We start from the raw sequence: 72,089 nt of genomic DNA on the forward strand, positions 1-72,089 counted from the left end.
GCTTTTACTGCTACTAAACTAGACATTTCCCCAGTTTTCAATCAAGTCCAGTTGGTTCTAACGAATGCTTTGCAGCTGTGGAAAGCATCTGAAAGAATTAGCTGTTGTTTTTAGGAATCTCAGATGAAACATTCCACATGTGGTCCTTTGGGACTGCCACACAGCCAAGGCAGGGAAAGCCAAAACACAAAAGGAAAGTCCATGGAGGGCTATGTACATGCTCACCCAGGATGCAAGGTGTGTTGGCTGTTTCAAAGCTCAGGGAGGGCAAGGATCAGGACTAGCAAACACAGCTAAAAGTAGCTGGAGAAAATCCAAACACCACATACAGCATTTGGAGAAGCAGCTGAACCCCAGCTGCCAAGGACACAATGCACAAATTGAACACCACACACACACACACTACCATCAGCTACCCCCTTAAACCCAAAGAGCTGAGGAGCTGAGCCTGGATTTGATTGCCACCTCCATTCATGGACTAGTCAGGACTAGTGCTTTGATTCAGGTGTAATAATACCAATTTAAGTTACTTCCATGACATCTGAGCACCAGAGAACAGAAGTCTTGAGATTATTTATTCTTATGAAGTGAGTCAGTGGAGTAGAGGTGACTTCCTTGGATTTATGTGTATTCTCCCAAAATTAACATTTACCACAGCAAAACATTAACTGCAAACTCTGCTGAGGAGGCATGAGATTCTTCTAATTATATTGAGAATGCTTTTGCAATATAACATTGATTATATTAAGCCTCCTATCATCCTATGTTAATACATATAATACTATCTGTAGAAGAATTACATAGAATCAGGGGAAAAAAGTATGAGATTAGGGTTCCCAGACTTTGCTGTATTTGCAATTCATGCTGACTGTGTTCACTGTCAAGCTGTCATTTTACATTAGGAGTTAATTTTCCTGCTATTGATCCTCTCTCTGCTTATTCTTTTTCTCCTTCTTCAGCTGCCAGGGTTTTGGAAAACAATAACAACCAAAACTATAACAAAGAACATGAAGTCCCAAACAAATTTTGCACACATTCATTCCATAACCATCTGCCAGCCTGACTTCTACAGCCCCATGCAAATTTCCATTAAAGTTGCCATGCATTTGAATAATGAATCAATTTAGAGAGAAAAGAGGGAAAGAGGCACAGTGCATTCATGTTGAAGAGGAGCTAGAATCAAATAGAAGTACTTCACAACATAGGTGTTTATAACATTATAGTTGCTGTAAATAAATGAAACTTGTTTCTGAAAACAAAATCTAACAAGGACAGAAATATGGCCCACAAATTAGGTGTTGCATTTTGGTAAGGAATGAATGAAATACACCAAATAAGACAGACAGTTACAGAAACAGAAAAGGAGAAAGAATTGTGATAGGTACAATTCCTCCTGGAGACTTGAATTATATTCTATGCTCAACAGCAGGATTTGTCAATAGCAATAAGCCTGAAAGTGAAAGAGACATATATAGAATCTTTCCATCAATGTTTTCCAATGCAGTATTCTTTCTATTCTTTTTTTATTTACCCTCTTTGCATTTTTCCAAGCTGGTTTTGGCTGAAGTACACAGCACAGGAAAAAGCAGAGCAAAGTGTGTGTAACTGTAAGATCTTTCTGGCACGCAGTGATGGGACACCCTCTCCTGGAGAAAGAGACACACTTCCTCTGCTCCAGCAGTGAAAGAATAGGAAATTAGTGATATTCTGGGATCTGGAGACAAACCACCACAACAAATCTTGGTATCATGACAATAAGTAGGAATGCTTCCCCTTGATATACGAAGATTCTTCTCTGGACTGACAAAGACACTGTTAGATACAGCACCCTTCAGAAAAATCACTCATTCACAGTTAATTATTAACAGCTATATTAGAATCATAAAGAGAGGAACCTCTAGATTAAATAAGTCAGGACTTTTTACTCAAATTCAGATCCTCCACAGGGGGGATCCCATTGGTGGACTGACTCCCTGCATCACAAAATACAACACTTTGAGCCAGGCAGAATATCACCATTCAGGTGGTTACCTCCTAAAGTTAAAAATTCAAATAGCTCAGAAACAAAGGCTCGTCTTGCTTGGCTAAAAGTCCAAGTTCTACACATTTCCTTCCCTCACTCCTTTAAGATGTAATTGTTTCACATCATTATAGATTAGGGCAGTTCTCACTAATCCAATCATTTTTGCTTAGGATGTCATTTGCAAAATTTACAAAAGAACCTACGAAACTTCTAAAAGGAATGCCTCCAAGAGGCAAAATATTAATCAACATGCTCCTGCCTGTGGATGAGTGAGAAAGCAGTGAATAGAGCAGGGATGTGTGGTGCCGGTGACCAGGCTACAGGTGACAGTGTGGTAAGGTCCTGACTGCCTGTAGCCTTTAAAAATGAAAGACCTTTCCAGGTACAGGGCTCCCAAATGAGCACCTGGATTCCAGCATGGCATATTCACACTGGCAGCAATGCCTCACACACCAGAGTGAGCAAACACCTGGGGAATCCATTTTCACCCTGAGGTGGCAGTGTGCAGAAAGCAGGACAGCTTCTGAACTGGACACTGCTGACTTGTATCTTCATTAGATGCAAAAGAGAACGCAAGGAGAGAGAAAACCCCAGGTCAGGGTGGTCACTGATGTGAATTTTGAACTTCATTTGACTTTGCTAACATTGGTCTCATTTGCAGAGCTTCTAACCACGGCCTCCTGTGCTATGACAAGTTTGTAATAAATTACAAATTGTCAAACTGCAGGTACCTCTCTCAGTTTGCAGCCCAATTTGGAAAACATGAGTGGAAGAACAGCAGCAGCGCATGGCTCAGGCTATGCCTGATCAAAGGGGAATTATTCCTCACAGCTCCAGGAGCATTCAGGCACTGTTTACCTCAAGGCAGGGATGAACAGCAAGGATAAGGCACTGAAGCCCCTAGGAAGTCCTCACAGCCTGAAAAAGTCTGCAGAGAAAATTTCTAAGATGCATTAAGCACAAAGGTTCTCAGTGCCCAAGGCAAACTGGAAAATATTCCTTCCTTCAAGTTACTTAACATTAAATCATCACCTGCAGGCTCAGGCTGCCATTTCACACTGAGTCACATCCCACAGTGTCAGGAGCTCTCCCCAAATCATTTACTCTTCGCTCCCCACACCAACACACACAGTGGCTTGAATTACTTGAATATTAATTACTTCTAGGAAGGAGTGAGACTTATATATAACATACATTAAAGCCCTGATTAAATTCAGCCGCAGCCTTTCAGTCACTTCAAACAGTTCTACATTCAATTATAGTTTGGAATTTATAAAGAAAAAGAAAATTCTCAGCATTTCCTGGTGTTGTATGTATGCACTGATCTAGTGCATTTATGTTTTAAGTTTTGGCAAAACCCACAAGTGAGCATAACAATTTTGCACCTCCAAAAAGTTAAATAATCAGTCAGGTTCATAAAAATCTCTTAAAATAGTATCTCATTTCTGCTGTGCATTTTATCCAGAGGAATCTTGAACAGACTTTGAAATATGCAACAAAGCACAGTATAAATTATATAAATTATATTATCATTTCCCTCTCAGATGAGCTCTAGCACCTGTTTGACACTGAGCAGCATCACTGCACAGCAGGCTGCAGCTGGAAGCAGAGCAGTTTTTATATAGAACTGCAGGTGGAGTTCAGAGTCAATATAATTACAGAGTCTGGAATTTCATCAGAATCCTAAGGATGACATTCCTTTCACTGCTTCTTGTGAAAGTCTGTAAAACTTAAATTATTAAAAACGTTTTCCTCCAGCCATTCATATTTTGGATTGACGTTTCTTCACTTGATTCTCAGTTTCAGTGATCAGTAAAATCACAAAGGAATTGTGCTCTTGCAGAGCTTCCCAAAGGTATTGCATGTTGGAATGAGATCAGGATTTTCCATGAGGGTGCAGGGGAGCCTTTCCAAAGTTTGGTTCACATCTGTGAAGGGGCCACGCTCATTACTAATAACACCCACGAGGGAGATGCTTGTATCATTTCTTAATGCAAATAACATGCTAACATTCCCAGCAGATTGATCTGAAATTGCTTCTTCTCTTGACATCAAGAAAGTAGAGTGCCATGGCAAAAAAATAATTTAGAACTTACCTTTCTGCTCTGCTTACAGAGACCTCTCTCTTCAGGCCAGCTCTGTGGGAGTATAAGCAGAACCTGGAAATGGTGCTCTACCTGCACAACATTTATGGACAAGCATCTATTGATGGAAAACAACAAAGAAAAAAGTAGGCTCAGGATTTTAGAAGCCTGCTGTCTGTGCATTTTTATCATACCTCTGATCAACTTCAGTATCTTCAGAATAATCTTCAACTTCCCCTAGAGAATCTCTCTCCTCTGCTGGTCATATATATTCACAAAATCTGTAGAGCTTGGTGACTTCTGCATTCCTGACAAATGTTGAAATCCACCCAGGTTCAAAATTTACCAAGGGGAAACCTCTCCCAAACCAGTGCCAGGTGTGATTACAAAAGCCCTTCTCTCCTGGGCTAAGGTGCTCCCAGCAGACCAGACTCAGTGGAGTACCAGAATAAAGAACCAAAGCTTTGTGCTCTTTTCTCCCACACATCCAACAGATCAGTGATTTACAGAGCTGGCCCCCAGGGTAACAGCAGATACTGGCATTCTGTCAGCCTGAGAAAACTCTTCCATAGAGAAGACATCTGCTGAGAGTGTTTGGTAAGGATACTTCACTCTCTTCCACTGGCAAAGTCATTTTCAGAAGGAGTCAACAACCAAAGTCTTTGCCTATCTCTGCCCAGATGAACTAGACAAGACCCAGAAGTTTTGAAAGAAACTGGATTGATACATGCTGTAACACACTTTAAATTTTAGATCAATATTTAACAGGACTGTAATCTCCTCTAGCAGGAAAGTTCTCATTAAAAATACTTCATTTTGTACAGGGAACATTGCTGGAAAATCACATAAAGAAATTTTGAAAATTCACATTTAGGAGGGCCTGAGGAAAGAGAACAGTGCACATAGAGCAAAGTGTTCTCTTCAATCCCAATTCTGACTTGACAGATTTGACATCTCAGTGTAAATAAGAAACAGTGAAAAAGCTTTATGAGAAATCCCTATAAGATATTGTATTTGTATACAGGCACACAAACAAATGCACATGAACTCACAGGCACCCTTTGGATTCTGGAAATGCCAAACTTTGCAACAAGATTAAATAAGAAGTTAAAAATCATGATTTTATAACATTTCTAAACAGAGTGGATGAGAAATGCAATAAGCCCTTCTCAATTCTGTGTCTGGAAAAGAACCCTCCTATACCTCTCAATATTTTGGAGTTGCCTGAGTGGTCACTGATTCAAGAGAAAACTCCATCAGCTTCTTTAGAAAGAGAAAATTGTGAGGGGAGGGGATGGGAATGAAGGAAGTAATGAAAGGTAACAGATTAAGATGATAGAGAATTTTCCCTGAGGAGGTTCTTGGCAGAAAGCCAGCAATGAAATCTACATTTGCACACTCCAGTGGGAACTGAGAGAAACCTCAGCCCTGCCAAGCTATGTGGCTTCATTTGGATGGAGGAAAAGGCCTTAGATAACTTGCTGTACATTGGGAGAAATGCACAGCTTCCAAACACCCAAATCCATGAGCTGATGGCCAGGAGGCTGCCACTGTACATGCCAGAAGTAGTGGACATTGGGGAAGTATTTCCATACAACCAAAGAAAAACAAAGGATGAGAGAGACTTGGAAGTCACCTCTTCATCTCCTCATTACAAAACAAAATAAATGCTCAGGGAGGTGTTCATATTTCCTGTTCCTAAAGACACTGAAGGTCTGTGACTTCAAACCTCTCCCACCAGTTCCTCCCACCATTCTGCTAGTCTTGCTCCCACAATTTCTTTCTTAAATGCCCAACCTGAGTATTTTTAACTTTTTTTTTTTTTTTTATGGTAACCATATTTGCATTGGATTGAACCCTTCTCCCTTTCCTGATTTCTCTCTGTAATCTCCCTCCAGTTTTGAGCTTTCTCACTGTTCTGGATGCTCAGAAGAGGGCATGGCACTCGAGGCAGGTCCTTCACCAGCTGTGAGGAGAGGGAGGATGGCTCCATGCATTCCCTGGGCCACAGTGCTGCCTTAGTGCAGCATCCTTTCCCCCCTTGGATCTCCCCCTGCAGTCCCCAGGCAGCAGCATCCCTTGGCTCTGGATCTCTCTCACACAACCCTCAGGAACACAGAGCCCCATCCAGGCTCTGAGAAAGACCCCCCCCTTCCTCCCCTGTCAATGTTGTAGCTAAATAGTTGTATTTTGTCTTAATTAGCATAGTCTGCAGGGCTCTCATTCTTTGAGTTATCCTGAGAGCTATTTCTAATAAATATAGATGAGAGGAACCTTCAAAGGTTGCACCAGCTGTTTTAACAATATTTCCTACTGGTGAAATAATGTATTTCAACATGCTCGAGAGCTCCAAGAGGCCAAAGAATTGTGACTGCTTCTGTGATAAATTGAAAGCTTAAGAGAAAGAGGATGAAACATGTTTCATACTCAACCCATATTCATTATTTAAAAGCACACAGGATTGAGAAAACATGACCTGGATTCTGTACTGATGAAATTATGCCATTTAAAAAAGAAACTAAAGCAAACACTACATTCCCTATTCCACAGCAATAAGTAAATTGCTCATAGTGTGTTTAGAGTTAGAAGTGTGCACAATGAACCATTTACTAATCTATCATCTTTCCATCCACAAATTAACCACACAGGATTACAGAACAGTCTGGGCTGAAGGATCATCAATCCAACTTCATATTCTCTGTGCCACATCCAGAAATATTCAAAGGGATTTCATAACATATTTCAGTTTTGAGCTTGCATGCAAAATGTTCTCTGCACCTGCTGTTACCAGTGGCTAATATTTGACATCCTGTATTTTTCTTATTTCATTCATATACTTTCAATATTTATGTTCTCTGATCAGACATGTTCCAAACCCAGCATATAGCTAACAAAATATCTTCACAACAGCCTAAGGTGGATGAAATCTATACCATATTTATAGGGAAATAAACATTTGTGCAACAAGTATGACTGTCGAGTATGCCAGTGCTCATTTACTCCCTCTGTAGATACATGAGAGCATAAATACAGGAAATTTAAAAAGCATTTGAAGCTGGGGTCCAACATCAGCACAGGGCATGAGCTCAACCTGCATCCAAATTCTCTGGATGAAGCAGGAGACTGCTTAGGGTGGCATTCCAGTTATTTGGAGGAAATCCTTTCTGGGGATTTGCTGGAGGGAGAGGAGATCCTGTCCCCAGGGAAAGCCCAGGCTTGCACATTCCATGGGGCTGTGCTGCTGCCCAGAGCCGCTCACACACACACAGACACACACAGGGCTGCGGGGAGCGGAGCGTGTGCCTCAGCCTCGCCCCGCCATCCCTCAGCTGCCACCACTTACACACGAGGCACTTCGGAATGTGCCCTTTGGAGCCATTCCCGTACCTCACATCAGCGCCCGGGTGTCCGCAGCTTTGCTGCTGGTCCCGTTTTGGGGAGCCGTGAGGATCCCGCAGCGTGGCCCGTCCTGGGCCCGTCTCCAGGACACGCTCCCCCGGAGAGGCAGGCCCGGCCCGGGGTGTCTCGGTGCAGCTTCACTCCGTCCTGATTCCACAGCACGTTCCCCGCTTTGGGTGCCGCATCCCGGCACTCCGTACCCGAACCGAGCCGCAGGAGCGGGCAGGACACGGTCCCGGTGCCCTCCTCCGGCATCCCGGGGCTGCTCCGGCTCACGGAGCATCCTCAGCATCCTCCTCCCACTCAGCTCCGTGAGGCCCGGCCGGCACCTGCAGCCCCGTGTGCCCCCCACAGCCCTGTGTGCCCCCCACAGTCACATGTGCCCCCGACAGCCCCCTCACAGCCCCGTGTGCCCCCCACAGCCCCCTCACAGCCCTGTGTGCCCCCCACAGCCCCCTCACAGCCCTGTGCGCCCCCCACAGCCCCCTCACAGCCCCGTGTGCCCCCCACAGCCCCCTCACAGCCCTGTGTGCCCCCGACAGCCCCCTCACAGCCCTGTGTGCCCGTCACAGCCCTGTGTGCCCCCCACAGCCCCCTCACAGCCCTGTGTGCCCCCCACAGCCCCCTCACAGCCCTGTGTGCCCCCCACAGCCCTGTGTGCCCCCCACAGTCACATGTGCCCCCGACAGCCCCCTCACAGCCCCGTGTGCCCCCCACAGCCCCCTCACAGCCCTGTGTGCCCCCCACAGCCCCCTCACAGCCCCGTGTGCCCCCCACAGCCTTGTGTGCCCCTCACAGCCCTGTGTGCCCTCCACAGCCCCCCACAGCCCTGTGTGCCCCCCACAGTCCCATGTGCCCCCCACAGCCCCCTCACAGCCCTGTGTGCCCCCCACAGTCCCCTCACAGCCCTGTGTGCCCCCCACAGTCCCATGTGCCCCCACAGCCCCCTCACAGCCCTGTGTGCCCCCTACAACCCCCTCACAGCCCCATGTGCCCCCCACAGCCCCATGTGCCACTCACACCCCCCCACAGCCCCGTGTGCCCCCCACAGCCCCCTCAGAGCCCTGGGTATGAGAGAACCTTGCAGGTGGAATTGCAGGATTGAGAATCTGAACCACACTTAGAAAATTCGACTTCTTGCATCCGATGAAGGAGTTGGAAGATAGTAAAGGGGTCTATTTCCCTGACAAAAAACGAGGTGTACCATTTGTGTTGTGATCTGATGTCGAGGAAGTAACACCACGACCTCTAATTAAAATTGAAACCATCGATGACGGCCAAGGTCAGCAAACTGCTATTAAAAACATGTGAGCACTGAGTCACTGGCAAAGCCCCAGGCAGGATTTTTCAGTGTTGCTCCACAAACATCAGAGGATGGCAGCAGTGAATAGGGCAACAGCTCCAGAGCAGGAGCAAACCTGCAGGATCCAACCTGCAGCAGGGAGGCAATGGGGCAGCAGGGAAGGCGCAGGGCCAGAGCCACAGGCACAGCAGCACCCCACAGCAACTCCAGCCAAGGGCCCAAGGAGCACCCCAGGAGCTATCGAGGACACAGAAAGGCTGCTTTCCCTCCTGCCGTTGGCTTCCAGCATTTGCAGGAAGTTTTCCTCCTGGCAAAGCAGGCAAAGTGAGGTCTGCTCCCCAGCAAGTGGTTTACGAAAATTACGGACGGCAAGCAGTCAGTCCTTTGTGAGAAGGGGAGATTCAAATCCAGTGGTTTCACAGGGACACATGGGTCCTGCTGTGACAATTACCTTACATTCTCTGCCAGTCAGAACGAGCAGCCCAGATTCACAACAAGCCCTCACAGCTAATGAGCCCCTGTCTGGCTGTGTTTAAGCTAGCTGCCTCCTCCTTACAAACACCACTTTAGAGCAGCACGGCCTGCTTCCAGTCCCCTCTGAAAAGCAAAAGTATTTTTATCACTCTTCAACAAGATGCAGTGCTCTCTCTTACCAAAACCCCAATTACCAGATTGCAGTCCCAAGTTAAATATTAACAGGCAAAACTCTCCCTAAACCTACTTACCTCTGGGTTCACAGCTAAAGGGTTAGGAACACAGCTGAGAGCACACTAATTGCTGACAAATGTCATCTTACACCAGTCCTATTACATAGTCATGGACATCATTTAATCCCCCTTGGAAGAGGTTTAAGCAAAAAGACATCTCTCGTGCTTGAGATAGGACTCAAGCCATTATTGTTGTCCATTTGACAGCTAAAAATGACAGTAGCTATTAATCATCCTTCAAGATATGCCTGACTTATGCATGTATGAGCAAAGCAGAAAAGCACTGCAGCCTGTTACTTATAAAGGTTTGGTTGTTGAAGGTTTTTTTTTAAAGGGACTGAATTGGTCAAAAGGCCCTTATAACTAGCATTGCTAAAGAAGAGCATTCAGTATGCAATCAGTTCAAAAAGGAAAATGAAATTAACAACCAGTGGATCAATACTGATTCATTAGGAACCAGACTTGATTCCATCTCTGTTACTCACCACTTTTGGGGACAGACAAACTTTTAAAAAGATGAAACAATTATCCCTCTCATCATCTAAATCTGCTGAATCCCTTCTTAGGTCACTCTGCTTCTGATAACAAAACTGTTTGGGTCTATCCAGTAGCTACAGCTGTGCCTACACAGGTCCAAGCAGGAGGAGGACAGCAGTGTGTCCAGTAGCTGGCCCTGGACCTTTAACCTTCCAGTTACTTCAGCCACTGCTGCCTACACTCCAGCAGTCACAAACACACCCTGCAGACACCCTGCAGCTGCCCCTAGACTTTCCTTCTGTCCTGTAGCTGGCCATTGGTCCTCAGTCTCCTGGTGAGGAACAGCTTCAAACCACTGCCTCTGTACCTGCTCCAGGAAAGGTGGATGCAAGAAGCCACATTGTCTATTTGCTATTTTCTATTTTTCATCTTTTATCCTACATATCCTGTTTTGCAAGGACCTACAGGAACAACTTCTGCTCAAACTTTCCCCTCCCACATCTTCCCATGACCATTTTACAATGGCATCTGTAAGGCTGTGTCCTGGGGTGATGCTATGACGCTGTAGCCCCTACCGTGGCCTTTATCCCCACACGTGGGTCCTGTAACTTAAGGCTGGGAGGGCAAGCAGGGGAAATTCCTCAGCGAGCAGTTTGTGTTCAGTTCTCAGAGATGCCTCACTCTCTCTACTGTGCAGCCAGGAGAGCTGTGTCTCTGCTTTTAGCTAGCTCGTTTGTTAGCTGGGGCACGGAGTTCTCCTGGGGCTGTGGCCGGTTCTTCGGGAACTGTTCCGCTGTGCTGCGGTCCAAAATCCGGGCCAGCCCCGGGAGCCCCAGCCCGCGGCCCGGCGGGAGCGGCTGCAGGGACATCCCGGCCCCGGACCCTGGGAGAAGCCGAGCAGGACTAAAAATCTATCAGCTTTCTGCACAATGAGAAGGTTATTACCTAACATTATTCATTCTTTTTTTTTTTTCCATGCTTGCATTCTCTCCATTAAATAACAAGGGGGTTTTTTTTCACTTTCCTCCAAGAAATTCCTTTCAAACCTGTGAGGAGGCTGCCCAAACCTATCTTTCTTTAGAGGGCACATTCATTTTAGGATGTTTCCTCCTAATTTGTCTCAAACTGAGACAGACTGCCAAACAGGTGATTTTTTTTACCCTGCCAAAAAGACTTAGAATGCAAATTGGACTGCTTCACATTTCAAATGCCATCACTTTTTTTTTCACCCTACATTTTTACTTTCAACAGAAGAAAAAATAATTATTATTTTGGCCAGGGCATCCTAAAGGAATAGCTTAAGTGTAATTATAAATCACTTTTTAAAATGGCTCTCCAGATCATATGGAAATAACAAGCTTAATGGTGTTTGATTTCAGTTTGAAGGAAATTAACAAAGTTCAGACTCTATCACATCTCAAGTGCTTGAATAAGGTCATAGTACTCACATACAGCATAGCTTCTTCCATGTGAACAAGGGGGAAGGAACAAAACTGCAAGGCAAGCAAACTGAGACCAAACCAGAAAAGTGACAGGAAAAAATAATACTCTGCTTTATACTTCCATACAGAATAGGCTTTACTAATTTCAAAAATAATTCTGCTGAAAAGTGTACGGCTGATTTTAGTACACAGGCAAGCAAAGCTGTAGAATACCTGCAGAATACACCTTTGCTCAACAACACGAATGACACTTCAAAATTACCAGCACAGCTGTCATTACTCCTTCTTCACCCCACAAGGGTTTGAGCCTCTCACATAGACACCTATTCACTTAAACCACGGGAATGAAGGTCTCATTCTGAGACTGCAGGATGAAATCCACCCACGGGTCACCTGGTTTTAATTCTTCCTTTTCCCGGTGTGATTCCCGCGGCCCGCGCTGCAGCGCACGGAGCCGCCACGCGAGGGCGCCGCAGCCCCGCCGCGCCCCCGCTCCCATCCCCGGGGATCCCGCTCCCGATGCCGGCGGCGCCGGGAATTCGCCTTGGCAGCCTTCCCTCCTCTTTTCATGCACTAACAACAATACACGGCAGCTCAGGCCAAGCCGTTTGGCACTCGCAGCGTGCAAGGAGCGTTTGGAGCTAAAGCTGTTACGGCTTCCTAGAAATGGAACAAATGGAGGGGAGGAGTGGGCAGGGAGAGACGGGACATCAGCACGGAGCCGGAAAATGAGCTGGACCGGGAGAGGAAGCACTGCACGGATTTCATTCACAGTACAACTACTCAACATGTTTAAACATCAGTTTCTGAATACCGTGTTTAGCACACAACAAAACAGCCCACTCCTACATCGGTTTCAAGCCGAGAGCAAGATCTCAAGCAGCATTCCTTAAAGCAGCAACACTTGATTAAACTGTGCAACTGCTCAAGCCACTGTTTCCCAGGTGGTACAGCTAATTCATCAGTGCACCCCTACAGAAAGGCCATTTATCAATTCCAGGATTACTAAATTCTCACCAATTCTTCTTTTCATTGTTCAGGTACTTACATTTGTTACCTTAAACCAACTATAAATCCACTTGAAATTACAAATTGAATCATAAATTAGGTCAAACTTCAAAATGTTACAATTAATCAACTTCAGTAATGCAGTTTGCTTATCACTTTATGTCCACAGCCAGGTCCAAGGTTTGTGAGAGTGATCTCAGCCCTGCAGCTCTTTCCTTCAGCTCTTCTGGTGGCACTGGAGATGGATCAAGTCTTTCATTGCTGCAGATCCTCTGTGTGTATGGCTTACAGGAGATCTTAATGAACTGTGCATACACAGAAGAATAATTAGCTTTTGCCCTTTTTAAAAAAATATTTTTTACATTAAAGATTTGGTTCTGCCCATCCAGTGACCCTCAAACATACAGGTGAGCAGATACTGACAACCTGAAGCTGTAACTGAAATTTAGTTCCAGATTTCCTTAAATTCCCCAGTCCAGGTTTCTTGCCACTGCCCTGACCACAGGGGAAGCTTTTGTGGCTGAACCAGCTATCAGTGCTCTTTTCCACTCTAGGACAAGAGAGATGGAGCTGCTGGAGAGTCCCCACTGACAGCCAAGATGGTTTGGAACACCTGACATGAGGATAGAGCTGGGCCTGCTTAGCCCAGAGAAGGCTCAAGGAAATCTGAAGGTAACCATAAGAGACATCTTCACAGCGTTGGCCAGTGACAGGAGAAGAGGCAGTGGGGGCACAGTCACTACAGGAGGTCCCACCTCAACATAAAGGAAAAGTTATGGGGTCTCTGCCTTTGCTACTTATATTGGGCAAAAGGTCCCCTTCACATGATTTCTACAGTCAGCTCAACTTTCAGATTCTCCCTTCCTGTTTGCTCTCCAGCACACAAGCAGATCCAGTCTCTTAGACAGAAATGTTACCACTCCAGTGTGGTACAAAAGCCCCAAATATTCTGTCAGGATTTCTAGTTCAGTGTTCATGAAATGTTTACTTGCTCCTGCCCAGACTGGGGCCCAGGACAGATTAAATGCAGAAATCAGAAATGCAACAAGCAGCTTAACAATATCCACCTTGTTCCTGCAAACAGCTAAGCAAGTCACAATGAACATAACACAAAAACACAAAGAGACCCCAGAATTTTATTTAAAGAAACATGTTCAAATGCAGCATTGAAAACAGAGAGAGTGGAATGCCAAGAGTCAGAGAACTTATGCTGAGTTATGTTTTCTTTGACAAACTAGCACCACTGAATCACAACTCACAGACTAATTTATTTCTAGAAGTTACAAAACCTCCATCATTATAAAATTTCTAGGAATTCTATTAAAAATTGGTTCTCAATTTACTACTCCTACAGAGATGAAAGCAGTCTGAAGTTTCCATATCTACTCATTGTTCAAATTACCCATAAGAGACAGTTTATTCTTAAGTCTAAACATCCTGATCAAGGGAAAAAAATTTCTAAAAAGTGGCCTCCACAAGTCTTTACAAACTAAACAAGTAAGAAAGATCTACTGTGTTATAAATACACACAGTACAATATGTACAAGTCTGGTCTTACAAAATAAGAGCTTCCTAGTCCATAAAAATACTAACTCAACTACAAAGTTTTCTCAGTATTTAGTCAAGCTGTCTCAGGCAGTCACCATAGCAAATTCCTAAAACACTGATTTGTACCATAGCACAACAGCTTGAACGTGTTCACAATGGGAAAGAGCCCAACACTTCACCATAAAACTCATTTCTAAGCCTAATTTCCCACTCAGGTTTAGTGGTACTGTTAGTGTTTGCTACCTATTTTAATGTCACAAGGCCTTCACATGTTTCTAGACTGTGTTTGAACTATTCAAAGTGCTGAAAGTGCAATCAGAGAGTAGAGTTTTGTATCCCTTCTCCAGTACACCCTTCTCTGGCACTGGCAACAACAGCCAAGGGTTTCTAGGTCTGTGAGGTGCAGAAGGCACACGCTCATTTGTACATGCTCAGGAAGTATTCACACACACACACACACACATGCACTTTGCTTTAAGGACCATAATATTCTAATATTATGGCTTCCTCTGAGTAAAGAAATTCAAAAATTCCTTTTAAATGCCTTAATGCAGACACCTGGAATTCCTAATGACCCTGACATGAAGTGCTTAAACTGACTGTGAGATGGTGTTACAAAAAAAATGGAGTTTTGGCTTTAAACTCAGGCTATCCAAGTATTGCTCTGGAACAGAGAAACACTAAGTCTATGCTCTCTCACTATATCAAGCAAGGGCCAGGTCACATTCACCACATGGTTTATCACAACACAACAGCATTTGTGAGTATACACACACACATAACCCTTGGTATTTGTTCTTCTACTAAAGGCCATCTGCAGCCTGAATGAAAATAAAACTATTTGAAAAATGTTTCAAGCATTACCCTTCTGTACTTACACATGAAAATACAAGAAGTAAGAAAACTGAACTGTGCCTCTGCCAGAAAACAAATCACTGACATAAGTTAACACTGTCTCCTTTCCTCCTCCCTTCTCTACAGTGCTCTCCTATGACATGCATCATAGTAGCTTGTACTGTTAAAAATTAAGAACATATCCCTCTTGACAAAGTTGACAAGTTTTTCTAGTGGGCACATTGGCTTGCTGGAACGTTTATAATGATCCCTGCAAAAGGAGGTCTGGAATGTGACATCAGCCCCGTTGTATAGGATGCGGATAAAGTGTTCTTTGGGCCTCTTCCCATCCTGCCACAGCTCAAAAACTAATCTGGCAGCAAATCTGGGAAATCTGGCCTCTGTAATGCCCAAGGCACTAAGAACAGGTGACAAGGTGACATCATGTGCAGAGTAGAGGACAAACACTTCCTCCTTCTTGCCCTCTGCAATACGCTGCAGCCTACTGACAGTCTGGTTGAGGAGAGGATGAGTAGCCAACAGGGCATACAAGAAGTAAAGTTTCTTTTCCTGTCTTTCTCTCTCATCCTCCAACTGGTGTCTCTTGATTACTTTGAAGTGTTCCATACCAATGCAGCCAGCTTTGGTACATGGAAATGAGACATTATGACAGAAATAGCACAAGAGAGAATCTATAGGGTTAGAAGCTCTCAGCTGCCTGGTGGGAACGCCCACAATCTTTGCCATATCCACGTAGATCTTCTCCAAATTGCTGTTTTTCACCCGTAAGCTGTACTGCCTGCGCTGCTCCTCCTCCAGGTAGTGGTTTCTCATGGGACAGTCACAGCTTCCTGAGCAGAAAATGGTGCTCCACTGGTGCCTCATGTTAATTTTCTTCCAGTCGAAATCTGGCAGGAAGGTGTAGAGCAGGGCCAGCGCGCTCTGCAGGGTTCGGCTCTTCCCCGTGGTCTCCAGGTAGAGCTGCTTGGCTGTCCAGTCACTGGGGAGCAGTTTGTGTTTGTTGATGTAAATCTCTCTGAGCAGCTGTCCATTTCGCAGGTGTTGTACAACCCCTGCATTGTGACAGAAATTACAACACGTGATTAGAATCTTTGCAGTTATGCAAAAAAAAAAAAAAAAAATTACAGCTAGTAGCCTTACTGATAAACTTACAAAACTGAACTGCACTTATGATGACTGTAAAAAAAACTGTCTGAAACATGAGAAACTTGCTATTCTTCAGTATCTCTCATTTCTAGGAACTAGCCTGATATACAGAAAAGAAGTTGGTTCCATAAAGTTTGTTTGTAACCTCAGTGGTTTAATATTAACTCTTTGGACTAAGACACAGACTGAATGGGTCTAACATGACTATAAAAGTAAGGTGTTTTCGAAGACTGCACCTCAGTCAGGTTTTCAGGCCTGCAGAGAATGCTGCACCCCTGAAAATTTATGGCAGCCAATAAAACCACCAGCAGTCAGGACACAAATACATAAAATGTAAATTAGTGTGCAAACTCACAAAACAATCATGAGGTGTAGCAATTGTATCCAGCTTCCTTCTCCATCTTCCTTCAGAGAGTTTTTAAACTGCTTGATAATTTATGCTAAAGCTCTGCCTTTATCCAGCTGGAGAGTGTATCCTTCTCACGAGCCTAAACCTCCTCTCCAGAATCCATATTTCTTGCACAGCAGCAAAGCAATGGCCTGAAGCCTTTATGCACTAGAACGTTATGCACTGTATACCTTGCTGCAAGCCACAGGAGTCCCCAGATGCCTGCTCAGTGACACAATCTGTGTGTCTGTGCAATTTCAGTGGTGTCCTGCCTTGCTTTCTCCTGATATCACTTTGCAAGACTTTGATAGTGGCCAAGGATTCCTTCCAAAGGGATCCCACAAGAATTTGAGAGGCACCAGATGTATAAAGCATTTCCATAACACCAGGTTTGGCTGCTACATCAGCATCTCTTGTAGGAGACACAGGGCCCCTTTGAATCCCAGCCCTGTCAGTAACAGAGCACCAGATCTTCCTCAGGAGGGACTGAGCAGTGCTGTTTGTCACAAGGGTAACAGAGCAGCTCTGAGGTGTGAAGCAACATGAAAGAAAGGTGCTCTGACTTGCTACAAAGGAATTTAAATGGGATGCCAAGATTGACCAGTGTATAACAGGATTGTCAATCTATAGGACAAAGCATGGTTTCTACAACTGTTGCCACTTTTACAGTTAAGTTACACACCCCAGCATAGCTGAGGCTATGACCAACATGATAAGATGCCATAAAAAAGCATTTATGTCAATATAAAGAGAATCAGAAGGTCCCTTCTCAAGCAGACTGTGTTTAACAGAGCAGAGGATGAGACAGAGCTGCAGAGGAACTCACCTGTCTGTGTAAGCTCTCCCATTTCACACATGGAATGACTGGGGAAGTGAGGCAGGCTGCTCAGAGAACCATCCATTTGGGCTGCAGACCCTTTGGACATATGCTTAATGAAGGCTTCAAGCTGAGGATGAGAAGGTTTCCTAGAGAGATAAAAACCAAAATGTGAAACTTCCAAAAGCATATGGGAAAGCAGTTCAAGAGAGTCAAGTATTCCAAGTACGTCAGATCAGAAGTTTCGTGATGTGAAGTTATTTCCCACTGGGACAACATCTGCTCTTACTCAGGACTTTTGCAAGTATGGAAAAGAAATCTAGCTACTTACTATCTGCCAAAGAACTACAAAGAACTATGTCTTGTCACGTTAAAATTATGATATCTTCCACTTAAGTATTTTAGAGCAATTTCTGGGGGTTGCTTTGAATTCAGTTACTAATACTGTTATGTATTCAAATGAAAAAGAAAATATATTTAAAAATCCTTAAAAAACCCTCCAAAACTCTCTCATTTCTGAAGTACTAATGCTCTTTAACAGCACAGCCAAAGCCAGTTACAGTCTAAAGGGGTTCAATACAGTACTTGAGGCCGATGATTTTGAAGGAATTCTCAGATATTTTAATGTGCAATGCTGACCACAATCTCAGCTTTTATTTCTACTTCCTTCAGCCTCAAATCAAATAGCACATGTAGCCTTGATTACGTGGAACTGGAAAGCAGTACCCAGTGTCCCCATTAAAAATGGAATAATTGTTTAGGGTACTGCACTTTTATCCAGGAAAAAAGAGGCCAACACTCCTGGACACGTACACAAGTAAGATACTCTGCCGTGGAAGTAATGAATGCAGCTGGAAGAGATATTCACTAAAATATCCAAGTTAACTCACTGAAACAGAGTTCAAGTCAGTGAAAGAAAGCTTAAATCTCCCCCATTGCACTGGAAATTTCAAATACACCACGGATTCAGCTCACTGTGGTACTGCTGTGCAGAAAGATACAAAAAATCCCACAATGTAACCCAAAGGTAACCAGAACCTTTAAAAAATAAATCTGTGATCACATTCCTTCAGCAGAAATGCATTACACAAGTGGGGACTTCCTTGTTAAATGTCAGCAATTACCAAAGGTTACACAGTCACCTCTCTAATTTTGTGCAGAACTGCATCAGAAACTGCTTGGCAACCCAACTCTGCTCCAGATCTTATCTTAATAGGATGTTCAGTTTGAACACAGTTATTTTCACGTTGCTTAAAAATATATATATAAAATAAATTTTGTCAGGGATCTCTTAAATAACTGGGATTTGTGTTTACTGTTCATATTTACATTTGTTAGAAGGATAAACTATTTTGAATATAAAAACCTCAGGTCTCAAAAAGAAACCTGACTTGCATGACACACCAGAGGGAGCAGTAGCACCACTAAAGCAGGAGTGAGAGTCTGGAATAGAAGTTTGCTGGGACAAGCAAAGACATCCATGCTTACTGAGAAGAGCCAACTGAGAAACTCTCACACATGAGGGGACCCCTTGCAGAGCTCTGCTCACAACCTGCACATACAGGAGGGCTCGTAAGAATCAGTGTCTGTCAGCAGAAAGGCAGCTCATATCATTTTATAAAACTTGAATTTCCCTGTATTTAATTTCTTTTCAGGAAAAAGAAATCCTGGCAGGAAAATGTTACTATTATGCCACAACTGCCAGTAAGAAAAAAATGCAAAAGGAGACAAAAAGCATAATGAGATTAAAAATCAGACTAATTTTTTCATTTTACTTCAAATTAAAGGATAACCACCCAATTACTGATATTCTAAATCCATAGCTTCTTCTGTATATTGTAATTTTAACAGGGCAACTGAAGATCAGTATTTGCAAAGCAGAGAAAGAACAAAGCCTGATTTTTGTTTCTCAAGCAGTGGAAGCTTCCTGTGGTACAATCATACATTAGAAGCTTACTCCAGCTCCAGATGAACATTTCCAACAGAACATTTTGTACATTGCACTATTTTCACAGCCCAGCAGTGAAATCTAAAAATGGAAGAATTAAGTTGAGAAAATTAAATTACACCCATTTAGCAAATGGCTTTTTAAGCATATTACAGAAGTAGCAGGCTGAACCACCAATTTTCTAAATTTTGAACTTTGCAAAACTCTACACATTAATAAATTGACAATCAAAATTTTCCTTAAACTCTGTTCATTTAATTAATAAGCTCTGCAAATACATGTGAAAGAAAACTAACAGAACTGCTTCATCCATCCTGCTTCTTTTGCTGCTTTGCTTATAAAAGCCTGAAAGAATTCTAATGGAATCAAATCTGTGCTGATAAAATTGCCAGCAATCACTTGTGGGAAGAAAGAAAGGGAAGAAGAAAGAAAAGTATTTATCTGTACTTTGCAAAAGGATTTTTCTGAAAAAATGGCAGACAAAATAAATTAACTTTTAAGATAAAACTAGAAAAGGGATGATAATTGATGATTTTATATTCCAGTGTATTAATGGAGTGTATTAATAATATTAGACATGGAGATGCAAGTTACTTGACTTTGGATTACACTGGATTTAAGGTGAGCACAAGATAAGCCCAAGCCTGCAGAAGTGCATTATGAAATATATGAAATATGACTTTTGGACATCTTTCTGAATAGAAACTCAAAGCTTACTCCTTGTTAAACAGATATCCCTGTACAACTGGGCAAACAAACATCTATTTTTCTCAGCAGCAAGACTTGCAGCAGCACTCAGGCTCCCAGCTGACAAAGTATTCCCCCTCCCACCCCAGGACTTGGCTTTTATTTAGAATATGAATCCTCCTGTTGAATTGGCCAATTTACAGATGCTGCAGGAGATGGAGTATCCAGGCAACACGGCTGAGGCTGCTGGGGCTGCTGGAGCAGGAAGCAAAGGAAATTGCTCCGTTGTACAGCTGAAAAGACTGAATTATCCTCAAAATTTTATTTCCATAAGAGTAATCAGAAAATAAAAATGAACTAAAGAGATATCCTTCTGTAATTTTCCTGGCCTTACAATGGCAAGCTACCACATTTGCAAAAGGTAGGAGTATAGAAAATATTTCAAATTTTGTCAGAAAATGGAACAGCTTTTCATTTAAACGCACTAACAGCAGCCACACTTCCCAATTTTAGCATTTTGTTCCCTTATTTAAAATCTGTTCATTTGCCTTCTAATGATTTTATTTCTGTACAATAGAATAAATTTTATCTGTAACAAAACTGAGGATGCATCTTTTCCCTCAAATAATTAATTCAGTTGATCCTTTTGTAATTTACAACCTAAGCACTGGGATAATAGATCCCAGATTGAATACTCTGGTTTTCATGTACTAGCATTAAAATGGACCAACATTTAAATCCTTAATCAACACTTAAATATCATATTTACAAAGGTCTTAAAATGCTTTAATATCACCTTTTATTGCTACCCTGTAACCAGTGTACAAGGGAAGAAATATTGCATGACTATTTGAACTATATTATGTATTTCTGCCAGGAACAGAGCTGGCATCCTTCAATAAAATTTCCTTTTTCCTTGAGGAGTTAATACAAAAATTCATGGCAACAGCTGAGAGGAGCAAGCTTCTCACAAGGTGTTGCAGAGCCCTCAGTGCATCACTCAGTGAGTAAACATGACCCCACCAGGCTTCAGACACACAAACATGACTTTTCTGTAATCATCAATACAAAATTCTGCCTGCAAACTATCCCAAGAGTGAGTTCCTTTCTCTTTACTTAAAATGCAAAAAAATCATTTTAGAACTTCAAGCAAAAATAACATGTCTTTTCTATGAAGTTCAAGTAGGCAAAAAAAGTGTGAGATCAAAGGAGTACTACAGTGTGTGTTTTTCACAAAACAAATGAATGGGGAAAGCCACTACACCCAACAACAGATCAGTGTAGTCCACAGAAGAGATCCTAATGCAGCAGAAGTACAGTTGGGGATTATTTATTCATAAAGGTCTCACAGCTTGTACACTTCCATACAAACTCCTCAGTGCTCCCCTGGCAGGGGGAATGAGAGGATCTGTGAGGTCCCTTCCAGCCCAAACCATTCCATGGCTCTGGAATCCCATCTCCTCCACTGCTGTCTGACTCTTTAAAGCCAGCAGAGGCCTCAGGAGACCTCTCTTCACCTGACTCTGGTCTGGATCCCACTCTGACCTCACTCCAAGTCAGATCCACGTTCCCTTCAGCTCACAGGATGACACTTGTCTCATCTCCCACCTCCCAGCTTGTTTCTGTGGCAGCTTCAAAACAAGTGCATATTGAACCTAAAATTTCGGTATTTGTTACTAAGCTTCTTATGATTACCATCAACACCTCTCAAAATGTCTTCAAGTATATGCTAATTAACCCAGCTTACTATCAAATTACAGCAGTCTTTTGAAATCATTTTAGCATCTTCCAAAAAGCGTTTCTTCTCTCTCACATACAAACTCAGCGAAGAAACACTGCATATTTTTTACTTCTGATACTATAAATGTGAGCTACATAAGGAAAAAAAAATGTGTGGGATTAATTTCTTTCCCCCATAAGCAAATACTACAATGAACAGATTTTCATAATATCATTCAAGTAGTTTTCTTGAGGAAAAAAAAATGCATTATTTAGTTCCCTTTGGAAATTTGCATCCAGAACAATAAAAATTATAACAATAATATTAATTGAAGTTTTAGATGGAAGAAATCTCCAAAGCATTTAATCCATTTGCTTATATTCATCCCACACTTATATGTCACAATCCATAATTCACAAAACCCAAGTGTGACCTCAAGGCTATTTTGCATATCCATCAGAAGTCCAGGGGGCTGTGGCATAATCTGCTTAATTAATGAATTCCATCAGCTGAATGCCAAGTCAAATAAAGAGCAGCCTGCATATGAGCAGCTTGCTTATCTGATGTTGTAAGTCCAGAAAGCTTAAACAAGCCAGACTTTCCATCAGACATCTCAGCTCAACTGCACAGCAGCAAGAAAGCCTCAGTTCAAAGGCAATGATTACAGACCCTGTCACACTCCCCATATAAACACATTTACAATCAACCTCCAAATTTACATCACAAAGGAATATAAGCCTGACAGCCAAACACAGCAAATAACTTCCTGATGCTGAAGTAATGAATGTTCCACTCAAAACAATGGCTTCATTCTAGCTTTATTCAGTAAGGTCAGCTTTAACACATCTGGACAGAATGGTGCAGAGCCAACTCCTTTCATCTTTCTGTTGCCCTAAATTAGGAGAGGAGATGCTCTTTTATATAAATTTTGTTCTTGAGGAGACAAGGTCTTTGAGTGGCTGTGAGGGGTAGGGGATGTGTCATTTACACAGTGATGCTCTAATGCTCACAAATCAGTGAGAGCCACAGGTGTTCCCCTCTGGCCTCCCCAGAGCCTGGCTGTGCCCTCTCAACTGCTCCTCTTGGTCATTCTGTGTCAAAGCCACACTGATCCTTCTCTGACTCCAGGGCCTTCATGTTGTACTCCTTGCCTGAAACTGAATTGGAAACAGCTATAAAAGCTTTTCTGGCAAATACAAAACTGAGGTCTCATGTGGCACACTAATATTGAGAAACACAGCTACTCATCTAACACTGTCACTTGCTGTTAACATCTTTTCAATAAAGCTTTCTCACATACATTCTAACATGACAGATACTAAGAAAGATCAGAAGATCAGAGCCTTTAGGAATCTGGATCATATTTCTCTACTTAGTATTTCATGCTGAAAATAATCTCACCCCTTACAGGCAGGTCATTAAAAATGTTATCATAGCTATTAGCAAACAATTCATTTTCCATCTTCTTAGAAAAATTAATTTTTTATTAAAACAACTCCCACTCCACTCTATGGTAGAGATAACTGAAGTTTGGTCTCCTCTCTGCAGTCTCAGGAATGCACATCTCATTTCAGGAAGCTAATCAATTTGCAGTAGGCACAGAGTGCTTCTGGGGTTAGGGACTTCTCAAGAACATCCAACTTCTCCTGAAGGATGTTGGACCAGACCCCTGGATGACCTCTTGACAAAAGAGGCATTTTGGTGAAAGCTGAAGTGTGAACACAGGAACAGCAGCAGCCAATGTCTGCCCTCTTGGGCTGCCAGTGCACACTGCTGGCTCCTGCCCAGTTTTTCATCCACCAGAACCCCCAAGTCCTCTGCAGGGTTATTCTCAGAGACTCCTCCCAGTCTGTACCCATGTCTGGGATTGCCCTGAGCCAGGTGAACCTCTTAAACTTCTTGACCCTCTTGCGTTTCTCATGGATCTGCTTCTCAACCTGGACACAAAATTCTTGTCACTGCAAATTGGCTGAGTGTGCACTCAATTCCACTGCCCACGTTGGTAACGAAGGGATTGAAGAGCACTGGTCCCAGAGCCCTGAGCGACACCACTCACCCACCAAGGGCCTCCATGGACACAGATACTGAGCACCTCAGCATCCATTCATCCACTGAGCAGTCCACCCTTCCAACCCACATGTCTCCAGCTGGAGTCAAGGATGCCATGAGGGACCACCCTGAAAGCCTTGCAGGACTCCAGGCAGACAACACAGGTCACTCTTCTCTTGACCACTGTCCCAGTCACCCCATCATAGAAGGCCACCAGACTGGTCAGGCACATTTGCCCTGAGTAAAGCTGTGCTGGCTGTCCTGGATCATCTCTTTGTCTTGCACTTGCCTAAAAATGCCTTCCATGAAGATCTGCTCCATGATCTCCCAGGCACCAAGGTGAAATGTACTTTCAGTGTGGCATCAACACCTCCAGCACAAGAGAGTAAAGCCATTTGTGAGTCAAGAAATCATGTTCTTGGTTTTCTGGTGTGGAATCAAAGACAGAGGAGATTCCATGCCATTCTCAAAAGGTATTTATGGTCCATCTACACTGCCTTGTATACCTACTGTGCCTCTTTTCCTGAGTAATGGATGAAGGAACACAACACACAGCCCTCAGCCATTGAAATCTCCACAACTGACACTGCTGAGGGGACAGCAGCATGAAGGGGTAGATTTGCCCAGAGCTTTTGCTAACATATCTTGGTATTTTAATTTTAATTTTAAGTATTCAATAGGTTCACTGGCAAGTCCTCTGCTGAAAAATCACCATCATCACCCTACTTAAAAGTACTTACATGTAATCAAACAAGCCATGGCAAAGGTTGGGAAATTACAACATCACTGGGCTTTTCTACTGCTGTACACTATAATTCACCTATATCAGTGAGTAGAATCTAAACAAAAAAGGAAGGTTCTCCCACAAAGAGCCATTCAGATCAGATCTGCAGCTCAAAGTGATTCAGGTGTGAAAACAGTTTTCAGCAATCTACAAAGACATGATGTTAGACAAAAGCACTATACTGAAACAGAAAGGAAAATGATGTTTTAGTGGCAGTTAGACACAAATAACTAACTTGTGACAGATCTAAACAGAGAGAGGTAACTACAGGAAAGGGGGAGTTGTCAAGCAGCAAACAGTAGCACTTTCTATTAACTTGTATTTTAATAGTTAAATGTACAACTCCCATTTTTTCCTGAATTCTGACACAAATTATTAAGGGAAAGTTCTGAGAGCCTGTATTTCTGAAGAGTAAAAGAAAAAATAAATACAAATATGGATAAATAAATACAAATATCTTATGGTAGTGCTGAACTGCCTGAGAGCTTTTGTATTCAGATGAAGAGAAGCATGAAGGGAAGTGATCATCTCAAACAATGAACTTACATTTTGAAAATGTAGAAACTTATCTAAAAGGAATGGAAACTTAAATATCCAACTAAATAGCTTTTGCTCTTTAAAGAAATATGAAGAACTTACTCTGGTCAGAACTGGTAACATGCAATAGCTTTTGTTTCAAAGAAAAAACTGTGTACCACTGATCCAGGGGCAGGTTTTTCAAACCATGGCAATTCACAATGGCCAGAAGTCACAGTGTACTTCAGGCTGCACAAATTGTTTCCTGAAGAGGAAAAAAATTATTCTCAAGCAAAAAAAGAGCTTAGTAAAGACAACCTCCAAGAATTTTACCTGCTGGGCACCAACATGCAGTCGATGTCAGGTCTCTTTGTCTTGGGAATGGCATACAGAGGGTACCTATCGCCGTGTCGAATCAGCACTTGAACTGACACCAGCTTAAAATAATGAGGGGCATGACCTGCAGTGAAGAAAGGGAAAACAAGAAAAAGAAAATTACCTACATCCACTTTCTTTAATACAAAAAAAAGTAACTATCATTAGCTTGATAGCTTTAGTATTGAAATGAAAGAAAACACCCCTAGGAAATTACAATTTACCAACCTAAGAAATATTTTACTTCAGATTGCAAGACAAGTTATACAAAACTGAGGCTCCCAGCATATCTCCACAGTACATCTGAAGTCCACCAACCACACAAAACACTACTCAAGCACAGAACTCTGTCAACACAATAAGGTTATTCCACCTTCATAATGCCTCTCTTCAGGTCCCCATCATAATGATGGATTTTGCAGCATGTCTAATCTGGATCTTTCTGACATACTGGTTTGTGATTTATTTGATAACCATTAGTAGGATATGCTAATGAAGGGCTTCATTCAAACTTGCTGCAGCTGCTGTGGAGTAAAGAATGCAAATATGCCTTCTAGCTGACCATGTCTAATGGCTTGTAATTCCAAAATTAATTACTTCTGTGGGGTTTTTCTTCCTGAATTCCAAGTCAACTGTTTGAAATGCAGCTGATGTGTCACAAGAATTAGAATTTAAATATTAAATATCTATACCCCTCCAAATCCTTTCCGTTTTAGACCTATAGCTGACTAGTGGCCGGACAGAACAATTTCTGAAAATCAAGGGGAAGGGGAGCAGCAGGTTTTGAATGATTTAACGTAATTCAGTGACCAGCTGGCATTTGCTCCACCTTCTCCAAGCAGCAGTGAACTGACAGTGCACAGAGCTCTCATTTCCAATACCAGCACAAAGGAAAAGCAGCTGAGCTGAGGTGTGCCCTGCCCAGGCCAGCTCACCTTCCATGCTGCGCTCGGCGATGCTGGGAACGTTGCAGTACACCTGAGCTTCGTACACGGGGTCTATGGCAGGGGGCTCCGTCAGCAGATCAGGCATTATTCTCTTCCTGCTCTTGGGATTCAACCCATCCTCCCTCACAGGGTTTACTGGGATTAAATGCACTGAAAGATACAAAACATACACCATACATCTTCAAGAGACTTTAGGGACATAGAGGATTATGACTTTTTTATCACTATTTTAAAGTAATTATGCACAAAGATTATGGTTTCATGAAAGGATGTCTCTCAACAGTATGCAACAACTTCACTGTGATTTTTTTTCCCTGATTTCCATAGCCCAGAAAAGCTCTTTGTCTAAGTCAATGCTTGGCTAAAACCTCAGGAGCAGACCCAGCCGTAGAACAACTCTGGGTTTTGCACTCTCCTTGAAGCTGCTTTTGCTCTCAGTCTCTCAGCATGAATCACAGAAAAAGTGCCACAATAGGTCTGGCTGTGTCTCATCATTCTTATTTAAAAACTGACATTGAAGGACATCAGCAAAAGACACAGCACAGTTATGATGAAGGCAGTACAAACCACTGGGAAAACAAAGTAGTCAAGACTGAAGGACTGGATTATTCATCATTTTCCTCACTAATCCCTGTCCTTACATTGCGACCTTGTCAACCTTAAACAGTCTGGCTTATTTTAAAAAAATAAAATAAATTTTAAAAAAACATAGAAAATATATTTCTTGGAATGAAACTGAGACTATCCAAACAAATATGAAACACAAAGAAATGCAGTAAACACATACAGAGGAGAAGCTAACAGAAATACCACCACTAAGTCTTCTGACATGTAGATGAAAGTTGAAGCATATCTAAATGTAAGGCCAGAGTTATAATGACCCTGCCTTAATGTAAGAGCATCAGTGAGTCTTAATTAATGAGTCTTCCCAGACTACACTTGCAATAACAAATGCCTCTATTCTAATCTATTCTATTCTATTCTATTCTATTCTATTCTATTCTATTCTATTCTATTCTATTCTATTCTATTCTATTCTCTATTTTTTCCATACTCAGTTCTGCTCTTCCAGCTGTAAATCATTACAAGGTCAGAACACTGCTACACAGTTTTCACATTGTTTTTTACAGCTTAGCAATATTTTATGTGAATTTCTCTATTAGTTCACAGTAACATGCACTTGCCCAAAACAGAAGTCTGCCAGTGTGCACACAGTCACACTTGAATCTATGACTAAGGGAGGTTTTGAGCAGGATTTTTCCACTGCTGTGCCTTTCAAAGCTCATGTTTCACTACAACAGGAATACAACAATGTAAACCAGAAATGTAACACATGATTTTGATGTGCATTTAGCCCAACGAGAGCAGTTAATAAAATAGATCTGAAACATATTTCATCATTTAACTGGAACCCTTGCTAACACTGAAACTATAAAGAATATGAACTTGTTATTATAGAAGTAGCTTGACAACAGAAAGGGAAAGAGAAAACATTTTTATTTCCCAATATTCATAAACTTATTTTTGTAACTAAAGAAGCTACATAAAAACTACTTTGAAACAACAATTTTGAAAAGTTATAGTGAGGGAGAAAAGTAGTAAGTTACAGAAACAATAAAAGAAAAGCGCTCAATGCAACTCTTCCCAGAGTCCCACCAGGATAAAATTGTTTGAAACACAAAGTAAAACTGAATTCATGGGCTGGTATCAGGCAGAAGCAAGACCTGATGGAACAGTCAAACAGCAGCTGCTGCCTTGTGAGACAGAGAGGCTCTGGTCACACAAGATCACACCTGAACACTGCTGAAAAATCACTCCTTCAAGAATTCTTGCAGCTCCAAACTCAGATTATTTTTTTAAGTCAATACAGTTCAAAATAAATAAAATCCAAATTCCAATACTAAGTTTAATTAGAAAAAAAAACTCCAGGAGCCTTTATTTTAAATCATACCACAGAACCTTAAGAGCACATTCTAAAATGAACTCAACAGCTTGACTAAGAAATGTGTTTAAGAAAAAACCCAGTGGCATTTAAAGAGCAAAAAGTTAATTGTATGACTTCCCTACTCCCTCCTCCCCACCAAGTTCCTGAATGCCCAAATATATAAACCCCCAAATATCAGACAAGTAGCTTCCAAGCAAGAGGGACTCAGAAGTGCTTTCAGTGGAATGATAACAATTCCTATACAGCAACTAATCCCCTCTGGAAAAATGGCAACTTTACCAAATCAGCTATTGTGCTCAGAAGCCCAGGCAGGAGACAGATACCCATTAGGGCTACAAAACTGACATGAATTTGACAGAATTCAGTGCAGCAGAAAAACAAACACACGAAGTGCAATTCATGTAGAAAGAACAGCAAATCCAACACTAAATCACTTCATTATCAATTTCTCTCCCTCCTGCAGTCTTCCTTTTAGGCTGAGATACAAAAGGTAGCAAGACTGTTTACCAAGAAGAAACATATTTATCCATGAAAAAGAATCAAGAATATTTACCTAAAATCAGAAAGACAGGCAATAAAACCAGTTTCCATTGCTGTTTTCCCTTGTAGCTCCAAATAGCCTGAGAAGCAGCAGCACAAGTAGCCATGTTAGTCTCAATTTTCTGACTTAACAGAGCTGAAGTTTTCATCTTTTATAACACAGAAGGTCCTTTCAGGCCCATGCAAACATACTATTTAAAACAGTCAAATGGCAATGCAGCCACAGAGCAGAAATGAAGAACAGCAAGCCCACTGTAAGGAACCTTCTGCTGACGGGTAAAGAAAAGCAAACACACATGTTGGAGAGCACAAAAAGTTATTTATCCCCTTCCACCTTTCCCCCCACCCCTTTCTGCTTCACCAGGGCACTAACAAGGCTGCCTAGCACAGAGCAGAACACTCAGGCTTCTGAAAGTCTGGTGGTGAATGTGGACTCCACAGATTCATAAGGTTGGAAAAGGCTTCTGAGATCACTGAATCCAATTGTTAACCCAGCACTGCTGTCTCCACCACTAAAACCTGGCCCCAAATGCCACATCCACACATTTTCCCTCATATCAGTCTGCAGTTCCCCTGGCACAACTTCAGGCAATTTCCTCTTGTCCTGTTGCTTGATGGGACTGGGAGAAGAGCCTGATTGGCACCTGGTTATAAACTCCTTTCGGGAGATTGTAGAGAGAGAAGGTCCCTCTGAGCCTCCTTTTGTCCAGGTTAAACACCCCAGCTCCCAGCTCTTCCTCTAGCTGCTCTTTCCCTGGAAAAAAAATGGAAGCTAGAGCAGGAGTACTGTACAGAAGAACAACCCAAAAGAGACAGGAATTCTTGAAAACAACTGAGGTGGGGGGAAAAGGTGAAAAAAACAATCTGAAAAAAAAAGTAAAAAACAATCTGGAAAAAGCAGCTAAGGCACACATGGGCCGAAGAGCACATCCTGCAACACTGAGGGTAAACTGCCAGTGGAGAAATAAAGCAACCTGAGCACAGAGCTCTGACACCCTGTGACCCTGGGTATGAGCCTGCAAGTCCCAGTGTGATCCCTGCAAACCCCCAGGTGTGGGCCCAGAAAACCCCACCCTCACCCCCAGGATCAGTTTTAGAGCTCTGCCTGGGACTGCAAATGCACATTTGGGTATTAATGAAGTTCAAATATGCCTATGTGACACACAACCCACCTTTCTCATTTTCTGCTTTTGCATTGCTAAATAAAGGCTCTGACTGGCTCAAAGGTAAGATCTGTATTAACAGCAAGGGCCTTCATCCATAATGCATAAGGGCACAATCACTAATGTGCTGTATGTGAATGGTGAGTAATCACACAAACAAAAAAAGGCTTATTAACCTCACACTGGTCAAACTATTAAGTACTATTCAAAAAAATAACCTCAAAGGTCCTTTGAAAGGCTTTCTAAGCCTGTGAACACAATTTTCTAACTTTAGATTTAGTATTTATATAAAATATAAATGGAGCTACTAAACTTTTACAGTCCTAAAATTTCACTGGCTTTTAGTTTATTAGCATGTGTAGCCTAATTAACTAAAAAAAAAAAAAAAAAACCCAGGATTTTTTACTTTGAATCAAACCTCTTGCCCTACAGAACTTGAAGAGGAATTTTTTTTTAATGTAGGTCCACAATGAATCTACAAACAAGTGACAATCCTCAGTGTCTTTTCAGTCTCAATCCCTTAACTACTTTTTTCACCACAACTCTGCTTCCCCAAGCATTTGCCCTTTCATTTTCTCCACTCTTGCTGTGTGTCCTGCCTGTTGAGGAGCAGGGGCCAAAGGGGTCCCTCAAGCACAGAGGTGCTCATGGGCAGCCACAGCCCCCTCTGCACCACACAACAGGCTCTGAGCTTCAAGGCTTTCTTCCCACAGTGCTGCCAAATTCTCTGAGCACAATCACCAAGAAAATTTAAAAAGAGTGAAGGGAGCTATGGGGGAGGTGGGTAATAGAGAGAAAAACAGTGAGGAATGGAGGAGGGCACACACTTAAATTTAACCTGGAATAGCAACAATGCAATGCTCTGCTTTAACAAACCTGAGAAGACAAAGAAGGTTCCTTGGAGTGCAATTTCTACCCAGTATTTCAACCTCACAGCTGTGTGCATTCCAAGGTGACACAAGTACAACTCTGCCAGCAGAGAGGAGCCCTTCCCTCCTTACACACCTGAAATCCAACCTGCCCAAACTCTGACAGTGGGGGATCCAACACACATCCATCAGCCTCAGCAGGGAACAGGGCAGGAACTCCCAAGCTCACAGGATTGACTAAGCAGCCAAATGGGAGCAAGCAGAGACTCAGATCCCCTCTGAGTTTCCAACAGTTTGCAAACACTCAGCACCAGTGGTGAGTTATGGGCTGACGTGCCCAGACACATACACCTATTTAACCCACTCAATTTTGGGACTGCTGCTGCTGTTTTTCCCTCTGTAAAAGAAATCATAGTAATTTAGAGACTTCTCAAGCAGTCTTACAGCACAGTTCTATTGCCAGCAGCCTACATGTCACAATCTAGGACAAACTTTAAAAAAAAGAGTATTTAGGTGTAGCAAGCAAGTAGCAGATATCATTGAATAAATATTCTTTTCATGGCAGTGTTTTTAATCAAAAGTGCTGAAAAATGCTTGCCACAGCAGCCTTGAACACCTGCACTTGATACTGCAGAGCCGCACTTCTGCCATGGCCTTCAGCACAGCGTATTTTGACACCAGAAATTAAAATCCACTAGAACAGTTCTATTGATCCTATCAAATAAACATGGACATCTCCCTTCCTACAGCAAAAAAACCAATTACTCTGGAAGACCATGAGGAATGCTGCAGCAGACTTGTGAAACAGAGCATCATATTTCAAATTCTCACAGAGAAATTTTACCCTGTCATGAGAAATTGATTAAATTCACACAGTTGGGTGGATGAGGAGGGTGTGTGTCCATTTCAGTGCACTCATCTTTGTTGGGTAAATTTCTGCATACTTGAGTCAACATCAGAAAAACACTGTTTTTAAAATTCTGTTAAGTGCTATGTTTATATTTCCTCTTGTAGTTCCTCAAACATCTTCAGTTTCACGGTGGTAACACAGAACTAAGTCCCATTTCCTCCCCCAATTACTGCTTGTGATTTAATCAAGAAATAAGGTGGATTTCCCTTTTCTTTTAGCCTTGCAGACCCAGTCACCAGAGAGCCTGAAGCATCAGGTCCCTTCCTGCCCTTCTCCTGGAGAATTCAGCTACAGCCACTCTCCATCCAAAACCTGCTGGAGTTGGGAGCAGGGCAGCCAAACACGAGGAACCACTCTCCTCCATCTGCAAAAATACCCAGGGGAAATTTGAAATAAAAACACTGTTACTCGGTTCAAAGTGCAGGAAATGTAAGTTTTCTGAAGCATCCTGTATATCCTAGGTTCACTGACAGAAAATGGGAACTCAGGGAATTTAGGAGGCTGCAGATGGAGCTCAGCTAACCCAGTGGAAGCCAGATCTGATGAAGGGGGAAGGAGTGTGAGATCTAGAGTATTTAGATTTTTAATGTTTTGAAGAGAATAACAGACATTAGGACATAAGGAAAAAAAAAATTAAAGACTTAACACTGCTCTCCTGCCACACACAAACAAAATGGAAGCCTACACAACCAGCATGAGTTTTCTCACCACAGTCCCTGCTTGCTCCCCAGAATAATAACACAATTGCAGCTGCAACTTGTAAGTGCATCTTAGTTTTTTCTAATCAATCCTGGTGTTATTTTCTTACATGAAATGCAACCAAAAGCTTATTCTTCAGTCCAATGCCACCCGAGTCTTCAGCCTTCTTAGTTTTCAGATCCCTAAAGTTTTCCACTGGAGATGCAAATGTTCCTATGGACAGCTGAGAGCTACTATAAATAGGCTGCTCTCCTCAGCTGCTTTTCACAGAGCTGGACAGAAATAGCCAACCCTCCTACCCCTTCCCAGAGTGGGGCAAAGCCTACTTGCCTGCCTATTTTCTGCCTCACAAGCTGTGAACCTTCTTTAAAGGTTTTCCTTATTTTGGGGCATTTGCCCAAAGCAGCCCTGGCCCATGGAGCCACAGCTCACAGGGACTGACCCAGGGCTTTATTCCATATCAGTCAGGGCAAAAAAACAGATTTCAGTACTTGTGTGTTCATGTTCAAAGGTAAAATAGAACAACTACACACAACCACCATGCCTGGTAGCTTTTTAGCTTTAAACACCAGTACTGCAGGGAACAGGTTTCTTATTTCCAGCTGCATTAGCTGCATGGCTAGCAGATTTTTTTACAAGGTCACAATCCAACTTACATGAGGAAAATAAATATGTTAAGAAAATCCTTTTTGCACCAAACACAACATGGCAGGCCTTGTACTCTTGTGTTTGAGACCTAATTTAAGCAGATACATTAAATTATACAATGTGTGCTTGCATTTATTAAGTCCAGATGTGACTTTGAAAAGAGCTTTATCGTTTCAGGGGTTTCCTCCCGCCTCCCATTGTTTTTCACTGGACAATTCAGAAGGGCATATGGCACTGCTTAAACAGCTTCCAGGATTTTCAGCCTGACAGCAATAACACAGCAATGCTGACTGCAAATCTGAGCCTTTTCAAGCTCTAGAGATGACAATCCTTTTCCACTTCTCCTCCCAAAGTGAAAAATTACTTGCTGTATTTTATCATATTTTCCTACTACACTGAAACTCTACATGTAATGTTCACCACCAAACAGATTTATATTTTCATCAATTTAATATACTAATTTCTTTAAAATAAATACACGTGCATGCTAAAGCTTTTCTTCCCCAGCATGTCACTAATTACCCCATTTCTTGGCTCTGCACTGGGTCTGGGGAGAGTGGGGGAGGTTCCTGTGAGACACCCAGACAAGCAGATGGATTTGCTGCTCTATAAACACATTGCTCAAGTCACATCGTGCTCCTTCTCCATGTTGTTCAGTGACAAGATGCAGAAGGAGCCCAGCAGTGCTTGCAGTGACACAGTTATGTCAGTCCTGGGCCACCACAGCCCCACTGGGACTCCCACGTGAGAAGGGCAATAAACCACCCGGCTCTGGTGAAGTCCCTCCTATTGCTGAGAGCTGCCACATCTCATCATGCTGTGAGAAGACTTCATCTGTGCCAAATCAGTGTCCTGAGGGCCACCAAACAAGGCTTAAATACACAAAGACTAAACAGGGGGGAATAGTGGCCTGAGCACAGTTTTTATAAATACAGTAGATCCAGCCACTGCTGCTTATCCAACAAGAGTCATGAGCACTGCAGGAAGATTTTAAAGCACTGTCCTGCTTCTGTCTACAGAACTGAGCACCAGCTAAATGAGCTAATCCAACTGAATTGTCCTGGAACAGATTTTCCAAACAGCTTTTATCAGCTGTGTTCAGAAACAGTTGGCAACTCTTCCCATTTCCATAGTATTGTCCCAAAATAAAGATCAACTGCTCTGCACTGATATACACTGCACTGAGGGCCTCTGCCATCCTTTTCCAGAGGGTGGGGACCTTTGCCTTTGCTTTTAGTTTGGGGTTTGATTGGTTTTTTCTTTCCTTTTTTCCTGTATGAGTCCCACAAATACCAGAGTGGGAAGCTGTGCAGCAGCAATTGCAACAGGACTGAAAAAGGATGCTTGGCAGATTTCACACATGAACTGAACACCAACACAGCAGCCAAGAAGATTCAGCACAGCAGAAGAACACACAGCAAAAAGTATTTTCTCAGGAACATGGGCTATAAATCCTTCAGGCTTCAGTGATCCTCTCATCTACAGCAACTGGGCATGATACAAAAATACACCCCATAAAGCAGAGTTCAAGGTAGTTCAAGAGTTGCTGCTGTTCTGCTACCCAGCAATCTGCTGCTGACATGAGCTCTCCACAGCTGAAGCCCTGTGAGAGCTCCTTGCACACAGGACAAACATGCACCACTCCTTTCTATCATCCTACGTGCCTCTTTTCCTTAGGGCTCTCCCCAAACTCAGAATGGGGAGACTCAGTCTCCTCAGACTCACCGCAAAATGTCTTTTGACATTCACGTCAAGTGTCACTAAGATGTGTACTGAACATCCAGAATCCCAAAATACACAGGGAAAACAAAGAAATAAAGAGACTTAAAATCACATTCTGCCCACCACATCTTCAGAAGTACTGCTCCCCTGGTGTCAAAACACCAAGGCAGCAGCTTCTGGGCTGCAACAAACTACACCAGCTCACTGGTAAAGGCATCTTCTGATCCTCTCTCCTGAGCTGTCCCTGCCTCACACCTGCCCGGAGGCAGAGATCAAAGCTCTGCAGCCCAAGGCACAGGGCACCAAGTGCCTCATATGTTAATGGCATCAGACAGACACAACCCACAGACATCTGGCACTTCTCTACAGCACTGTCCTTCCAAGATAAAAAAGCCTTACAAATTCAAATCAATATTTTCACTACTGCATTAAATTAGCACTTTTCTGTTTCACATCTATTCCCAACTGCTTTCTGTCCACAAAGTGACCTGCTCAGGGAAGTGATCTCAACACCATATGCCACTGCTTACCCAAGCCAAGCCAGCTCTCTTGTTTGTCCTTGTCAACACCAGGCCAAGGCACAGAAAGCTGCCGTGGATTTGCCAGCAGCAAACCTCAAAACATATTTAATACAGTAGAACCTGGCGGATTTCTGTGCTGGGGAAATCTTCCTTGACAATCAATCTCAGGAATTCAGAACAGTGCTCTCTGGATCAGAGAATTATTGGTATCTTTGGGACTCCTGCCATAAAACAGCTCAGGGGAAGACAGTGAATCTTATTTTTTGTCTTCATTCAGCATTAATGTGCACAGTTGGTAAACCCAAAATTACACCACATATGTTTCCAGCCCTTTTAATCCAGCCATCTCACAGAAGTAATGAAGAGAGATCACTTCCATTTTACAAGACTTCATATTTCACTGCAGCAAGTCCACAAAAGCCCCAGTCTTTTAAATACAAACTACTTAGACCCTGCCTCATTTAAAATAAACCATAATGAAATTTAGTATGTACAAGCACTGCTTTTCTCTCAGAGAGTGAGCTTTGAAAGGCCAGAAGGGAACTAATTTTGAGAACAGAGATTACTCTTGTTAGAAAAAACAAAAGGCAATAAAAAAACTGCCTCTAGGCATTAAAATCTTCAAAATCAGTGCAGTTTGAGACACTTTATTAATCACAGAAACTCCACATGCCCAATAACACACAATAATTTTTTCAAAAATCTTTACAGTCAAGTGACAAGACACTTTGGATTAAGTCAGTCTCTGTATCATTTCAGCAATGATATTCCTGCAAAAGCACAGATAAAAGAACAAAACTGCCTGAAAGACAACTCACAAGAGAAAAATTAAAAGGACTAAGGAGAAACATGAACAACTGTATGAAGCATATTAAGCATCTCTCTTTCAGATACACACAGTGGAACCAGCACATCCATAAACCCCAATGGTATTCATTTGCAGCAGCACAGTGGGGATTAAGGCAAGAACAAAGGACAGCTCAGAGAAACAAACCTATCATCAAACATGAAGTTTAAGTGGCCCTCCATGCTTTTCAGAAGACTGCACATGGCCTAGAAAGAGGGAAAGCACCACTGCATTATACCCAGTGACATTAGGGTCCTGTTCCTGTCCTGTTGAAACCCTGCTCACTGAACAAGGAGAGAAGGGAAATTTGGGTCAGAACATTCTCTGATGAAGATGCAGAACCCAAATCTCAAACAAACAGCAAATTATTAAAGTATGATGAATTCATTTGCAATTAATGGATAACATTATCCTAAAAGCTTTGGTAAAAGTAAAGTAAGAGATAAAGCTAAGAAAATGTGAATTATTATGAATTCTTAGAATGCAAACCCCACAAAGAGGGGCCATGCTCCTGGGAGAACTGAGGCTTGACACTGTGCAGATTTCACCTGTGTGAGCTAACGCTGGCTCTCCATTTATACAGAATAAAACAGCAGCACATTAGGAACAATATTCTCTTTCTGCTATTTCTACAAACAAAATAGGGTGAATATCCAAATTTAAAACAATGTTTCAGTTGTTAAAACATAGTTTAGCCCAGTATACAATTAACATATGGAAAAATCCTAGGAATAATTTTGTTTGACTTAAAAGGCAAACATGCCATTCCAAACATGCCTGCAGTGACCTGTAAGGCAGCCAGACTCTGCTTTCAAGAGCTGTGAAAAAGAAAAGGCAGAGAACTGGTTTAATGACAAGACAGAATTTGCTAATATAAAAATGAATAAATCACCTAACCTACCACTACAGAATCAACTGCACAGCAGCCTTCAAACATGTGCCTTAACACTTCATATTAATTCTGCTAAAATGCAGTCCAACTAACCACCATGGCTGAAGTCAGAATATGTAGTTAAATATGAATTATGAAGTTCTGTAGCCTGACAAGTCACTTCTGTTGGTCAAGTCCTGTCTCAGGTGATTTAACCTGACCTATATTTAAAGCAACTACTTTGAAATGATTGCTCTATTTTGGTAGGAGAAAGTAATACTGCCCCACAGTATCATTCTCAAGCATTCATCATGTCTCCTTTCCCTTCAGGGGTTCATTTTGGGGATTGATGCATTATAGCACCACTTTTGAAAAATCACAAACCAGTTATTTAAAATCCAGTTACAAACATTAAAAGGATCTTTTTAAAAAATCTCTGTATTTACAGTTAGCTCTCTTTATTTGTTGCTAAAATACACAGAGCTTTGGATTTATTATTTGTGGGTTGTTTTTCCCTTTAATCTTAAATTCAGATTAAATTAGCACTTCTGAAGAGCAAAACCCAGAGAGACTTCTCATGAGTGGAAAATTTGCCATGCTTATGAGCTCGAAGGCAAAATTCATGAAGGGAGATATCTGTTCTCCTTTTAATTTCATATGCTGGTAACACATGACAAAAACAAGTTCTCTACATGAAGCATTCTAAAGATGTGGGGTTTTAAATATAGTTACTTGTATACAGCAGCAAAATGCAATCCCCACCTGAGCAGCCACTGCCCCAGGGCCCTGGCTCCCAGCAGGGGCTGCAGGAAGCCTTGGTGAGATCTCAGGCTAAACCCAAACACCTCAGTGCTGCACATGATGCCCACACTGTCCTCATCAAGTAAGGGCTGCTGGCAAAGCCCAAGCCAATGAAATAAAACTCTTCTGCTTTTCTGTGTGGAAAATCCCAATTCCTGCTTCCTGTGACTCATCTTTAAAACCAAAACCTCCAGTGTGAAACCAAATGACAGAAAGTAGAAGGAAAATATTACTAGAACAGCAAAATGTCACTTCCAGATATGCTGATACACCAACACCCAAGCATGACCCATCGAGGCAGAGAAAGTATTTTTTTAAAACCCCCAAAAACCCATAAAACAGCTCTCCACACTTTACATGGGAACCAGCACCCTGCTGGGGCAGTGGCCAACATCCTAAAATGCAGTGGCAGTCACCAAGATGCTTTTTTATCAAAAGGCAAGCCTAAGCCACTGATCAAAGCATCCAAGTATGTAGAAAAACAAACTAAACCAGAAGAGAACCTCCATGGGCAAGAGCTGCCTGAGAGCCAGAGCCCTCAGAAGCTCAGTCTAGAGTGGATGTCAGCCACAGGGCTATAAAAAACAACCCTGTAAAAAGGGATGCTTTCCCACTATCATTTTAGTCCTCTTCTCTTGACTGTTACTTTTTTCCTTAGGCTTTCATTAAACAGGGAAAAAAAATTAAAACAAAAAGTATTTCCTTCATGGAAAAATTAATTTCCATGCCTTTGATTACAGAGTAAAAAAACCATTGTCAAGCAAATTTTACAGAATGTACACATGGCATCCTAACAGACAGCTTTTAAATTGCCTTTCCATTTGGTTCAGCCAAGGTTTATTCAAGGAGTCCCCACCTTGAGCCTTCTGCTGCCAGTCACAGATGCTTCTAATGAATGCAATGAAAGGCCAGTGTTTGCCCAGTAATTGGCTTCTCAGGTACCAATTTTGGAGCAAAAAGAAAGCTGCTCTTCAGAGCTCCTTGTAAACTGCTGTTCCTGACTGACCTAAGGGCTCACCAATGCAATTAACATTGACAGGGTCCTAAATTCTGTCTTACATCCTTAGCTGGAGGCTGCAGGCCCACAGCTGGATTCTGACACATCCTTTGCATGCAGGTGCACTGCCATCCTCTGTCCCTGAGCTGCAAGAGCTGCCCCCAGCCACTGCATTTCCCTTCCCCTTGCACTGCTCCAGGCAGTCACACAGCAAAGAACAGGAACCTCTTCTTCTGGCAAAAAAAGAATGAAGTATCCCTACATATATTCTGTCTTTGTACAGGAGGAAACTGCCCAGTTTTAGTCAACAGCATTATAGATAATATTTACAGAGACAAAATACACAGTATAGAACATGCTCATCTTTCCATTCTGCAGTTTTTCTGACAAAGTGAAACACTGAAAAGTCCAGATAAAAACAACATAATTACATTTTAGAACAGCCTTAACTGACAAGTCTATCAAAACCAGCTCTCCTTTTGTCTTTAATGCTGAAGTTTTAAACTGTTTTACAACCATGTCCATTTACATAAACAAGGAGGAGAAAAATATAAAACACATGTGGACTAATAAACACTATAAGAAAAATACTTCTCCACTCTTTTCTGTAGTTCTGGCCTCAAACATAAAACAAGAGGGAAACAATGACAATTCCTAATAAAACTTTAATCTGCCAGTCATATTTGGTTTGGAAGTCAACCAGTTTCCCAATCCAATGGGCTTCCCAAACAAAAATGTTCCATTGATATAATTGTCCATTAGAGACAGAGTATTTTTCTAGCCAGCACTGGAACATTTCTTTCATGTTAACTTTTAACACTGTCATTTTCATACACTATTTAAAAATTCAAACATTTACAAAATCCAGTGGCATTTGCCATTAAAGAGATGTTCCCTCTATTGCTGATATCTCAGATTTAACTCTGTACAATGCATTAATAGCAAAACTGAACTTGAGGGCACATCTGGCCCCAGCCTTTTGTTTTGAAGTCCAGGCTACACAATTATATTAAAGATGTCTAGAACTGTTAAGGCTTGTACCTTTTCAGCAAGTATAAACTCTTTGTTAAAAGCCTTCTATGTGCCTACTACAAATGGTAACAAAATCTGACAAAACTATGAACAGGTATTAAAATCTCCTAGTAAATTTTCAGATGTGTCTCAAATGCATTTCTCCCATCATTCACCAGGAACGTTTAGGGGAAAAAAAATGTGGCATTATTTACCTCAATAAACACACAGAGCTTGAAAACAGTAGGACTTCCTGAAGCCAGCTCCCCTACCCTACTGCTCCTCGTGAAATTGCCAGTAAAGCAGCGAGCCCCATGGGCAGCCAAAGCTCAACACAGCCCCTGGGCCTTTTGCTCCTGTTCAAGGACATGAAGAGCAGAACCAAGTGCTCCATTGCCCAAAGTGCACAGGACAGAGGGCCCTGGCAGGAAGGATTGTGTCTCACAGGACCCACAGCACTACATCACCTTGAAGAATGACTGTTGGAGTTTAAAAGGAGTCTCCAGCTGTGCAGCAATCTGCTTACACGTCTCCTTCTAGCCAGGATGAGGAGATGAAGGAGATGCAGCTGGCATTTGATGCAGGCAGCCAAGCCAGCACACACATGTGACAAACACAAGCCAGCACACACATGTGACAAACATAAACCAGCACACACATGTGACAAACACAAGCCAGCACACACGTGTGACAAATATAAACCACCTGCTCCAAGAGCTGCCTGTCCCACCCTGGGACAGAGCTGAGGCAGCTCCTGACCCGGGTCCTGGACAGCTGCTCCATGTCCATCCTCTGAGTCTGCTGGTGGGAGAGAACACCTCCAGCTCTCAGAGCTTTTCAGAGAGCCTTTGGGGGAAGCTTTCTCCATTATCTACCCCATGAGCTGAGCTGTTAGTATCCACAGAAAGCACCAGCCTTGTGGTGAAAACAGCACAGGAAAGCAGAATATAGAACTCAGAAACCACAAGAGAAGAGAAAGGGACCAAGAACAAGCAAACAACACAACAGGGGACAGAGTTTTTTATCAATCCTAGGTTCACCCCCAGCTACCAACACTGAGGATTCTAGGTCCTACCCTGGGGTTGTTTTCCCCAGCAGTTTTCTCCTTGTGTCTGAACTCGAGATGTGACAACCATTAGCTCTGAAACAAGTGCCTCAGGAGTTTGTCTTACAAGCAAGGACACACTGACTGCTCACACAACCACCACCACCACCTCCACCTCACGAGCTGCAGAAACCACTGCTCACAAAGCAGTCCCAGGTCCTTCCCAGCACAGCACATTAAAGTCAACCAGCATCCTTTTCTGTTTGACTGGGTGGCAAACTGCTGCAAGCAATTCCTGAACCCTCACAGCTGAAGCCGGAGCCAGACTGTGACCTTGTCAGCCAGCCCAGTGTGGGCTGTTTGTAATATTGAGTCAGAACCTACAGAAAAACAGCTGAGCTTGCCCTTTACTACTCCCTTTGCTTCAGTCAGCTAAAATTCACAAGTCTGGCTTCAAATGCCACAGTTCCACATGTGGATAAGAGGGATAAAATATCAAGCACTTACAAGAGTTAGGCTCTGCTCTAAAGAAGTTTGAAAATAGAAGATATGTACCACTTGCATAAATATACATTTAGTGTTACTGTTTTGCTTTTATAAACAAATTTATCACAGAAAGGAACAGACATTTTCAACATTTCATGCTTAGAAAAGCAGTAGCATATTTTAAAATTACCAGCCCTCCTCCACAAAGCTGTGCACTGCTTGCTAACAGAGATTCACAATCTCACAACAGCATAAAACATTCATTTCCACTCCAAATGCTTCAGGAGGTACCTCCCTTCTAACAAAACAAAATAAATCAGTGGCTTGGGCATTTTCCTGAGTCTAAATGTATAAACACTCATTTTCATTCCATGAACATAAACCATATCATCAATCATTTAGGCTGGAAAAGACCTCTAAGATCAACACCAACCACTGACCCAGCACCACCAAACCACGACCCCAAGTGCCACATCTACATGTCTTTGAGATCCCTCCAGGGATGGTGGTTCCACCACTGGCCTGAGCAGGCTGTTCAATGCCAAACCAGCCTTTTGGTGAAGACATTTTTCCTAATACTCAATATAAACCTCCCCTGGCACAACTTGAGACTATTTCCTCTTGTCCTGGGAGAAGAAACTGATCCCCCCTTGTACAACCTCCTTTTGGGTAGCTGTAGAGAGTGATATAACCCCCTGAGCCCCCTGTTCTCCAGGCTAAACACTCCCAGCTCCCTCAGCCACTGCTCATCAGACTTGTGCTCCAGACCCTGCACCAGCTCCACTGGGGAATTGCTCCAGATCTCAGTGCCTGCCTTGTCATGAGGAGCCTGTAGCAGAATGTTCTGCCTAAGTAGGGGTAAAGCAGCTCAAATTTTACCCTATTTGCAAAGAAGCTGTAAGTGCTGGATGGAGAAGGAGGGATTCATGCTAACTTAGGTGTTGAAGAAAGCTGAGACCAGCCAGACTCACCAATCCCAAAGTTCAAGAGTTATTCTGAGGATGTGAAAAATCAGTGTTTCCTGACAGAAACAGGCACTGATGAGGCTGTGACAAAGTTCCTGATAAAACAACAACAAGTGCTAGCACTGTAACTCATCTGAAGCTGCAGGGTGCCCAGCTGGCACAGCTCACCTGGAAGCACAAGCTGACCCAAGAGGGTTTTGGTTTTGCTGTGGAGATGGACTTTGCTCCAAGTTTGGACTAATTGCTCTACATCCTGAAGCTGGCAGAAGTTAAAGTATCAGGCTACCTGGATGTCTTGGCTCCCAGCAGACTGTACTGCAGCTCTCTTGGAGTAAAGCTCTCTGTATCAGTGTTGGTATTGGCACTGAGCTCCACCTTGGCTGCCTCCAGCAGATTACATGCTTTTTAAAGCACTTCTCAAACATCCTTATCTCTAGCAGAAATTTTATTTTCTAATTATGCAGAAAATCATTTTATCTTTAGGTGAAATGTGATTCACTCTCCTAAATGCCTACCTCCTCATCTCTAAATAAAACTCATTTAGTTAACAATTCAGTTTCATGTTTCAGCTGCAGCTCCTCCAGGACCTTCCCCCTGTGCACAATTCAGAACCAACCCTAGAGCATCAAGGGCAGAGCTATAAGGAGCCTAAAGGGCAAAACCAGCTGCAATCAGACCCCTGGCTGGTGCCCAGAGGAGCCTGAAAAAGCAATTCAGAGCCACAGGTCCCTTTATGACGTGGAGATGAGTTTAAGCACACTAAAATAACAACAGAAAACCACAAAGTTTCTTTCATCGTCCCTCCCTCCCTTTTTTAAAGTTTTCTGTCATGTTCAAAAGACACATTCTAATTCTAATGTAACCTTTTGGGTTTGGGGGCTTTTTCACTAGGCAGAAAAAAGCACAGGCCAGAAGGACAGTGCTCAGTAAAACACAATGAAAGAGGGCAAGAACAACAAAGAATGTTATCCTATCCTATGGACTGTACTCTTACTTGCCTTCTAACAGAACTCATTGCATTGCTGTGCATAAATTGGTACAGACCATTTTAACACAAAACATGGCTTTAGCTGTAAATGTTCTCTCTGCTGCAGCAGGTGACAATCAGGCACAGGGCACAGTGCCCATCTGTCACCTGCACTGCCCCTCTGAAGCACAACACAATTTATCTGCTCCTGAACAAACCACCCACTTCTGCTGAACCAATCCAACTGCCTGAAGTTCCCTGAAGGGAGGGTACAAATCAGGAGAAGTTCCAGCACTCAAACCTCTCACAGCAGTTTCCTAAATCCCATCTGGTCTGATGCAATGTAAAATAGGAATTGCAGCAGTTTTCACTCCAATGTCGTTTGCCTATTTTCATGGAAGGATTCAATCACACTCAATTACTCAACTGCACTACAAAATGCAGATTTTTTTTTTAATACAGTAGCCTGATTTGAACTCTCTAGATTGTATAGATTCCTGCACACAAAACTGTTTCTTACTTTTTTGGAAAACAAGCAAACAAAAATTCTTACAAACAAACAAAAAAAAAACACAAATTAAACTCCAAGTATTTCAATAAAGAAAGAATGCTTAAACAACATGTAATCATGGCGATTTTTAAACACACCTATAGAGCACCATATGTGGAAAACAAACATGAGGACACTTACAGAACTGCAGACTGAGGCTCAGAAAGGCTAACAGGGCTGCCAAGGCCAGCAAGAACAGAAAGCGGTTTCGGAAAAGCATTATTATTCACTCTGCTCACTCCTCATGGTTTCATCTTCAGATATCTCTGGTTCCTGCAAACAAAATAGAGGCAAATTATATTTCAGATGTGGAAGAACCAGTTATCCTATAAAGGCAAGCACACAAGGTAATTTAAATTGGCAACAACAGAATGGAGAAGCTGCCTTCACCCCAAAAATAGGATTAACTGTATTTCCACAACAAAACTTTCAGGTAAATAAAATATATTTCTATTTTCCATAAAATTAAGCCAGTTCCTGCTAACACAGGCTTAATGCTCACATTCACAATTCTTAAGATAATAAAGAGTATTAAAGCTGTCAGTCCCACTACACAGTAAACAAAAATTTAATAAAGCCACAGCAGTTGTTACTCATTGCAAAAATAAAAATACAAAAAAAAAACAAGCCCTCTCTTGAAAACATCCAAACACACTTTTCCTTGCAAAATGACATTCTGAAGAGTACAGAATTTGCTCAAGTGCCCTGTTTTCACAGATATACACTCTCCTGTGGAAAACTGCTCTAAATAAGGATGAGAGGGGTTGCTCTCCCCCCTTACATGCCTTTTTTTTTCTTTTTTAAAAAAACAGCTGCTCTTATGTGCAAGAGATGCCTCCTCCTAGCACTGACAGTGTGCTGCAGGAAATTGGTTAGTCTTGAAAGAAATCTTCTGAGATTGCCAGATCCTTTGAACTGAGTTCTGTTTATGACTGAACATTCAAACCTGTTGACAGAAAGTAACTTTTTTTCCCCTCCACCATTTCTTTTTGGCCCAGAACTTATTTCCTCACAGAAAGAGGCCTCTCTTTATCTCTCCTGCTTTTGAGAATGGCAAGTCTTACATACACATGTAATTAATACATATTTGCTTATCAAAACTCTTCTGGACTCCAAAAATGAACCATCTTAGATTTTAATCTCTGAGTGTTGATAAAAGCACAACCTCAAAATTCTGATTATTTTTCTACACCATTCCCTTCCCCTCCAATTAATTTTCTTACTGATATTTAAAAAGGTCTCAGGAATCACTGAACTTATTTCATCCACTGGGGCTAGTATTGAAAACAGTTGTGTGATTGCAGTAAGTGAAATCCATTATACACACACATTTTGCAGGACTGAGGTCTTTCCAACTCATTTTACTTGGACAACTACCTTTACAGCTTTTGGAAACTGTGGAAAAATGGAAAGATCTGGAGATTCTGAGAAGCAAGAAACCAGAGTCATTACAGTATTTTCCCCAAAGGCTAACAGCACCACAAATGGAATGTGCAAGCAGTAATAAAAATAAAGTAAAAAGAGAAGGAGAGGGAAAGTTGGAAGGAACAATTTTTAACAGTTCTCAATTTCAAAAAAATCATAGCTCATCCTGGAACATCCTAGTGAAGGGCAGGCAGAAGCAAAATTGAACTACACACTGCAATTCAACAAAGCTGTGAAAGATAGAAGGTAAAAGGATTAGTGTATGCCAAACACCAGGAGAGAATAAAGCAGTTCAACCAAACAGATGGGACAACAGAAGGAACCACAGGAAAAAGCAAAAAATAGACTTAGCAGGAAGGAGAAGGTAAAATCTTTTAAAAAGCTCTCAGGAACAAGAGGTCTTGTGCACAGTCTACACAGATTAATACTGTTGTTGCACAAAATAAAGCTGCCACAAAAAAGAAAAATTAAAGACTGAAAAATAGGAGATCTTACACACTTCATACTAGTAAAATGTCTTCCTGATTAAGCTTAATGAGCTTTAAGCCTTAATTGCAAGATCAGAAGCTTTAAAACATGGAGTGCGAAAGACATCATTCAAGAAATTACAAAGTGGAAAGATTTTTCTTTTGAATACACTTTGGCTTGCTAACAAATTAAAAGTTGCTCTGTTGTGACTTATGAGGCATAGGAACAGCTCCTGCTGAGAAGCTGTTAATTAAAAGCCTGTCAACACAATTTGCCATCAGCTCCTCCTCGGCAAGAAGCTGCAGGGAAGCAGGTGAAGGGATGTGAGACAATCCTGGAGCCTCTGCTCCTCCAGGCTGCCACACGGGGAGCACAATAACCATTGTGGGCACTCACTGAAGGGAGCATTGCTAAGCTAAAAATGATAAAATTAAGCCTGGAGAGGGAAGAAATAAAAGCAAACCAACACAAAACTATTCTTACATGCAGATGAAACCAACACAAACCACAGAGCAGAACACAGCTGGGTGTGCAGGACAGACCATCAGAGAGCAGGAGCAGGGCAGAGCATCCCCTCCCTGCTAAGCTGACATTCAGGCACTGCTGATGCTCATCTGTTTACCCAGACAGAGTGGTGCAGGTCCTGCCCAGCCCCAACATCTCCACACCATGAAGGGATGGTTCCATCCACAGCACGGGCAATCCCACAGCAGCACCTGGCTGGCTGCAGGAACGTGGTTCAGAGCCAGGGAAGCACCCACTGCTTTTGGAGGGCACTGAGCACCACAGTGAGGTGGCACTCAGAGCCAGGAGCAGCAGCTTCTGCCCAAACTGCAGTGATTGGTGCTCATCTCTGAGACAGAGAGGTTTAAATTGGATATTAGGGAAAATTTCTTCCCAGGCTGCCCAGGGCAGTGGTGGAGGCACCATCCCTGGAGGGATTTAACAGACCTATGGATGTGGTGCTCAGGGACAGGGTTTGCTGGTGGCTTTGGCACTGCTGGCTTTTCCAACCTACACAATTCCACAGTTCTGTTTCTATGAATGCAGTACTTGATAGAGATGACTTTAACAACTCCAAACATTTCAGTCACACTAATATTAAATGTGACACACTTAAATGGTTTAGAAAATCATAAGGATAGTCATTAATAAAGCATCCTACACTGAAATGTAGGTAAGTAAAAGGCTCCTTCTCAGTCACCTTTTGCAGCATACCTACCTACATACCTATCCACAGAATGGAACCTTTCTTTTTAAACACAATCCAAAATCTCAACTCATCAAAACATGCCAGAATGACTCACAGCACTCAGAGCACCCTCAGTATTTACCTAATCTCACACAAGTGCTGGTGGAAGGTGTTATTGCATGCTCACAGAACAGCCTTATGGTTGAAGGCCAGCCCAGGGAGTCAGGAAAAATTAGTGACTACCAGAAATGCTGGGAGAGAGGCAGGCAGCCTGCAGCCCAGGCAGGGCAGAGCAGCTGGCAGCACTAACCTACACTGTGCTCAGCACTGGAGGGGCACTGCCAGCCAGGGCATCACACAGAGCCTCCCCTGGCAGCACCAGCAACTCAGCACACCAGAGACAAGGCATTTCCTGACTGGCCACACTTCTTTTGGTAAAGTCAGGCCCTGAAAATAACTTTACATCATTGCTTTCAAAGCATTTGTGAGATTATATGAGACAGTAAACCAGCACTGCCAAACTCCTCTGCCAACTGACTGATGCTGTTACATCCTCTAAATCACCAGCATCATCTATAATACAAACCTACTCTCCAGCATGAAGCACAAGCACAGAATTATACTGACTCACCATGACAGCTTAAATGAGTTTACTTGATTAAAACAGCATGTCTCCATAAATAATCAATAGTACTCCTCAAAGTCTGCCTCAATAAAATTACTGTATTTATCTGACATGCTGCATCAAAATGACTTTGTCTACTGAAACATAAGAGAGCAGAAGTGGTCACAATGAAAAAGCAGCAAAGACAAATGGAGACTTTGCCCCAAAAGGAAGGCAGTGCTCAGTCTGTACATAACTGTGTGCCAAAGACAGAGCAAAGTGTATTTTGGAGCAAGCTTATAGAGTGTAGGAGGGAGAACAAAAAGCCCACAGACAATATAAGGTTGATTTGGAGTAACATTCACAGGTAGTTTTAGAAAAGAGTAACAGAGGGACCCACCCATAAGTCTGATACCTCTACACTGCATGAGAGATTTTTAACTATCATTTCTTTGTGATGTATCCTTTGCCTTTCATTTGCATCTGAAGGCTTACTTTGTGACAAAGCCTGTTTTGAAGGCATCTGAAATAAAGGTGACAGTTCCTGATACAGTTATAATGAAAAGCTCTGCCTTGACTTTCACTTTAACTCGTGATGCTGCACCAACCACTCCCCAGCCACTGGGCAGCAGCCTACCAGGCACATCTTTCATCTACTCCCAAGTCCAGCCCCCAGACAACTTCAGACAGTGAGCTCATACTCTTGAATTAGCAACTACAGAAAATAGTTGTGTCAGCAAATGGCACAAGCCAAACCCTTTCTTTGGCACTTTGCAAGTGATTTGCATTTTTTTCCTGCAGGAATGCAAAGCAGTGGCTGGGATTTTCTGGTCATGACCAAATGGACCAGAGCTATAAAGATCCATGGCAAGAACCAGAACAGAGAGAAATGGAAACATGCAGCAGAACCAATTCCCTGGTCAGCATGACCTGCTTGGTTACTGATGCTTGTAATTGTCACAGTGAGGAAACCCTCACAAAACCCCTGCAGTCACTGTAGCAGCAGCAATTTAAATTGAACATATGATCCCTGCAACACTGAGGGTGCATTTTGCACAGCATCACAAAGTAACACAGCATCTGGGATACTGTTCAGCACAATTCTCCATTTCCCCACTGGAAAAAAAACAAGAAACACTCTTTTTTTAAAAAAAAAGCATTTAAGCAAAATAGGTCACAACACTTGGTGCAAATAAATGCATTTCTAAAAAGAGTAAAACTGGCTCATCATTGAAAATATGAAATAAACCCTGCTCAGTAGTGTTATTCGTGTTAGCCCTCCTACCCCATGAGTTAAACTGGAAGTCAGTAACCACAGGACACACAAAACTCAACTGGAAGTACAAACAGGTCAGCAGCCTCACAAAATAAAAACAAAAAAACCACACATACAAAAAACCCCAATACCTAAGTGAAGATAAAGTAAGCCCTGATAAAAAAGGCAATTTGTACCACTCCACAAGTAAAGCATGGAAACAGCAAGAAGCAGTGCCTGTCCAATAGAGCATGGCTACATGTTAATATGTAAAAACTAATGGTTACTTATAAGATAACTTTATTTTTTAATTACTTAACATTTTACCAACAAGTATCTGATTTAAAAAGAAAAACAGCTAAGATACTGAAGTTTAATATATTTTAGCACATGACAACATCCACATCCAAATTTTTCTTGTCTTTGCAAGTTTCCTCCTTACCTAGGCATTTCCAAGATCCCCACAGTGGCACAGCTGGCCCTGCACAGTGCAGAGCTATTGCATGGCCCAGCAGTACTGCCCAGCCTTTCAAGGGAGCAGCATGAGCTCCCACTTCACACAAGGCAAGGGATCAGAGATCTGACTTGGACAATTCTGCCCCTCTGTACAGCACTCACCTTCCCTGTGCAGCAGATGTGCCCCTGAATTCAGTAAGCCTGATGAGTGCTGAGCACACAGAAGTGATGAAGGGACTCCAAGCCAGGCTGAACGCTGACACACCTCAAAGATAATCCACTGCTCTCAAAATACAGGGTTTCCTTGACTCCAAAATCTGAGCTTTTAAACATCAAGGGGCACAAGCAGACAAACTGGTGAACACTTTAAACACCTCTTCCTCCTAAGCAGCTTTCAAGTTTGAGCAGGACTCTCGTAAAGTTCTACACTGGAAATGCTGGAAAAGCCACCTTCAGTTTCCATCCCTCAGAGGGCTTTCCTTCTTCTCATTTCTGTCCTACTCAGTCACCACCAGGAGCTGCCTTCTCTCAGATGCCAGAGCAGAACAAGTGTTTGCACAGTTTGGGTTTGCATTTGATTTTGCCAGACTAAATCCTTTAGAATGTATTTGTTTTACTGAACTTAGAACCCACCAGTCTATCAATCTCCTGAAACTGGCCAATAAATAGTCACACAGAGACATCTATGTTCAAGTTTTGTGCATTAATGTTATAGTTAATGCGGTGTAACCTTAGAACACTGCAACTATTCTTTATGAGTTTCACAGCATTGGAAATTGACTTATTCTGCAGCCAGAAATCTCTCCGTTTCTGGAATTTCAATTCATCAATTTTCTGATGAAATGATGCCCACGTTATCTTGAACAAACACAAGTGAGTAAAAAAAAAAAAAAAAACAAAAAAGCATGAGAACTGTTAAAAAAGCATGCAAATAAAGTGTTGGATTTTAATTGGTTTTTTCACCCTTGCATAGCAAACCATTTAGGTGTGTCATCTTACCTCCCTGTACTCTGACCACTAATCGTCTTGCAAAGAAACTTCTAAAACCAAACGCTTCTGAAAACTCAAACAAGTACTTTTGCAAGAAATACCATAATTGTGAGTTGCAAATACCCTTATAAACACTTGAATACCAACACAAGGGTGTGTTTCTAGACCAAGCACAATAATTTCTGGCATGAAGTCACTAAACAAGATCAGCACTGCAGCTTCTACATAATCAGTGGTTCCTAGAACTATTAATAAGAAAAATATAAGTAAATATATGAATTAATTTAGAGATGAAAACCATAGTTTCAAAATACAAGGTACTATAAATATCTGATTCTTTGGGGATGAAGTAATTGCCCTAGAACACTTTTTTCCTTCTCCATGCCCTCTGCTATTCCTAGAATTATCAGTATATGTGAGAGAAGTTCTCAACAGTTGCAATTCAAATACTATTTCCACATCTTGTACCTCCTTTCATTAAAAATAAATAAATAACCCCACTCTAAATTCAGTCTCCTGTTCTCCAGAACACTTTTCCTTTAGAGACCCAGCTTGGAGCCAGCTTGCTGCCTTTGTGCCCAGGCTCTGGCAGCACCCTGACAGCAAAGGCATTTTTGCTCCTACCAGCTTCACTGGGCTGTTTACACAGAATATCCAGTGTTCCCATCAGCCAGGACACAGGGATGACATGCCCCTGCCTGGAGGAACCTAACAAAAGTCTAAATTAGCTGTGACAGTAAACAAAGGGAAAAGGCAGAGCTGCACATAGAAACAATTATGGCATGTTTATTCCAAGCAGTGTGCACAGCTCTTTATGTTCTGCTTTCTCACAGATTTAGACATCTGTTTAGACCAGAGGACAAAACAGTGGTCAGCAGCAAAATTCACACTTGCCAGCTCACACATGCTCTCCCTTTTGGTCACTGATGCTGTGCATCACTTCACTCTGAGGGCTCAGAGCCTCCATGGGAACCTCCATGCCTGAGCTCTGCTCCCCAGCATGGAAAACACCCAGGAAAGCTGCACACAGCACCCACAGGAACCTCTGAACTCCTCCCCAGAGATGTCTGCTTGGCACAGCCAATGCTGCTCTAAGGGCTCCGAGTGCAGCACAATCCCTGAAGATGGATGTGGGTTTGAATCTGAAGCTGCATTCTGGGCAGAACAAGATACAGCATCAACTGCTCCCCTCAGAGCACAGAGAAGCTTCTCTGGTGTGTTCCAGTCTACCAATAAAATCCAAGCTATAATAAAATATGTCAAATTACAAAGCCTTCAACAGAGTTCAAACAACAATGGATCACAAGCCATTCCCCTGTTTAAAAGTCAGACTTCATGGCATACCCAAATCTTAACTATTGAAGAGACCACTGCAGTTCCTTTGCTAGCTTAAAACCTCTTCTCTTATTTTCATATTCCTTTTATGAATTGTTGAAAGTCCCTGTGCTTTGGCTTTTGGTTTTCCAGCTATGACTTTATAGATTTCACATGGTTTACTCACTTGAACAGCAAATGGAGCTCATTAAATACTTCCAGGAGTAGGTGTCCTTAACTTTGGTTTCTTTTGGCCCACATAAACCCTTAGCTCAAGAGGTTCCCCAGTTCAGACAAACTTTTCAGTAAGTGTTTTGATCTGGCTTTGCTTATCTCCTTTTGTTTGGAAATAAGATCAATGTCCTACAGTACTGTGTAGGTATTAAAAAAGCTGAAGTCAATACCAACCCATCAGTCCAGCGCAGCACTTTGGAGGCTCTGCTTGAAGCAAATTTTAATACTCAGGAAAATCTGTCAGAAGCCCAACTCTGTGCTGTGCACTTCAGGAACGTCTCCATATTCCTACTCCCTTTCCTATGTAATACTAGGTCATACAAGCCTCTGAACTGCAGAGAAAGTAAAAACAAAAGCAAAGGAAGTTATTTCACTTCCTTAAAGGAAACTGACCAACTCTATTTTAACATTATTTTGAAACTTGAAGGAAACCTTAGGATTTTGATAGCTCCAGGCCAGAACTGAATATTAACTGGCAGCAAAACCATTCTAGAACATAGAGATAATTAAAGAATTCTTAAAAAACAGCACCAGAATGTAATTATTTTAAACTTACCATTTTAAAACCATATACCATATGCTCATAACTATAAGCATAGATCCTAATCACCCCCAGATCAGCCAGTGGCTGATCAGATAACATCACAGCTCAAAAAAAGCACACAAAGGCAAAGCAGTTAACATGCTTAAGTCATTAAATGATTTTTGGGGTTTGTTTTTAAGGTAAGGTTTTACTTTTTACCGTTTTAATTGTTTGAACAACTCCATCTCCTGCTATAACACCCCTGTGCATGTTTCCTGAGCCTCCCTCTGCCCCAGTGTCAGGGGCTGTGTCCTGAGGCAAATAACTTCTTCTGGCACTAACTTTGGAAGTAAACATTGCAGGGATGGACTCAAAGCTAGTTGTGATCAACCAAGGAAGACAAGTTGAATAAACAGATCAGTGAAGAGAGCTCATAAACACAGAAAAATGCTTATTTTCCCATACTGAGTCAAATTTATCCCATGCAATGTTCAAGATGATGTTACCTTTAAGGACAGTATTTTTCACTGCTTGTCAGCTCTTCCACTCAGGTTAGATTTGATTTCAGAATGTGATCTGAGTTCCCAAATCTGTACTACTTTTAATTCCAAATGACCTTATACAGGGTCAGTTTATACCCTAGCTCACACAGACACATGCTGCTGGTGGAAGTTACACACCCACAGTCCTCAGGGGCCCACACAGGTTGATTTGCTCACAGTATCCAAACTGAATGGATTTGGGGACACTTTCTCTGCTCAGCCCACTCTCCATCCTGCCTTGTGTCCCATCTTCACCTGGTCCTTCACTCACCCTCTGGAGAACTGCCAGAATCTGAACCCAGTGCCCCAACCAACCCCCGCCAGCTGTCAGGGGCAAATGCACCACTCACCACTCTCACCCTAAAATTCACCATTTTACATCTGCTGATTTGGCCACCACTGAGAGCTTTCCAGGCAGTAAAACACCATTTTACTAAATTAGCTTAATTATAGATGTGGAAAATGGCAGTGCAACAACCTGGTAAGTGTTGCAAGAGGGATGGAAGGGATGACATTGATTTTTACCCATCACATTTCTACTCTATCCTGTCCTTGTGTTCACGCTATATTTTGACCCTCATCCCAAAAGATTTTTCTTCTGCCTCTAGCCCTGCATGAGATCTGTTCTATCCTGGTCACCCAAGACTTCCATATTCAACCACTTCCACAAAATCTCAAGGATTCAAAATTACAGGGCAGATACACACTTGTGTTCCAAATGGAAAACTTGTGCTTCTCCACACATTCTGCTATTACCCACTGCAACTCATACTGGAGAGGGAAAAAAAAAAGATTAAACATACTTTCTCCAGCAGTTTTGTCATCTTCCTGCAATCTAACCCCAGAATGGTGATTACACAGATGCATTAGCACACAGTCAGCATTTTCTGCTGCCCTTTCCTCCCCACAGCACTCTGCACAGCTGCCAGCTCGCCTGGCTGCTCAAGAGCTGAATGGGGAATAACACAGGCAGCAAACTGGGAAAAGTGCCATGCTGCTGGCAAAAGGGCATGCCTGGCTCTTCCCTGGATCCTCATGGCAGCAGCACAAGCTAACCACTAGGAACACATCATCTCACAGAGGGAGACAGCTGAACACACAGGTGCAGACAGGAGAATTAATCCTTCAAAAGGAAAAATAAAAATAGGTTTAGGTAAACAGCGCTGGCATTAAACATCATGTCCCAGCATTTCCTTGGAAAGGCCCTTTGGCTACAATTCTGTTGCTTTATTTGCTTAGCTGTTGTACATTTTATCAGCCCACAGAAGCTCCTCATGAAGGTACCCAAAGGTCTTCAGAGAAAGACAAGGCTGTGTTCAGACTCGGGAGCCATCAACAAACCAACACCACAACCACAGAGAATAAAGCATGGGAAATGCAGGGCAAAGTGCAAGAATCACTCTGTCCCTTTAACAGTGATGAAGCACTGAGGGTACCAGCTGTGTGTCTGCAGGGTGCCCATCAGCACTGCCAGCATCACAAGGCACAGCACAGCACCCTCCACCCCCGGGGAACGGGGACATTGATCAGTGCACACCCCGACACACAGCTGGGCTGTCTGTGCCTTTATTTTCACAAGGGAAACCAACAATGTGACAATTTCAGGGGAAACTGACTTCATTCTTGGTTCATGCTGAAGTTTTGGGTGTCTGTAAAAGCTATGAATGGATCAGCTGAAAAACAGCCCCTGATGAGCATTTCCAGACAGCCATTCTGAAAGTGCTCACCATGTGGCACAAACAAATAAGCCTAATTATTCCAGCTTCCAAACATCAGTTAAGAAATATGCCAGCTGTCTAGCTTTTCAAAACCCAGTTTACTTCTCTAATCAATATGAAATAGCCTGTCAATCTTGCTCTGAATCCTCTGCCTGTCATCAGAACCACTTAGAGCCTAATCATACACTTACCATCTACCTTTGTAGACCTCCTGGCAAATGTTTCTATTATCAGCTTGCACAATGCAAAAAAAAAAAAAAAAAAAAGCTCTTTCTTGCTGCTCAGGATGAACCATTACATTGATGATTCAGGCATTATCTGTTTTTTCAAAAAGAATTGTAAATGCCATTTGTCACAGTACACCTTCCCACTCTTGTATTTCTTCACTGAACAAGAAAATGCCTCACCCAGCTGTAATCAGAGAACATCTAATATTTTCAAGACAAACAGGAACATGAATTTTGAATTCTAACCTAAACCTAATGGAACAAAACAAGCCATGTGCTCCTACATTGACTTAAGTCAAGACTCATGTATCCTTCCCTACAAATTTTAGACAATAAAATTTCCCAAATTCTTCTGCCCTAAATAGTGTGCAAAGCAAAATGCTTGCTTCAGGGATTCACCAAAGTGCAGCCTGATTTTAACAGAAGACGAAGCATGTCACAGTCTGTACAGCATTCCCAGTATTATCCTGGAAAACTGCTACAGAAACCTTCAGCCATCATCAGCCTTTGCACAGCTTTATGACCAACTGTTTCCAATTCTGTTTCTGTGTTACTTATGCCATACACTGGCCTACATTTCCATTCCCTGTCACAGAAAACATTTTCAAAAGCATGTAAAAGAAAATAAGAAAACATGCATTTTGAAGCACAATATCTTATCAGTAATGCAATATTTTAATACAAGTCCATTAAAATTACCATGACACTCAAACCCATGCAAGTAAAAATCTTGCTTGAAATCTACATTTAAGTCTCCTCCCAAGAATTTGATATTTCTTCCCTTTTTGCTCCAAAATTTAAGTTTTCTTTTTTGTATATAATTTACCACCCAAGCAAGAGTTTTTTAAATACACCCTTCTGAATGTGAACCAATGCTCACTTACTGCCTCCCTCTCCCAGGGAATCAAGATTAAAGGCTATATCCAAACGCTTCCTGAATGTGATGCACTGCTGGGACAGTTTTGACCCAAACTACATTTCTGTCCAACATTTGGACTACTGAGGTTCTCTTTAAGCAGCTCTTTTCTCACCCTTGAGGCTGCCATCTGGCAGCATTTGTGTGTGTGCTGCCCCAGTGCCACAACACCTTTCCCTGCATATTATTGGCAACTATCTACCAGTAACTCCCAAAACTTTTGTGCATTCCCTATAACAAACTCCATCTTTAGTCTGCTCATACCTCCTTCACCAAATGATTCTCCAAACAGCCAAAGCAGTAGCTGAGTATTCTGTGCACATTCCCAAGCTCCTTGAGAGAGCACCTTCATCCCTTTGGTAGAGGCAGGCTTGAAGACTCCACCCTCTTGAACAATTAAAGTACCACCAGCTCCTCTGTGGCATCCATCATAAACCAAAAATCTAAATCATAAAGCATATGTTAGTAGGTGGATTAACATTTAATTCCTATGCTCATGTGATGTATGCTTGTGAGCAACACATATCTCACAGTGGTTTTCCGCCCAATTAATTGCCAACATGTTATTGTTGGCCAAAAGATAAAATTGTGGGGAGATGAGGAGAATATGCAACTAGAACTGACCAGATAAAAGCCACACTTAGAACCACATGAATCCACCATTCATTCTTTGGGCAATAACATGCAGACACACTTAAGATACAAAGCCTTTGTATGTAAAAGAATACTTTCTTTTCTTTTTAATATTTGCAGCTTCATCAGGAAAAGCATCCAAAAGTCGAGTTTCAAAGGTCTCCTATAAGATTGTGAAAATAAAAAAAGACATACATAAGAAACCTCAAAGGACACTTTAGGTTTTGTTTGTCTAAGGAGGTTATGGTAAGTGTGTAAAAATACACACCCCCTTGTAAAACCACTGGAGGAAGCACACTGCATGGGGACAGTGATTTTGCACACCATGAAGCATTGCTTTTTGTGTTTCTTCACTCCAAGATGCCCACCTCTAAAACTAGACCAAAAAAAAAGAATAGAAGACAAAAGTAAGCTGTTAGAGAAAATAAAGCACACAATTATGAAAATTCAACTATTTAAACAAGTTAAAGTTTTTTACAGGTTAAACAAGTTTTTAACAAGTCAAAGCCTGCAGCCTTACCCGAGGCACACCTCTACACAGGCACAGACACAGCCTCAGTTACACCAAAGCCATTTTACAGATCTGTTGTTGTCAGACCTTCCTATGACACCTCTGTCCCTCAATGCTTCCTTTGCCCCAGAACAGGGAGCTTATTCAGCAGACTCAATTTTATAAAAAGTAGTATTTCAGCACTACTGAGTTTACATAACACAATCAAGATACTACAATTAAAAGCCATTAGAGAGGAGCATATGTGTTTTAACCATGTGCACTACTTGTAGTTACCTTTTTGAGAAGATTAAAATTAAGCAGCTTTTGCTTTTCATCTCACTCACACCCTCCCACTACAAGTTCTGTCTGAGCTAATCCTCCTTCTAGAGACGTCAAAACAGGGCATGAGTATTACAGCTACTTACTGCCAAAGTGTGCTGGTTTAATATCCCATTACTATTGTAATACTGGCATAATAACTTATTATATGTGACAGCCTTTGCAGTTAGTCAAAGATAGAGCCACTTACTCAGTACTGACTTTTTCATCACATAAAAATATCGTTGTGAAATTTGTAGAAGAGAAAATTTAAGGTCTGTACTCAGACACTCATCTGAGACTATGATGCCAGACAAAATAAAAGGCTTTTAAAGTCATTACACATGCTTTTCCTACCCTGTAATTTCAAAGACTTTATGCAAAGCGATCAGTCCAGAAATTCAGGTTACAGTGTGTACAAATGTATTGTTTACTCCTTACTTCCCGGCGTTTAAAACACACTTTCACAGAGTTTTGTGTTTTTTTAAGGGCCACGCTCTGCACGAAGGCCAAGACAATGTCCACCTCAGAGCACACTTCCCATGAGAAGCCCACGCTTGTCAAAACGCTCAGGGTTATTATTGGGGAACCTGCAGCACAGAAATACAGTAAGAAGTCTGTTCAAGGTCCGAGAAGTATCTAGGTTAAATACATGCGATGCAAAGGATGCTGTGGGACACGCTACAGAGAAGAGGCATCAGGAAACAGGTGGATGCACGAAGTTACTCCACTCCGGCCACAGCGTATCCGCCAACAATGGATGGCAAGGGCTGGAACCCGGAGCAGTCCCGGGACCCGGAGAAGTGCAGGGACCCGGAGCAGAGCCGGAACCCGGAGCAGCCTCGGTACCCGGAGCAGTCCCGGGACCCGGAGCAGCCTCGGTACCCGGAGCAGCCTCGGTACCCGGAGCAGTCCCGGGACCCGGAGCAGAGCCGCTCCGGCCCCGCTGCCGCTCGCTGCCAGCCGAGGCGGGCACACGCGGGGACTCGCAGGGGAACGAGCCCTGCCAGCCCCTGCCCTGTACCGCTCACACACACCGGCACCGGCTCGCACACAGCAGCTCACACACACCGGCACCGGCTCGCACACGGCTCGCTGCCCGCGGGTCTCGCCCAGCCCGGGTGCGGCCGCGCTCCCGTCCGGGGCAGGGCTGCCGGGCTGACCGGCCCCGAGGCCCCGCCGGCCGAGCCCTCACCCGCCAGGCCGGCCCGGCCGAGGCCCCGCGCCCGCAGCGCTCCCGCCGCCCCTCCCGGAGCCGGGCACGGGCCGCACCCCCGCTGTCCCCGGGCGTCGGCAGCGACCGCCCGCCCGCTCCGCCGAGCCCCTACCGGGACAGCGGAGCATCGCGGACACGGCAGCGGCGTCCCGGGGCAGCAGGCACAGCGCTCCCCGGCGGCGCCCCAGGCGCTGTCCCACCTGCCCGAGGGGCCCAGCCCCGCCCGCAGCCGCCCCTCACCTGCCTGGCCGCGCTGGGCGCCTCCTCCCGGGCCCGCAGCTGGAGCCGCCGGAGCCGCCACGCCACGGCCGCGGCTCCGCGCCCGCCGAGCGCCCGGCCCACCCTGGCACCGCCCCCCCGGCCACACCGCCCGCCCGCGCCCCCTGCCGGCCGCCGCCGCCCCGCCACCGCCCGGGCAGCTCCGCGCGGCACGGCCGCGACGGGACGGGACGGGACAGGCCGGCCCCACAGCCGACATGGGACGGGCCGCCCGCTGCCCCCCGCCGCATACGGGACCCGCCCGCCGAGGAGCCGGCAAGGGTCAGCCCTCTGAAGCCGCCTTCTTTCACAGCCACGGCGGCGGAGAGCAGCGAGAGGCTCCGGGGCCAACAGCGGGCACCCAGCCCGAGCTCCCCACGCCCCAGCCCCGGTTTTCAACTTCCCGCTGCTTTCAGCTGGCAGCGTTGCAGAGGATGGCTGTCGGTTCCCGGAGATGCAGCTGGGCGCGGTGGGTACTGCCGCTGACTCCGCTGGCGCGTTCTGATTTCTGACTCACCGGAGTACGGCTGGAAGCTGTCACGGCCCTTAGGAAGAAATGCCACAAATTTCAGTACAAAGATATAACAAACAGCTCTCCTGTGCAGCTGATAAAAGTGAATTCATTCTATAACTTGCACAGTAGTCACCAGGATTTGCTCCAAACAAAGCAGTTCCCAGTTAACTCGCCTGTCCCCTCACAGGAGCCAATTCTACCCCACTAGCAGGAGTGCTTGTTCAATCCTGCAACCTTTCAAATACACCAGTTTTTCATGTATCCCTAAACCAGACCCTACAATCAATTCTGCAGATTTGGGGAATGCCCTAATTCCCTTTACACACCTACTCTGGCATGTGGATGCAGAGCCTATGTGAATGCTAGGTGATCAAAAGTGATAGGAAAGATGTGTGCTAATGTCTTTACAAACAATTCGATGGGTGAAGGTATGGGTGTTAATGTCTTTGAAATGGGTGTTAATGTCTCTGCCAGCTTCAAAAAGCGGGTTCCTCACCTGGCCAAGACATCTTGACTTCTGGAACAGACAAGGGTCTGCACAAAGGTAAAATGCCAGGTTCAAGGTGGGAATATGGGGTAAGTGGTTTGGGAAGGCTGAACCTTCCTAGCAGCTCAGCCGATGGGGAAAGGAAGAGGGACACACTCAGCTGGGAGTTCAGGATAAAAGGGAGGCTGCACCCTCGGAAACCTCGAGAGAGAAAGTGGACTCTTTCCCTTTATTCGAATAAAGACTCCTCTGTATGAAAAGCACACTGCCTTTTCGTAGAGCTATTTTCTATGCACTGTCACTAAAAATGTGGCACCAGCGTGTTTAGTTGCAGTAAGGAGACACCTTGAACAATGTCTGTGGTTCTCACACTCCCATGGTTCCACTTGCAGCCCTGGACACTCCTGCCAGCTTCCAGCTGTGCTGTCACTGCTCTGCCAGATCACAGACACACTTATCTCTGTGGCCTCTGCTCCTGGGTCACCGTGACTGGTGACCACAGCCCTGCCAACAGCAGCACGGAGCCAAGTTTTCTTTCTTTGATGTTGCACATCCAGAGAGCCAACATACCCAGGAAAAAGATTGGGCATGGTTTCCTGGCTAAACTTGTACTTTTGCATGACTGGTATGGTTTCACCTGGAAATGTGCTGAGGTTCTCCAACTTTCTGTTTGGGATAAGAAGTAGGAATTAATCTAGTTTTAACCAACAGACAGCAGAGCAGTGTGGGAAGGGGTTGCTCAGCTGCAGGTCAGAACGGAGCCTTTCCCCACTGCTGCTTTCCAAAAGCCATCCCCAGAGCTGCTCAGCAGCCTGCAAACCACTGCTGCACATCAAATGCAGGCACAGCTGTTCTTCCCTGCTACCAGCGTCACATCAGATTAGAGCTAATTGATCACAATAATTTCCTTATTTTATATAAAACCAGTGTCAACCACCTGAAAAAGAATGTCTGGTAGAGGAGTGGAAGGCAAACTACGAGCCCCTAGATGTGGACAGTGAGTACTGACTGCAGTTACCAGATCACTTCAGGGCATGTTAGGATAGCAAAATGCCCAACCATAGCACAAAGAAATCTGACCTTCCCCTACCCAGAAAGCAGAAGACATACCTTATAGAACAATTATCTCTGCATGGAAACAGTGATTTGCCATCATGGCAAATGTTTGCCAGGGCAGTCCCATTTCCACATCCCTCCAGAACAAAGTGCAGTTCAAAAAGGATTTAGGATTCAGAAACTGTCAACTGGGGATCCTTGGGAGAAGGATTAGTTAGGGGTTAGTTCACAACTGTCCTGCAGACAAATTCTAACACACATAGTACACAATCAATTCGATTTCACAGCATAAAATAATTCATTTTTCTATTTAATACAACAGATAATACTTCTGCAAGAAAGGAGAATCAGGGAGTAAGCTCAAAGACTTTACCCAAAATACCAGCTAGATCCCATCTACTCCTTCATAGATAGATTTACAGCCAGTTTTGTGCATAAAGAAAGTTTTGGGGCATTTCAAAGCTATTGTATTGTTGAAGTGTTGAAGTGTGTGAGAGTATTTTATATGAAGTAATATTTGCATGCACTTGTTTCACTTCTAGGTTTATTTCTTCACTAACAGTTTCAGACCTAAGTCTGTGGGTGGGGTTTTTTCTTCTTTTAGGAACAGAGGAGTTTCAGTGATCTGAAGCATTCTCTCAGTTCCATTGTTTGACTTGGGCTGGATTTCTCAGCTACACGCCTGGATGCTTCAGAGAGTCCTCACTCTCCATCTAGTAAAAGGTGCCATTCTTAGCAAGCACTATTTACATTTTGCTAATCACTGGCTGAGATGCTTTGTGTTTCAGTCCTACTGCTTTTAAGTATATTACAGAAACTGCCAGGTCTGGAAGGAAACCCCTTTGAAAACAGTTATTTATGCCTCTTTTCACCACCACATACCTGAAGTCTAATGTCACCTTTCAGCTGCTTGTGCATGTTCCTGTGTCATTCCAAGTGTCATATGCTGTATCTATCCAATGCCTGACAAAGTTACCCCTGATTTTATAGCTTTGAGTGCCTTGGTGACTCATGTATATTTCAGAACTATATTCCTGTAACTTACTGGGATGAAAATATCATTACCCATTAAATTACCAGACTCTAAGTCTCACTGGATCTTTTGGAATCTTTTAATAATGTTGTAACTGTTGATTTGGATATGGTGCCACAGCCACTCACAGAGATTTCTGTAACCCTTCTGTTGCATTAAAGGAGTTTCTGTTTCCCTTAGAGGCTGTCTATTATCTTATTCATCAGCATTTCTACATATATGGCTTTACAGCATTTAAATTATCTCTGCAGGGAGTCACTCAATCCAACCCTCAAAGATGCTATTTTGCAGAATATCATGATCATGTTAAATGTTATGTTTTCATCTCTTGCTATCAGGATTTAGTTCCTGATAATATCATCACACTCAGCCTCATCAGTTTCAGCAGTAATCAAGCAATCAGTAATTAAAGTACATACTAGGAATATTACCACATATCTCGTTATTTTCCTCTACCCTTTCATGGGTTGATTAAATCCCAAATAATAATTACAAATTCTACATTGTTTCTAGGTAAGGAAAGATCTGGCTGTACATGCCAATATTGCCCTTTCTTTTAGATAGCATTACAGAAAACTCCATTTATTTTTCAGAATGAACAGAAGAATGCTGTTTGCTCATGACTCTGTGTCCTGGAGGATATAATACCCCTTCATTTGGAAAATTTCTGATTTATTTGCAGGACTTAATAAATAAATTAGGACTTCTGAAAAAATGTAACTTGGACAGTTAGTCTGGCCTATTACTTCCTCCTCTTTTTTTTTATTTTCACATCCCACTGCCATGGAGCTGGATGCAGATCAATCACTGGATTAAAATAAAGGCCTCTGCTCCCAGCAGGTCCATGTTTTATCCCAGCAGGAGCCACAAGAGTATTCCAGTGCATGGCAGAATGGCAAAGACCAGTGAAGTCACCCAACCACAGTGCAGTCAGCCACCTACAAAGTTAGTTTAGGACTGCAATCACCACATGGCAATGTTGCCCATCACATTGCAGCTGTACTTTTTCTAAGTGTTCAGAGTGATCTCTTTTGAAGAAAAGAGCTTGTTGTCACTTCTTTGTGGAAAAATTGCTGCAAGCAGCAGTAACCACAAATTTAATTTGAAGTTAACCACAAATTTAAGTCAAAGCTTTTGAAAGAGGAAATATGTGGGACCACACTTGGGGAGGAATGTATGCAGTAGAAATTGGCTTTATAAGTACACTAATAAAACACTTCTATAGTGCATTTCTTATTTCTCCCCAGCAGAAAATCAAGTGCCATTTCCCACTTTGCAGACATTCAGCAGTAATCTTCATAGCCCAATTTCTCCAGGATGGACTTGCTAGCATGAGACACAGTAGGGGAACCATAGTTCTCCTTTTGCTCAGAAAAAGCTTAAGTGGCTTCTTTATTTTGGCATAACACCTTCTGACATATCATACTTCAGTTCTGATCAAAGGGATCCTGTTCTTAACTCACACTTCAAAGCAGTTTTAAATGAGATCCTACACTCATTTAAGAGCATAAACAAGTGACTCAAACTCTAGCTTTTGCTACTATCTAAGATCTCTTTTAATGAGTATCTCTTGCATTGATAATCAGTAATTTTATTCATAGACTTTTCTCCAGGTGTTACTCTGAATGCCTATCTAGGTTTGAACAGCACACATAATGAAGTGTGACAGACAGCTTTTGGGACAGCCTTAGGCCAAAATTAAATGTTAACGCACTTTCCTCTTAGAAACCCTACTTTGTCTCTCCAAATAGAAGAGCTATGGGATGGAAACCAGCTTGGGGAGAGCACCCTCTTTGCCTCACTGATAGGTGCACTATTTGGCCAGCTTACTATTTCACCTATTTAAAGCTCCATTTAGTAATTTTCCACTAGAATTAGCTTCTGAAAAGAAACCCCACAAAGGGTTCAGCATAGTCCTCCGAAACACAGGTCTCGGATTGTCTGAATACGTATCATTGCTTTTATTTGCATTTCAAACAATGCAGATAAAAGTACAAATGCCCAAAAAGGAGGCAGGTGCATAGAAAAAGCCACAAAAACAACTCTTAAAATAACTGCATGCATACACAGCTACTCTCCAGTGTCATTTATGAATCCAAACAGCTCCTTCTGTCTCCCTGGAATAAGGCAAGCCATTCTTCCAGCACTTAATTGGTTCTAGGGGTAACCAAGTCCAGCTGCTCTGTCTGGCAAAGCAGCACAGCTGCCTTCCCTCAGTCCAGAGGATCTGGGGAGAGGGGGAAAAGGGAAAGTAGCCCCCACTTCAAGAGCTCCATTCCCAGGGTCTCACATACCTGACTAGAATCCAGATCAGAATTTTAAACAGATCCTTTAGGAGCAGCAATCAGCTTCCTAGGCAACCAGAGTGGCCACATTGCTGGCTGCTAACACGAAGATAGGAGGAAGGGGAGAGGGTGTGAAAATACATATATATACACATACACATACATATCTGTATGTATATATATAAAAGATTGCCCTTATATGCTTCAGGAGGGTTTCCTAGTTCATAAATATTCTTGCTGCAAGCTGTGATTTCAGTTAAATTCAGACTCAACTTGCCAAAGATGTAGGCAGTAAAGTTATTCAGAGTGACAGCTCTTAGCCCTTCTGTTGCTGGGTGAGTTAGGATCAGATGGTGAGATGCCAGAAAAACTGGCTTTAGTGTCTGAGTGCTTCCTGGCTTCTGAGGAATTCCCAGGTATCTTGGTGGGGAAGAATTCTGACCCTTCTGGCAGAACAAAACTGAAGAATTGTTAATAACGTTAGGAAAATTTTAAGCACATGATATTATTTCACTGTTATATTAAGTTCTCAAGGAAAATGCTAACTTAAAAAGTAAAACTGGGGAAACCTACCTGGAAAAATAGTCTTCAGCAAGGACAACATCACTTCAGCTTCCTTATGACCCCATTCTCTGATACATATCAAACCAGCTCATGAGGGACTCCAGCAAGACAGGAGAAGTGCTGGCTGTTTCCTCCCGAGTCATTCCTGATGGAGCATCAGGTCTGGATGCCAAATGAAGCTGCATCTGCTGGCTTTGATGCAAAGTTCTTCCATTAAAATCAGTATCGAGGGCACTTGTATGTCCCACATGTCCAAAATGAAGTTGGGAAAAGCCTTGGAATACTTTATGGACACACACACACAGAAGTTGGTGTTGACCTACAGATACTTTTCATACTGCATTATTTTTCACCAGAGAGGCAAAGAAGTCATAAGGAACAGGAATGTCAGCCTCCTTAGGCTGCAGGCACTAACACTTCTTGGCATCAAAACCAGCAGGTACAGCTCCATTTGGCATCCAGACCTGATGCTCCACCAGGAAACAAAGTGTACATCAACACAGATAACATGGGTGGATGCAGAAGAAAAGACCTTCAAATAAGGATATAAAGTTGAAATATGAATAACACAATAATTTAGGTATCTGAGTATCTTAGCATCCTATTTCTGTGCACAAATCCATTGGCTGAGAATGCAAGGCAGATATAGTCTGGAGCCATGTCCTAGTTTAAGTAGAGATAAATAGAACTGCAAGATCCACCCTCCCAAAATTTTAATTCTTCCTGCTTATAATTAACACTGACTAACATATTGTGAATCAGCAGAAGACTTAAACACACGTACATGCACATCCTGCTGTATCAGATGAACTTCCAATACCAACACATGCAACTGCTCCAAGGCAAGAATAGCAACATGCTAGGCAGTTATAAAGCCAGGCACTTCAATATAATTTATTTCTAGCTGCATTTGATACTCATGTCAGAATACAACTCACTTTTAGGGTTTAATTCTTCTGCATTGACATACAGAAGGCACTACCCCAGTGTGTAGGAACAAATAAGGAAGTGTGTAGAATGTAGAGATGAATGAGTTGTGGAGTATTTTCTCAGTGTGTCAGAGGAAAAACAGTCTGGCTAAGCCAGGTTTCTTGTTTTATACCCACATATGGTGAGGATTTCAAGAATTAATTCCCTCTTCACTACTTTAAGGTCTGCCAAAGGAACAAATCCAGTAACCTTAAGAGTAGCCCCACTCTTAGCAGAACTTGCTTTCAGACAAAGAAGTGAAAAAGCCATATTTTAATACTTGATTCAGCCTGGAAGAACTTGCTGTGAACAGAAGTTACAAGCAGGCAACAGACAGTATTCCCAGAATATCTAAAAAACTGTAATTGTAGCACTGTCTGATTCCTTTTGGCTTCTCCTGTTCTTACAGATCTTTGCCAGTACATTATGGGAAGAAAAGTAAGTCAGTCCCCCATTCTACTCCATACCCTTAGGCAGTTAATTCCTAAATTGTCTGGTGCCTTTGGGTGGGGGCAGCCAGTGAGGCAGGGCAGCATTGTTAGGGCTCCTTAGCACCCTTAGGGCCACTTATTTCTTCTCCATATGAGCAACATTTTTTGTTTACAGCGTTCACAGAGGCACCTTCCTCAGTGAATTGTGTGGTGTATTAATCAGCGCTTTTAATATTCTGCAAAGAGCATCCCTGGCTCTCAACAATCAGCTCTTACAAGATTTCCACTGTCAGTGCAGATCCATGTGAAGCATGGCAAACACAAACAAGAGAGGCAAAGGGCAGGATGCTGAGCTGGGAAGTGATGCTGGGTCAGGAGAATGACACTTTCCCACAGCCTAAGGTCCAGCATGTGCAAGGGGCTGGCAGCAAAGTTTGCTTCAATGGGTCTGATGATGGCTTGCTATTCTTTGCAAAAATTTTTTCTTTAAAAGAGCAGTGTTAAAAAAAAACTTCCCATACTATCTCAGCCTTTCTCCTAATAATTTCATTTTCTCTTTGTATTTTTTGCTCTTCTGATACAGGTTACAGCTGAGACATTTTTCGAGCCAAAGAAGTAACACTGTACTTTTTTGTACAGTGGTTACAAACCACTGTAATTTTTACAGTGCTCTGTAAAATTATAGATGCTAAAAAGGCTACTTGGAGATTGCCCTTTATTTCATATATCATGGGGAAATGCAATTTTTCTATCTTTAGTATTTTAAAGAGTGAATTTTTTTTAGGTTAAATGAGCAAATATCAGGCCAAATGATGGTCCTAGAGGTCATCTCTATCTTGCTGAATGCAGACTATCAGCATTCAGAGTTAATGAAGAGTGCCTGCCAGTGTAAATCATTTGTCATTGTCACTCTGAGGATTCAGAGTGACAATGAAAATTGTAACTTGTTTTTTCCCTTTTCAGAAAAACTGATGGTTTTGTCTTGTTAGTTTTTGCATGCAGCTAACTAGCATGTTTCAAGGGCAGGACAAAGACGGGAGGGTACTGAGTCAGGAATGTAAGAGAGGTAAATAATGTGCAGTGTGTGATGACAAAAAGAGACCATTTGATCATTGCCACTGCAGAGAGGAGCTAAATAGCACCAGTCCTGTGATGGGCATCACATTGCCCATAATGAAAAGAATTAGCAAAGCAAGGGCCCAAACACTCATTAGCTCAAGTACATGTCTGAAAACAAACATATCCATATGCATGGAGATGTCAGGAAGGATTAATCCCACATCTCAAGTGAAGAGTGACCCAGCTGCAGCAGATTAAAGAGCTTCATTTTCAGCTATTGGACAGACAGGGAGAATTTCACTACTACTACTACCCACAAAAAGCTGCAGGTCCTCTCAAAAATAAATTAGGGAACCCACATGAGGGATCACAGCTCCTACCTAAGGATCAAGACCTGAGGGATCCATCAAAATGCTTCCTTACACATAGCATGGTAAGGAATACATGCCAGGGCCTTACCAAGCAGGCAGGCAGGGCATGAATACCGTCAGTCTGACACTTACAGCTCCCAGTGTGGAACCTCCTGTCCATGTCTGTGCTGAGGGAGAACTGGGGGTTGGATGTGCATCCCAACACCAAACATCTGCACACACTGTAAGCTGCCACCCAAATGTGGAGAAAATAGAGCAACGTGCCTCTCTCTCACTGACTGCCATTAAAGTGAGCTCTGGCCGCTTTTGCAGCTGCAGGAAACCACGGGCTTGTTTTCCTGACAGCCTTCAAGTGAAGAGAGTTTTCTATTTTCAGAATTTCATTACCCTTCCCCACTCCAGTAGTTTGATATTTCTTTTCAGAAGCTTAGAAAGCAGTTATAACCACTGAAATTTGTCTATTTTTCCTCCCTCAAAAACAGAAGCTGTAAAACTGAATTTGAACTTGAAACATTTAAGTGATTTTTTTTTTCCCCATGCAACGGCAGACTTAGTAGATTCTGAGAGTTTTTAAAGTAGTCTATATTGGTTGTGCTTATTTTGCAGACTGATTTCAGACACACAAAAAGAGCTCTGTCATTCCCCAGTGACCTCAATGGGGTTTTTTCAGGTTTACATCAGCATGAATAAGAGGAGGAGAATTAGCCCTTTTAAAAAGCAAGATAGCAATGCAAGCCTCTTGCCCAGAGTCAAGTGCAAGTTCTGAATGAAGAAAGCATTCTTGCATTTAATATGTATTTGAGTTCTACTGAATTCTGCTAATATTAGGTACATTTTTGAAGACTTTTAAAAAAAGTCCTTTAAATGGGCTCAGATATAAATAAAGAGATGTAATCTCATATTCTGCTCTCAGTGACACTGGTGTCAGATTTACTTCACCTCCAATCAAAACTTGACACACCAACTCTGCCAGGTAACATGCTTTTAAGACTTTATGGCCCTTTAGAGGCACCATGCACAGTTGGGAAAAAGAACAACTAAAACCTGCACAGGATGCGCTGTGAAACTTTAGTATCTCTTTTTCTGGCTGCCTATATTTAGAGAAGTAAAACCACTGTCTAAGTGGTTGGGTTTATGTGTTAAACCTTCTCTGAGTAAAATGAGATTGTGCTGTTTGTATGTGGGTTTTTTATTTGCTAACTTGCATGCCAGGAGCAAATGCTTGTTCCTTAGCAGACAATAAAACGATCTGTGTTTATCTAAGGGTACTGTCTAATGTTCAGAGGCCTCTATTTACAGTGCATTTTAAGTATGTTTGGATTTTTCTGCTCTGACAGATTAGAAACTCCCTGCAGCAGTGAAACTTTTCATAAACTTTCTGATGTGGTTTAACCCATCCCAGCTGAAACCAGGGCACTTTCAACCTTTTACACTGAATAAACTGATATTTAACTGTAGCAGACTTCAGTATATTAACAGCTTCCTCACTGAAATTACTAAATAAGAAGTAGAATTGGTTAAATACGTTATTTTACAAAAGTCTAGCACTAACAGTCTTGGGTGTATTGTTTTTCATCTCAAATGTACATAATTACTCACTCTTACAACAAACATGCAGTTCATAGTCCAGTCAGCATAGGGTTCACTACACTTTAGGCCCTCTGAATCTCATAATTCAGGTCTTTAAGATCTAATTCATCTCAGCACTTGTCACAGCAGGCAAAACTGAGTTATGGCCTGTTTTGTCCTCAGCCAATAGATGGGTGGGGTATTAAACCACACTGAAAAGAGAAAGCCAATTTACCACCCTGCATGCTTAAACAAATAAGCTGATTAAAAGAGACAGTGATTTTGTGTGACTTTCCTACAGCTGCTAAATAAAAGAAAAAAAAATGACAGTTTTCCTCTCTGGTTTGAAAGTGAAATATTTCAGTTCTGAACAAAGGAGGTGGGTAAACAAGTGGCTTTGAGGACAAGAGGAAAGCATTGCTATTCTTTGCAAAGAATGCCCTAAAGCATGAAAGCTCATTGTATCCATGATACTGCTGTCTCTGAGGCACAAAGGGATGGCAACCGGGCTCACACAACTTTGGCTCCAGCCAAGTAGGAGGGATCCCAGCGGAGTTCCCATGGAGCTTTCATCAGAAATGGAGATTCACAGTGTGTTTAATCTCATCCCCCAAAGACTTTGCTCTGTGTCAGGCAGCAGCGGTGCATAAAGACTACAACTGCAGTCTGGCAAACTGGGTCTCAAGTTGCACAGTTTAGTGTAAATAAGCATATACACACATCCTGCTCCCCAAAAAAACCAGAAAATAACAAAAAAACCCCAACCTAAACTCAGGAGAAATTGAAGAAAGATCATCCTTCAATTCACCAAATACTGAGTCTGAATTACAATGCCTCTGCCCATCAAACATTGTTATTACAGGACAAACTCCTGTTGGAGTTGCAGCCTGTTTGTCACATGTGATTATGTCCAGTTCTTGCCCTCAATGTCAACAGAACAAAGGCATTCATTAGTGAGCTCCCTGGTAAAACACAGATGAAACTTCACACAGGAGTGGTATACTGAAGAATGTCTTGCCTGGAGAGAAAGAGACATTCATTGTCTGACTGCTTTAAAAACCTGAACATGATCAGGTCAGACAGATCTGCCCACAAGGTTACTGTTTCATCTTATAAGATCCCAGGTAGTACCTCTGAAACAGCTGTTCTACAAATTTTCTCTTTAAAAGAGCAGTGTAAAAAAAATACTTCCCTTACTATCTCAGCCTTGCCTCTAATTATTTCATTTACTCTTTGTATTTTTTGCTCTTCTGATACAGGTTACAGCTGAGACATTGTTATGTTAACCCAGCAATTCACAGGGTCACCAAACTCCTCCTGTCTATGTCATCTTGCAGAATTTTACCTTCAGGTAATTTGTGAATGGATGCAGAAGAGAAATATTACTTAACATCAAGTATGGATTAGCTTGACTGCTTCCTGAAGTTGAAGAGTGTTGTAAGAAAAGAGCTTAATTCAGTCTTTATTCCTGTACATTTTAAACATCTTTTAACACATTACCCAATCTGGTGTCATACACAATTTTAACTTGAAGGGTTTTCAAATACAGCTGATGGCAAACATGTTTCAGCTCTATAATTGCTTTTTCTTCTTTGTCAAAACTAGTGACAGAACACAAGTCCCAGAGCTGATAATATTGATACTAAAATGTGCTGTAAAAAAATTTTTTTTAAGCTAGTGATTCTAGTTACTCTGGCAAGGGATTATTTCAGCATCAGACAGTTATTCTGACTGTGAGAATAAATCTCAAAAGCTACCAAAGTGTCCACAGGGGACACAACATGCTCTGCTTTCAGTTTTGCCTCTTATATTTTATCTTTTCATTTTTCTTCACAAAACAATGGTAAAGAGGATCATTTAGTACTGCCAATTAAAAAAAAATTCTTTTCAGCCCACTTCTGTATTTTTTTAATGGCCTTTTCAATGTTTTCCAGCTGAATTATATGGAAATATTTTTAATTTTACATAGTTTGCTTGAAAAAAACCTCATGTTAATGCATGGAATATGAGAAATTATTATTGGAAAGGCTTCTTCAGGCTAAAGACTTCAGTTTTAGACAATGGTTTCTATTCACAACATAAATTGCATGACCTGAATGCTGTTCCCAGAGCTTTGTACTCAAATTGAGCTGAAACTGCTAGTAACCAGTACTTTTTGTAGACTCTGTCTTTCCACTGGTGCTCTCTCTACAAATGTGAGTAAGACACAAATCTCCCCCAGATCTGCTGGTTTCTGGCATGTCAAGAGAGAAATCATCAATAATGACCATTGATGCAAAGTCTAGCCGGCAGTCAGGCACTGCTGCTGTCCCTCAGGGACCAGGGCTGGGATCAGCACTAATGTCTTCATTAACGATTGGGATGATGGCACACAGCGTGCTCTTGCCAGGTTTGCAGATAACACAGCTGTGGGATGGCAGGGCAGCCCATCAGAGGGACCTGAACAGCCTGGGGAAATGGGCTGACAGGAACCTGGGGAGTTAACCAACAAAAACAAATACAGATTCCTGCATCTGGGATGGAATGACCCCTCACAACCCAGACAGGCTGGAGCCAAATCTCTTGGAAGCAGCTGTGCAGAAAAAACCTGAAGGTCTAGGTGTACAAGTTCACATCCATCAGCAGCAGATCCTCCTTGGATACAGCAGCCTAGGAGGCTTCAGCCTGGGCTGCATTCTTGTGACCACCAGTTGAGAGAAGTGATCATTCCCTCTGTCTGGCACTTGGGAGACCTCTCTGGGATGTAACATCCAGTACTGGTGTCTCCAGCACAGGACAGATATTCACATTCTGGAGTGAGCTGGATGAGCGGCCACCAAGATGGTTTAGGGGGATGATGGAAGAAGGGAGGCAGAGAGAAATGGGCCTGTTACTGCTGGAAGAGAAAACACAAGATGTCCTTCCTACAGTCTGTGCTTCCCTGAGCAGGGGTGCAGGGCAGATGGAGTCAGATTCTTCTTACAGTGCACAGCAGTAGGATAAAGGCAACAGGCACAAGGAGCAATCAGAAAGAAATTAGAAAGAAAATTTTCTCACCACGAAAGTACAAATGCCCAGGCAGTTGTGGAATCTCCCTCCCTCTTTTGTAGGTATTTAAGACTCACCTGGACAGATGCCACCACAACCTGATCTCATTAGGCTTGCTGTTAGCAGGGAGTTGGCCTAGGTGACCTCTGGAGGTCACAGTGA

The 72,089-nt window shown here is 42.6% G+C and overlaps 1 protein-coding gene across 3 annotated transcripts; it reads right to left on the reverse strand.

Annotated features, from left to right (window-relative positions):
* Positions 1–13,559: 13,559 nt before the first annotated feature.
* On the reverse strand, positions 13,560–58,627 carry PXYLP1 (2-phosphoxylose phosphatase 1). Of its 3 annotated transcripts, none has more exons than XM_058031113.1 (6): positions 58,545–58,627; positions 43,922–44,053; positions 26,212–26,373; positions 25,235–25,361; positions 17,207–17,346; positions 13,560–15,898 (listed from the first exon to the last, which is right to left on the reverse strand). In XM_058031113.1, exons 2-6 carry the CDS (start codon positions 43,998–44,000, stop codon positions 14,967–14,969), a joined length of 1,440 nt encoding a protein of 479 aa, XP_057887096.1. In that variant the 5' UTR covers positions 44,001–44,053; positions 58,545–58,627; the 3' UTR covers positions 13,560–14,966. The 3 variants fall into 3 exon arrangements, with proteins under 3 accessions (XP_057887096.1, XP_057887095.1, XP_057887094.1); XM_058031112.1 differs by lacking the exon at positions 58,545–58,627 and adding an exon at positions 55,909–55,990; XM_058031111.1 differs by lacking the exons at positions 43,922–44,053; positions 58,545–58,627 and adding an exon at positions 28,722–28,815.
* Between the last annotated feature and the right edge of the window lie 13,462 nt (positions 58,628–72,089).

Source organism: Melospiza georgiana, chromosome 10, assembly GCF_028018845.1.
Source record: "Melospiza georgiana isolate bMelGeo1 chromosome 10, bMelGeo1.pri, whole genome shotgun sequence".
NCBI classification, from domain to species: Eukaryota; Metazoa; Chordata; class Aves; order Passeriformes; family Passerellidae; genus Melospiza; species Melospiza georgiana.

Bases quoted from the DNA above. Each gene is read 5' to 3' on its own strand.
- PXYLP1 (XM_058031111.1), bottom strand. From the start codon at position 28,815: ATGGCTACTTGTGCTGCTGCTTCTCAGGCTATTTGGAGCTACAAGGGA. The intron at 26,374-28,721 runs GTAAATATTCTT...TGTATCTTTCAG, and splicing joins GCCTGTCTTTCTGATTTTAG to TGCATTTAATCCCAGTAAAC. The intron at 17,347-25,234 runs GTAAAATTCTTG...TTATCTCTCTAG, and splicing joins TGCATGTTGGTGCCCAGCAG to GAAACCTTCTCATCCTCAGC.